This window comes from Emydura macquarii, unplaced genomic scaffold, assembly GCF_026122565.2.
Source record: "Emydura macquarii macquarii isolate MOO-44397 ecotype Brisbane River unplaced genomic scaffold, CSIRO-AGI_Emac_v2 contig_450, whole genome shotgun sequence".
Classification (NCBI taxonomy): domain Eukaryota; kingdom Metazoa; phylum Chordata; order Testudines; family Chelidae; genus Emydura; species Emydura macquarii.
Genome location: NW_027130587.1, coordinates 3,783,977 through 3,848,204, shown reverse-complemented (window position 1 = coordinate 3,848,204; position 64,228 = coordinate 3,783,977). Strand labels below are relative to the sequence as shown.

Genomic DNA, 64,228 nt, shown 5'->3' with positions numbered 1-64,228 from the left:
GGGTGCACAAGGAAACATTGATCAGCATGATAGACACTGGGTTTGAAAATTCTGATCAATTTTCCAGGGCTTCTTCATTAAATGAGACAGGAAAAATCAGTACAAAATCTCAACCTGTTTCCCCAGGGCACTGATCCTTCTCAGTGCAGCTGGGAGCAGGATCAAAGCATCAACAAAAATCCTGTTATGTACTTGTTCATAGCCTCTGACATGGCAAGGATCAGGTGCAAGAGACAGGTTTCTAGAGGGTGTGACTCAATCCCCTATAAGGGCCAGGGGATATAAAGCCAAACATCAGATTCTCCACTGAACATAGGTAGGCTCAGATGACCAGGTCTCTCACACCTCATGCATCAGGGCATAAAATGGGATCTGGACAGAATATCTCCCCTGGCGGGTCGCAGAATTACGGGCCTCATGAGAGTTTTACATCTTCCCCTCAAGCACCCAGAACTGGCTGCTGTCAGAGAGCAGATACAGAGCAGAGATTAAGCTACAAAGTTCAGGTCCAGAGTGGAGATGCCTCAAGGCCGGGGAGGTTTGGATCCAGGTTTTTCGTTTGGACTGCTCACTACAGATGGGGATAATGACACTTCCCTCTTTCCCCGTGTTGGACTGCGTGACCCTCAGATTGCAGGCCCTGCGGAGGATTCATTTCTTGAATGGGTGTCAACTTCTCTATCAACTCACTTCTGCAACCAGCCCATCTGATGCCTGCCTGCGGCTGTCAGTGACGAACAGCAACACTGGGAAATGGGTCTGAAATGACTTACATAGCTTGTGCCTGGAGGCTGGGCTGAAGTATGTCCTGCCCTGGGGCTCTGAGGCCAGCATGGACAGGAACTCCCCTCTCCCCCTGCCAGCTAATCCATGGCAGAATAGGGCAAGGCTGGCATCCAAGCGGGCAGGCGAGAGGCATTACAACTAAACAAGCAGCCCAGATGGAGAGGCTGGCACATGGAGTGGGGTGATGATCTTTCTGGCCTACCAGCTTCCTGAGTGGGAAAAGGATTTAATCTTTTTGCTGCAGATTAATTATTTGTTATCAAATCCTCTGCCTCTGAAATGTGACCTTCTTGGGAACCAGCAAAGCCTGTAATGAATTTGGGTTTTTTTAGCTGAGCTCGGTACAGGGCTTTGAACATGCGGAGCGCTGTATAAAGCCTGAATACTGGCACTTAGATATGACCCTGACGAGCATTGTAGGAGATCCAAAGGGGACGGCAGTGCTACAGCTGCCATAGCGCCGTAACGCAGACACTTCCTGGGGGGGTTCCCATCGATGGTGTTAATCCATCTGAAAGGCAGTAGCTAAGGTGACAGATGTCCGGGACCTAGCTGTGGTGCTCAGGGCATGACATTTTTCACAGCCCTGAGCAACATAGCTAGGTCAATCTGATTCTTAAGTGTAGACCAGGCCTAAAATGAATAGAGAAAGCCCAATGAGAACTCAAGCATCCTATCGTGGAGGAAGAAAGCCACCTGTCTAGACACATCATGCATTCCTGACCCCTCTTTGGGCTTGTGTCCATAGGAAAACTCAGTAAAGTTAAGATCAATGAACTAAAGGCATGACTTTAAAGCGCATTAAACCCCTGTGGGGACACTCTCATTCAGAAGTAATGGGCTTTAACGTCAAACCTGTTGTTTCCTCTGACTTTTCCCACGGAGGCCCACCCTGAGGGAGGTAAAAAAAAGCCTGATTGAGACATTTTCAACCCCCCTACTTTCATCACAGGAGGAATCTTATCAGGACTATGTGATACAGTCACCACTTCAAAGAGCTCTGCTGAAAACAGGCTGAGGCAATCAGTTGCTATTTACTCTGTATCTCTCGGAGCTAACTATGCAGTGCTTATCAGCGTAGCAGGATCACTATAGATAGGACTTAACTTCATAAGTGCCGTAGAGAAGAAAAAACAGCAAGCTCTTGTTGCCCTGGGAATCTCTGGCCTCTGCTTTCTTTCCTGGCAATTACACCATGGATCACAGCTCTTCCTGCAGTAAAACTATCTGAATAGGGAGAAGACGCTTGTGTCACTCTTCAGACTCCATGTGGCTAAGCAAACAGCCCTGGAGGCCTACAGATGCACTGGTGTAGGGCAGGCCTTAGTAAAGCTGGAGCTAATGAGCCCCACCTGGTTTGATTGCCAGAGTGAATCAGCAGAACAGCTCTGCACCTTCACGCAGCATCCTAAAGCCTGGCACCTGCCTGTTTCCTCCCATAATGCATCTATAAAGGGAGAGTGGCCTGCACTGGGGAAGAAGATGAGCACAAGGGAGGTTGTGAGATGACTAGTTCGTGAAAAGGTGACGTTAAAAGAAAGGAAACAGGGCCCCAGAGAACAGTCCCCCATGAGATGTTGGAAGCTCTCCTCAGGAAAGTGCTGTAGCCTGCGGAACATAGCGAGAAGTGCGTGGAGTCTCATTAAAATACCAGGCTGGAGAGAAGCTTGATTTTTTTCCCTGGCTAGATTACAAGGCATTATTCGACTTGTTTTGAACCTCACCAGTCACAGAGCAAGAGCTGAGAAGATTGCGGTGATCCACTCTTCTCAGAACAGCTGTGGGCCTGCCCAGTAAGTTATGGATCATCATCTATTATTGTTACACACGTGTCCAAGGTGCCCATCACCGTGGTATCTGGGTACATGTGAGAGTTTTGTTGGCAGCAGACTGACTGTTCCCACTCAGATTGTAACGTCTGTGAGTGCGCCAGCCCTTATGACTAGCTCCACTAAGGGCAGGATGATGAGAGGCTGGTGGATAAAACACAATGAGGTGCACATGTTGCATTGTGTAGATAGTGCAGGTGTATGTTGTGCCACCGGAGAAGATAAAGCTGTAGGAGTGAATTTAGAACTAGTGGAAAGAGATGCTGTTCTGTTGACATCACTGGTGGTATTCCTGTTTACAGAAGATCTGGCCATACTTCCACATGGCGAGGGCAGGAAGTGGATTGGTGTCGTGGATCTATACCTGGGACAGGTGACCACTTGACCACTGTCAGTCTGGCAGATCCATCCTTTTGGGGAATGATGGTGTACCAGTCACCAAGGTCCCTTCTTGTATTATTCAGTTCTTCTTTCCTAGTATTGATCTTGCTCAATCCTGGGATCTTGGGAGATCTGACTGGTTTATAATGATACAACAAAGAGTGTATTACTGCGAAGAAATGGAAGGACTCGGTGTTGCAACTCTTCCACTATCTGATGTTTTTCGTGAAGGTGCAGCTGTTGGAATCAGGTTATTACCTGAGAATCTCAGCTTTCGTTCTAGCGAAACACCAGCTCTGCTGCTGTTGAGGTCGGGAACTCCTTTCTGGTTTTGAAAAAGTAAGTTTCCAGAAATGTGACTCCCTAAACTCACTCACGACAGAAGGCGAATGAAAAGAATGTCTCTAACCCTTCATATTTTTTTAAAATCTCATGGTGTTTTAGGGCCTGACTCACAATTTTTGAACATTCAAGGTTGGCAGCATTGGCGATCGACATGTCTGGGCCGGTTCTGCGGCTGGTGTAAACGGATGGAGTTGTGCTGCAGTCCGTGGCGCTACACCAATATTTACATCAGTTGAAAATATGGCCTGTGTGTCCTAACACATGTATCCCTGGGGGTAGGGTGATCAGCAGACCTGTGCTGAGCACTAAGAATAACAAGGTTCTTCTATGTTCCATCAGCTTTATCTGTGCATGCCAGAAACGGGGGATTTGGGCACAGCAGAGCGATGATGGACAAAACCTTGGGCCCCATTTCTTTAGTAACACAAACACACCGGTCTCCTGAGTGACTAAGGCCAGGTCTACACTAAAAAGTTAGGTCAACCCAAATACGTCACTCAGGGATGTGAAAAATCCACACCCCGAACGACGTAGGTAAGCCGACCTAACCACCAGCATAGACAATGCTAAGTTGGCAGAAGACTTCTTCAGCCTCTTGGGGAGCTGGCTTAATGACAGTGATGGGAGAACCCCACTCGTCACTGTAATGTGCGTCTACACTGAAGCTGGGCCACGGTAGCTGTTTAAGTGCAGAGAGAACCTACAGAAGGCAGGGAATTTGTCATCTTCTTTTGTCTTTCACGGTACCCAGGGAAATTAGTTCTTGTTTGTTTGAAGCAACATTCCCTCGAGTAGAAAGCAGTAACTCTGGCTGATCTTGGAGCCACTTGGGGACCCTGGTTAAATAAATATTAATGGTAACATCTTTAAGGGTGTGTGTCACAGACGTGGCTGCCCTGTAGCGATCCCTGCTGGCCAAGTGTGGCAGGGCGGCTGCTCCCTGCTTCAATTTCCTCCTCCACGGTGGGCCCCCTCTGACTTCCCGCACAGGTTGGAGTTGGTGCCAGGACTGAGCCCTCTGGCCAACTCACTGACTAAAACTTAAGGGTAGCAAAAGGCCAGAGAAAGAAAAGGTTCTTCCACCTGCTGGGGCTTCCTTTCGGCCCACCCTCCAGGATCCTTTCCAGTCGTGCTCCGGGACAGAGCCCTGACTGAGCCCTTCCAGACCCCCCTTCAGGGTCTGCCACAGCAGCTCACGTGCCCTTTCTGCTTCCTCCCCACACTGAGCTCTCTGCCCTTTAATGTGGCCCAGGTTTTCAGGCTGTCCCCTAGCCCCAGTTAATGTCATCCTCTCAGGCGGGGAGGCAGATAATTATGGCACCGGCAGGGGCTGGTCCAGTTTCCCCTCCAAGGGGCCAGTCAGCCGGCGGCAATGCCTCACTGCCAACGGAGGTGTGACCACAGCTTGGTTGGACACACCCAATCCAGCTAGTGTGACTGAAATTAGCAGGGAAGACCCTGGCATGAGCTTCTGCTCGGGGACAAGCCTTCTGGGCCCCCCGGGTATGTCGTGGTGTTTCCAGCCCACGCCTGTTGGGTCTTCACTGCTATTTTTAGCTGCCCGAGCTGGATTAAAGCTAGTGTGGGTTTGCCTACCCACACCTCCGACGGCAACGTAGCCACACCCAAAGCTCTTCCCCCTGCTTGGGTTTATGGCTAAGGAGGAGAGAGAAGTGACTAAGCAGTAGGACGTCTGTGAGCTGAGAACCCAGGCCGGGTTCCCGTCAGGTTCACAAACTGGGGCTGAGTGTCGACGCGAGTCCGGGGCTAAATCTTCACCGCGAGAAAGGTATGGTTTTGCTCTGAGAGAGCCATTGTGCTGCGAAATCCCAGGGCGTTTTACTCAATGTAGCTAGTTGAGGTCGACACTGAGCTGACTGTGTTTGGGAGGTGGCGGGGCTTGTTGGAGTGACCTCTGCTAACTACATGAAAGAGTTCACAGGCCTTTCCACTCTTGTGCAGCTCCTAAACTCAGTTGACCTTCACTGCAAAGTCAATAAAGTTCTTGCGGAAAGTACAAAGTCTGTTAGATTCTCATCAGGAGTTGGGATAGACAAGGGTGGAATTCTGTGCCAACAGGCTCCGGCTGTCTTGGTTCATCACAGTTCAGCAGCTGTTCTGGTTTAACCTGGGGAGTCCAGAAATCCACTTTAAACCTCCTCAGATCTTGGCACTATGTGGAAAATCCAGGGGAAGGGCTCAGAGGGGTGCCCCTGCAATGGTCAGACGCAGAAGCCGATGCACAGCCATGATCAGCTAGCTAAAGACCTCAGTCGCTGGGTGGGAGCGGACAGGAATCGAGCACCGCAGAGCACAATCCAAGGGAGAAGAAACGTCATACAGCAGTTTAATCTTGCAGAGAGCTGGCTGGAAAGAGCAGTTGGCAGGAATCGGCTGTCTGATGTGCTTACAAATCCAGTTCCCAGTGGAGCTGCATGTCCACGGCACGAAACACAGCTTCGCAATCGGCTCTCACTGGGATTCCTCCTGGTGGGTTAGGTTGAGGCCATAGGGAATGAACTCTTACTACACACCGCCACGTAGCCCCTGCACATCAGCAGGAGACAGCATGTGGAAAGATAGCCTTCCTCCTGCCCAGGCTGTGGGTGAATCGAGGGCTTAGGTTTCCAGGGCTGTGGAAGCAGCATCAAAATTAATTTTTATTTTTTAAGATAAAGCCCTGTCTTGTTCTGAGCACAGGGGAAACCCTCCCTCCCACCCACTGGAGGGAGGCCCAGTTTGGAACTCATTCTGATTCTTCTCTGGCGCAGGTCGCTGGTACGTTTGGGAGGAGTGCACTGAACAAGAGTTATCAGGGTTCACGTGTGCTGGCACTGAGGTAGGTGCAGTAACCTGGTGTATTTCACAATGCCGGCTCATCACACAAGCACCGTCCCGCGGCTGTGTTGTCAGGAGTGTGGAGCAGACTTATCAACCATTGATGCGGCCTCCCCAGGTTTGGAAGCTTCATCAATCTGGTGGCAAATCTTCCGTGAGCCCCTGGACTTCTGGGATCCGTGGGGATCAGAAACGCCGTAGGAGTTGTGATCCCGGTAACAATCCCCAGCTTCTACTTTATGAGAGGCAGAAGCGTCTGACAATGACACAAACCCAAAACTCAAACAAGCTGCTTTGATCAAGTGCTGGGTCAGAGTCTTATTTGATCAGAACTAGTGCAACATCCTTAGTGGAAACAGCCACCTTCCTGAACTCACGGACATTTTTTGTTGTCTCCACAAAAATTCATCATCACTGATGTCTGCAGGCGTGTTCTGGTTATGGGCAAGCGCTCTTTCTCTTGGGATAAGCGCTGACAATGTTCTTGGTGCAAGAGTATTAATAAAGGGTATCTATAAATTAAAATTGAACCCATTAATTCCTCTGTATTAGATGACACCTTAGATTTTGCTACAGGATAAAACTTTCAGAAATGCCTAAATGACACAGGAGAATTTCAATAAGATTTAGACTTCTATGTGCAAAGTAACACCGACACTAGGGGCCAGATTTTTAAAGGTGTTCAGGCACCTAAAGATGCAGACAGGCACCTCAGTAAAATTTAATGGGATATAGGCCCCTAAATCACTTAGGTGCTCTTGAAAATGTCACTCACACTCTAGGAGTAGATGTTTAGGAATTTATTTGCCGGAGGGATCTGAATAGAAGGCTAGCGCCATACAGCACATTATAGGAAAAGGTGATGAAAGGGATAAAAACTAGAAGAGTAAGAGAATCGCCATAGCCTCTGCCGCACACACACCACTTCCGCTCCTCCCTCCTTCTTGGCCTGGTTTATTCAAACCAGCTCGGGGAGATCCTGTGAGTGACTTCCTAATCCAAGAAGGGGCCTCGCTTTCTGTCCGTCAGCAAGGTGATGCAGCGCTGGGGCCTGGCTTTGAGAGATGCCGAGCGGGGGTGGCGTGGTGAGCGCTCGGCGCCCCAGCAGCTTGTTTTGCAGTTAGCACTTCCCGGCGCTGTCTGGGAAACAGCTGGATCGTCTCACCCGAGTTCCGAGACCGGAACATCTGGGACCTTCCAGGTCAATTCCCCGTAGGTTTTGGGAGGCAGCATGCCAGGTGCTGCTAGCAGGGGGGGCGTGTCACTGCCTGGTACCATAAACTGCCTCTCTAGTGATAGTCATGCCTCTGTTCAGAATGGATTATGGCTACCAAGGGCGTCTGTTCCCAAAGGGGCGTGAGTTAGGAGCTGGGCAGAGGCCGTTTCCCTGCAGTTACCATCTCTGCTTCTGTTGTAGCCCGAGTCCCTTCACGGTGCACATCAGGCTGCAGTTCAGCAATGCCCCTGAAAAGTCAGTGGGGCTCAGCGACGCCACAGTGGGGCACGCGTTGGTCCAAGGGTACCAGCGCACGGGACAAAGCGGAAATGTCCATGGATGCCAGCAGCGTGCTGGTCAGAGGTGAGTGTGGATTTCCTTAGCCCTGTCCCTCTGCCGGCAGAAGGCCCGTGTTATTTAGCCTGGTCGGGGATGCAGCATGTGATTTCCACCTGGGATGGAAAACCGAGACCAAGCCCTCCTTACCCTAGCAGGCCCCAGGGAGCATTGTGTTTTCTGGGTTACTGTGAACCTTTCACACACTAGACATCCATGTGAAAAGCAGGGCCTGGCTCATGCCTAGGGATGTGGAATGTGCCTCTGGCTGCGGAATGCACCAGGACCTGATCTTGATCCCGTTAAAATCAATGTGAAAAATGCCCTTTGCTTGCGGTGGTGCAGGTCTGGGTCACTGCAGAAGAGAGAAACCTCTTTTCTATCTGGAGAGAGAGAGAGAGAGAGACAGACAGACAGACAGACAGACAGACACTGTCCGGCTGTGAAGCTCAGGAGAGCAGATGCCACCAGCGAGCCCTAGGAATTTGAGGCGAGAGCTCCCTGGAGGGTAAATAAGAACCAGCGGAGGAGCCAGGAGACGCTTGCTTCCCCTGTGACATACCTATCTTGGGTCCTTGTATGGCCCCCGTCACCATCGCCTCACTGTCTCTAATGGATTTCTCCTGGCAGGGCAGGGCAGGGCAGTTATCCCATTGTGCAGAAAGGGAACAGAGGCCCAGAGACACTGACGGACTTTCTCAAGGTCACATTCAGGGAATTGAACCCAGGTCCCAAACTAGTGCTCTACCCACTGGCTCGCCCTTTTTCCCAGACAGCCCCTCACTCCCCAAAACCACCCACCCAGGCCCAAACTGGCACCCCACCCAGTGGCTAAGACACCCCATTCCCTCCATATTCATCTCCCTGGCCCCCTCCCCACTGCCAACCAAACATGCAATCTGCAGCCTCCTCTGCTGCCAGCCGTCAGCATGGCTGGGCTCCATCCACTTCCTAGCACGTTCCCATGAGTCCATATTCCAGAGTCTAGAAACACTTTTACCATCGATATAAAGAAACCAAAGAACCATATTGCCCTATGGTGACATCAACTGCACAGAGCGCAGGAGAAAGCTTTAGGGGCCTCCTCTGATAAAATTGCCCCTACGTTGGTATGCCCAGTGTAGAGGAATCAGAAGGCTTCTTGCTTATGTTCATTTCCTTTCTCTCCCCCTCTATCTGTAAGATGAGTGGGGCAGGGACAGTCTCAGGCCAGGTCTACACACAAACTTGCACCAATTTAACTGAGGCCGCGTCTCCATGCAGCGTTCTACCAGTTTAACGTCAGGAATGCTTTTTAAACCACTTCCCTTAAACTGGGGCAAAAGGCTGCATAGACACTCGTGTTTCAGTTTAAACCAGGCTTACTCGGATTTAGTTTACCCTTCAGCTGCACTACGAAGTTTTGCCAGCCTAGCTATGTTGGCTACAAGTGTGAAAAAATTCACCCTCCGTTGCTGACAGAGCTGTGCCATCAAAACCCCCGTGTAGACACAACTGTACTGACAGAGGAGTGCTTTTGTCAGCATAACTAATGTCATTCGGGGAGGTGGTGTAACTATTCCTGGAGAACTACTTTTGCTGGCCTATACTGCGTCTCCACTAGGGGCCTTTGCCAACATAGATATACCAGCAAAGGCTCTGGCTTCATCTACACCAGCACTTAATGCCAGCAAAACTTTTGTCGCTCGGGGGGGTGAAAAAACCCACCCCGGAGCGACATAACCTTTGCCAGCATCAGCTCTGAGATGCTCTCCCACTGATATAGCTGCTGCCGCTCATTTAGATGGTTTTATGATGTCGGCGGGAGACATAACGCGGCTACACAAGCGCTCTCGCGGCAGTACAGCTGTACCGATGAGTTAGCACGTAGGGAAGGCCTACGTTACCGCTTGAGTGGCTTATTTTGATTTGACTTAATCTGGCCAAAAAATGGCGTGAAGTTAAACCAAAATAAGTGTGTCCACATGGGACTGAGAACCACTTTCACTAAACCGGTTTAACAACTTGACAAACCAACGCCACTTGGGTGTGTAGACAAGCACCTGGCACAACGGGGACCTGATGTCAACTCAGGCCTCAAGCTGCTACTGTGATTTATAGGAACATTGACATTGGTTTCCACTCGATTCCCATTAGATTATGGCACTTGCTCATCGGAGCTGGTGCTGCACGGGAGTGATGCTGATACACGGTGGCCATGGCAAGCAACGGTGCGAGAGAACGGAGACCCGATGTGTGCAGGAAGCCTGATCTCAGCCGGCTGGGTGTTATGCCTGGCAAGTTGTGTCACAACCAGGTGCGTGTAGATGAGATCCGTCAGCCTGTCTCTTCCATGCTCATTTTAAATCAGGGGAAGGAAGCTCCATGGATGCCTCAAGAGAAAAAGAAGGGCAAAGCTGGGAGTGAGAGAGAACATTGGTACTGCCTGTCTGAAAAACGACACCTGGCCCCAGCTGTGGAGATGAGAGAGGAAGAGCTAATGTGATGAATGTTCACATAAGCCAGTTTAGTTGCCCTGGGCCAGACTGACAGATAAATGGCGCTACAGTACGGTAAGATACTATTATCTCGAAGGATCGCAGAGTATTTACATACTGTGTATATACAGGAAGCACACAGCATGCCGCTGCCAAGCAGCCAGTTCTAGAATTGTTTATCGGCACGTAGGCCAGGAAGCAAAGCAAAGAATGATATTTCCAACTGATACTGCAAAGGGACTACAGGGAGGGAAAGTGGTAATTACCCAGATAGAAATATTGCCGGAACACTGCGGGCACCACCTCCTCCTGTTACATATATATCTTTTAATGAGGACACATTGTCATCCGCTTTCTCATCTGGCAGTCAGACGTCTTTTCCCTGAATTACCTGCTGGATTAAGTCAGGCCCTCGTTATTTGGGTATACCTTTTGTGCACAAAGATCCTCGCTGTTTGTTGATTAACTGGAGCTCGCGGCTTGAGCGGAGATTGAGGGCTTGGTGTGCTGGGCATGGTATATACCGCGATAGGCGGTCTCTGCCTGAGGAGTTCACCGTCGAAATAGACAGGCAAAAGGCTGGAACACAGAAAAGGTCATTATCTTCAATTTTCCAGCAAGGAGCTGCAGCCCAGAGGACATAGGCGTGCGCAGCACATTTTCATTAGGGTTTGCACCCAGGTAATCAGGGGTGTCAAACTCAACTCTGCCGGCGGGCAACATTAGAATTGCCCGCAGGAGGAATTCTCGCAACGTGCTAGTCTCCGCTGAAAAATCAGGCGAGACAGGGTATTTCAGCGGCAGATCGTGGTGTTTTCCCGTCTGCCGCAAGATAGCGCATTGCCGTCCGCAGAGAAGCCGCGCGCCCTCCACGCTTTTGGCAGCAGCATTAAACAGACAGAGATGGCACCGCGGGCAACATAAAAAAGGTTCGCAGCACGGGTAAAATAGGTATCTATGATACACCTGCATTAGGGTGTACCTGGGCACACGCCGTGCGCACGCCTATGCCAGAGGACCACATCCCATTGATTTCAGTGGAAGTTAGGCATCGAAATACCTTTGAGATCTGGGCCGGAGAGACTAAAGGCCAGGTAATCAACGGTGTTGAAGTGTCTAAAGATGCAGATAGGCGCCTGCTGGTATTTCAAAAGTGCCTGAGCAGATGAGGAGCCTGACGCCCATTAATTGATGGGCACTAGGCACCTAAATATCTTTGGCCATCTGGTCCGAAGTGACTTGCCCAGAAGCACACGGAGTGTCTGTGGCAGAGCCAGGAATCCAACCCAGATCTCCTGAGTTTCAGTCCAGTGTCTTCACCGCAAGCCCATCCCTTCTCATCTTGGCTGCCTTCGTCCTATGGAAGTAGTGCTACCTGGCCAAACCTAGACGTCAGCGGTCCTCTAGCAATGATGCATTGGGTTGCTGCCCTGCCTAAGCCTTCATCTCTCTCTATTTATTTTTTGTCAGCAATCCTGCTGTGTACTCCGTGCAGCTGGGCACGCAAGCGGGGAGTGGGAGCAGCTCCCCGGATGGACAACGCTTGGTGGCCAGGATCATCCGTCACCCTGCCTATGCTCACTCCCCCAGCACCCACGATATTGCCTTGATCCAGCTGGCAGAACCGGTGCCGTTCACCTCCTCCATTCAACCCATCTGCCTTCCTGAGCCCCTTCACCTTGTGCCGTCCGGGACCACCTGCTGGACTGCGGGGTCCGAACCCACGGGCTGTAAGGGAGGGGTCTCCTGCCACTAGACCTTTGAGTGATCGTGGGAACAGGATTCACGCTGGGTGGGAAGAAGGGGGAAATTCCTATTTGGGCTTCACTCCTTCAGCTGGGAAAGGGGGAGAGAGTGTGTGTGTGTGTGTGTGGGGTGGGGCACTACTATCGTTACTTCAGAAGCACACAGGCCCAATGGGAGTTCGGCAGCTAAATACTTTTGAGGCTCCAGGCCTTGTGGGGCAATTGCCCAGGGGCCTGGCGATTTAAAAGGGCCTGGGTTGGAGGAGAGGATAGACACCGTATCCTCCTCTTCTCCACACACCCGCCTTCCCCTGAGGCCCCTGCCGCTCCGCCCCTCCCCTGAGCTGAGCTTATTTATTATGCACCATGCAGGTGGCTGAGGAGCTGATATCTGCTGGAAGATACTCCGCTTCCCAGGTTCATCCGTGAGCTCCCTGGGGAGTCCAAAGGCCCTGGGGAAGCTGAGTAGCAGATGCCCAGGAACCTGCACGGCACATAATAAATAAGTAAAAACATCCGGCTGAAGCCCACTCAGACCTGAGCCCTCCCTTTCTAGGGGGGCCAGTGACAGTTCTGCCCTGGGACCCGGAATTGCAGTTGGTGGGCCTGACTAGGGCCATGTAACCTACACAGACAGGTGGCAGGTAGGACTCGGTGCACCGGTGATGCAATTAATCGCCTGCCTCCCACATCCCACAGCTGCAATCCGGACTGGCTGCTTGGGGTGCCTGTAAACATTACCTAACCCGCCGACCCTGTGACAACGCTAGCAGGGTGCCAGGTGCTACTTGGGCTGAGATCCCTGGTCCACTCACTTACTGTAGGGGAGGAAGAGGCACTGACGTCCACTGTCCTGAGCCAGCGAAGGTCACTCGGACAAAGGGGGCTTGGAAAGACGCAGGCACAAAGGAGCTGTTCGAAGCTGCGGTTGCTGTCCAGGCACCTGTGCTGGCAGGCTTCCCCTTTGGAAGAGTGCATCTCGGGGACAAAACTCCCTTAGAGAGGCACAAACTGAGGAGGTGACCCTGGCACAGTCCAGCGCTTAGGCACTGAGCTACCACAGATTTCAGTGGTTTTTTTTTAATTACTTTAAGTCTCTGGCTCCCCTGTGAGGGAAGAATGGTGTAGTGCAGCTTTAAACTAGAAGTGTTGCTGTGAGGGGGGAAAAATATACTGCGGCACAGGATCTTTTTTTTACTTTCTTTTCCTTGTGCCTGCAGCGCAGTAGATTCCTCTTTCACTCCTTCCTTTAGCCGTGTGCTCTTTCCTTCGTGCAACCCTATTCTCTTTCCCTCTCCCCCTTTGCTATGTGGAGCTTGGAAAGAAGCACTGAACCCAGCCCTGATGAATTTAGATCTAGTGAATTTCCCTTTATAGCGACATAGGAAGAAAGGCCATATCTGCAAGGTGTTTAGACTCCTAACTTCCATACCTTTCGAGGGTCTGGGCCAAAGTCCCCTATTGATCCAGTGCATCAAAATGGATAGATTGATTCTAATCTCAGTGAAATTACTGCTTAGAGGAAAGATGCTCTGGAGAAACAATGACTTGCTAGATGTGATTTATACCGTTTATATAGTTGAATGTGATTGGAATAGTGATTAGCTAGTGATAGGAACGGGAGCTGTCCAAATTATGGAGAAATAGGAGACAGTGGTTGATTTTTTTAAAAATAAAAATGTAGATGTTAATGATTTGGCAAATCAAAACTATACGAGGTAGTTTTCAATAATCTCAGAGGGACATTTGGGTACTTTATGGGCATAAACTAACCCACAGCCATCATTAACTAAGCCCAGTGTGATTTTTTCAGCTAGATCCCTGAGAAGAATGCATTCCTGTAATGATTTATTGGGGAGTGAATGACCTTAGCATATGGTTTTCCATCAGGTGCACCAAGGTAGCACTCCTTCCGAAAGAAATGGTTGGATTAGTAAGACTGAAAATGCTTAGCCAGAGAGATCGGAGACCACAAGATTAAACTGGAGAGATTTGAAAAACTACTGAAAGTCTTAAGAGTGCAGGTTCTACTTTGGGGCTCTGAGAACGGTCAGCCATCACTTCAAAGCTTTGTTGGTTTTCTTCCCAGCAGCTGCACCCCAGGCACTTGAATGGACTGTAGCATCCGCTGCCAGCTGTTCTCATCTGATTAAGGACCTAGCAACATGTGCCCAGTATTCTCTATCCATAAAGCCAGCGCACCAGGTAATTGTTGTTCTGCCTCTGCCATTACCACCCACGTCCTTCTCAACCACCATCCTCTGCCCTGCCCTGGGACTATGCAACCATTACAGTCAGTAGTGGGCGGGACCAGCCGTTGCTGTCGACAGGTTAGGATGGTGATAAGCATGCTGAACACCATCACTACAATTCGCAGTGTCATGATCCACATGGCTGCTGTTGATGCTGACAGCAATTGTACTGCAGCAGGGGGAGCACTACAAAACTCCCTCTTACATACCCCGTGTCTATGGGTGACAGCTCATCTCTTTGTCCCTGACTCCGCAGATGGTGGCTGGAGGCGCCTTTGTTTGTCCAGGAAAGAACGGGCTGCTTTACATTGAAGGAATCATTCCATGCATGATAAAAAACCAAACCACGCATCCCTATGCCACGTTCACTATGGTCGCGCCTTTTGTTCCCTGGATGCAATCTTACCTTCTCACCTGACGGGGTGCGGAGGTTCTTAGTCCCTGGGGCTCTGCTCTTCAACCTAACTGAAGGAGCTACCTTGGGTGCGTTTGCAGAGATCACACACCCTGCATGCTACTTTGAAAATGCAGTGTATACCAGAGACCGGGCAGGCTCAGTCACAAGAATTCTTCATTTCCTAACTACTGGAGAAAAGGGTCTATTTATGCAAAGATGCAGGTTACATGTGTGTGCTTATTATTCCTATATGAACTGACTGACCCAGATGCCATATCTTAAGATTGGTCCTTCCTGCGGTGCAACTCCATAACTCAGAACCTCTAGGGCAGATAAATCAGACTTTTTTAGCCCAGGAGGGCCAAATTCATTGCTGATCTATAACTCCTCTGAAGCCAGTGGAGTTGCACCAGGAATAAATTAGGCTCATGATGTACCAAAAGTCCAGTTGTCCAGGAACTTTTCTGAAACTACTCCTGCCGGCAATGCATGCATTGTGTCTCTACTGCTGCAGCCAACCGCCTTGAATGTGGAGAGGTGCAGGCATGCACCAAGCTTACAATTTGCATGTTATGTGGTGAAGGTTCCTTAGAACATTTTACTTCTTGATAATAAAAATGAGGCCAGAAAAATCAATAAGCGCAATGGTAACCATGTGAAATTAAGTTTCCTTGGGTAACACGCTGCCAGCAGAGTTAACACATACAAGGCTGGCTAATGGAGCAACAGAGGATTTCCAGCACAGGCTTTGGCAATAGTACAGTCAAAGGAAAACCAATTAAAAAAACCACTGGGGGGTGACAAAATTAATGCACTTAAGGTGAATAAAGGTTAGCAGGGGAAAGGAGACACTGCTGATTTCATTAAGGAACAGATCAATGGTTTTAGATATTTGGTTGGTCTTTGGGTGAAGGAAGAGTACAAACAAGCGTGAGAAAATCTTTGGCCCCAGGAAGCACTGATTTAAAACATTGTGTACACACATTGAAACACTTTGTCTTGCTTCGGCAGCCTCCTACCCCAGAACTCAAAGCTGCTTTTGTACATTTAGCCACACACCAGGTAGGTAGGTTAGATTTACAGCTCGGGAAACAAATGCAGGGGTCCGAGCTAGAGAGGCTAATATTAGTTTCAGCTAAGGATGAGAAACCCTAGGATCCTTATACTTCTTACATCAAGTGTTATCTGAAGCCCAAGCATTCCCTACCATCCAACTTCCATGAGTTCTCACACTTCCTCCCACTTGGATCCTGCCTGTTTCCTAATGCTCCCTGGTGGTGCGTGCCTATACAGGCCATGTCTACACTTGCACTTATGTCAGCAAAACCTCCCCCCAAGTGACAAATTTTGCCAGCATAAGCGCTCGTGTGCACACTGCAACGTGGGTAGGAGACGCTCTTATGTCGATGGGAGAGCTCTCTGCCATGTACACAAGTGCTCTGATAGTGGCACAGCTGTGTAAACAGGGCCTAAGTATTCTAGTAGAGAGTCACTGTGATTGTCTAGTTCTTGCCGTTCACTGATTTGATAAATTGATGGGTTTGGTAGCTAGCAAGGGGGCACTGGACTGCACATGGCTTCGAGCAACCAACTTGGAAACAGAGTGAGACGTAAGGAGAGGAGAAAGGCACAACGATAAGGCCTTTATTTTTAAAGTGTGTTTGAATCCAAGCACATGCATTAAGAAAACAATGGCTCAGCTCATCCCCCCCTCCACACTCTCCTCTTGTTGAATGGAAATGGTGCAGAGATCAGTACTTGGAAAAAAGCAACTTGTCTGAAACATACTCCAGGTAAAGTAAAAGGACACCTCATAGCAGAAGTGATTTCTTCTCCCTCTACTGAGTTAGCATTACTACGATTGATAAGCTGGAGGTCTTGGCAGGTTCTCAGCTGACAGCAACAGCCAACATATTTATTTCATCTGCACCTGTCAAGGAGGTTGTGAACCTTCCTCTCCAATACAGACCTTGCTTGTATAGGTCATCAGCCTTTCCCCACTAGCTTGAATTAGAACAATGCACTGTAACATGGGCTACACTTGAAATCTACTCAAAATTTCAGCTATAGAAGAAAGCAGCTCCCACTGGTGGTTCTTATACACTGCATACAATTCCTGTCTCCAGAGCTTGCACCAGCAGCTTCCAGTTAGTTTCCAGCTGCAGAGGGAGGTGCTGACTTTGACCTACAAAGCCCTATAATGATTTGTGGACTCAGGTATTTCAGTTTTCATGCTTGATCCAGGGAAATGAGATCAGCTGGGATGCTCTCCAGCTCTGAATAGCTGGGGGTTCCTTGGCTGCAGTACACTTCCTCGGTTCATTCAACAAAGGCTTGGCTTCCTGACCAGCTTGGTACACGGGCTCTTGATTTACCCAGACTTATGCCCAACAGGGAGGGCGGAGTAAGTGAATGAAGTTCCTTTTAGCTGAATTTTTGCAAACTCGTTATAGCTGGGGGATGTTCTTCACTGCTCTCACACACAGCAACTGACATACTCAACTTTTAGAAGACAACGTTTTAGTGGCTATGCCTTTCCATGAGCAAATACCATTAGATGATGTCTCTGTCAGACAGTGCATTCACAATAACTACAAAGGTTAACATTCCCTATTACCTCTGCAGTACCAACTTTCACAGGGGGTGCCTCTCTTCACCAACTAACAGGGCTAACATGATGGATGTAGCTAGCCAGCCTTCACGCGGATAGCAGTAGGGCTACACGCCAGTGATGAATTTGATCCCCAGTCACTACAGAAGAGACACTCCTGTTTTTGTTTTTAGCCAGGAAATCAGATGAGATTACTAAGTAGTTTGCTTTTCAAATTATATTAAAAGGTTACATTTCACATGGAAATTTATATAGCCACCAGTACCAACACTCATCTTCATGCTACACTATCAGCAGTGTTCTGTTATTTGGAAATATTTTTGGTAGAACCTGTTGGTTTACAGGCAGAAGGCCTCACACCTGTCAGTTATTAAAGACAGAGTAGAAATATAGGCATGTGTTTGACTAATAGTTGTCATCCATCCCCTTGATTTTATCCCCTTCTCTGGTGTCTCTTTCAGGTTGGTAAACAAAATCAGAACAAGAACTCTAGAAAAGCATCTCATCTGTCCATGTTCCCTCTCCCCCGCATTAAATAGTCACAGTATAAATGCTTCCAGCTCCTAGGGAAAAGATATTCTATCAAATAAGTCACCTTTTAAAATGTGGTGGCACACAGTGAATTGTAGTGTTTATGAATGAGATGGTAACAGCAGCCGTCTCCACCAGTAACAGACACAGGTTCTGTGATCAGCCACATCTTCTTCAAAGAGTTTTGCCCAGGGTCCTCCATCTTCACATGCGACACCCATTGCTATTCCAGCCCTGGCCCAGAAGGTCCTAATTTTGTACCTGTCTTCTCTCAGTGGCAGTCACCTTAAGAAGACAGAGACAATCACCTATGATAACATTAAGAGGTGGTTGTGGAGCATCAACACAGAGGTGCACTGCCCTTTCAGACACTAACAGGGAATGAAGACTTAGGAGCAGGTGATCTATAAACATTGATGTTAGCTCCTAATCCAGCCCCTCTCACCTGACCCAAGAACCCAGATGCGGATGAGAATAGAAACCATCACATTCTCCTTGACAGGCAGTTTTCTTTTACACTGGAGCCTATAGCAACATCAGGCACTGTGAATTATGATAGCTTGCACTTCATACAGCACCTTTTCTAAGTATTTTCAACACACCTTAAAACAATAAGCAAGTTTCACCTCCCTCTAGGCACCAGAAATTATCCCCATTTTAGAGATGGGGAAACAAACACAAATTAATGGACTTTCCATCCAGGGTATTACAGTGAGAAGTGACGGAGTTGGGAATAGAACACAGATGCACCCTGATCTAACTAGCAGACACCTCCCACAACCTCCCGCTTTTGTTAGTTGTCTCCAATACTAACTTTGGCACCAAAGACCATTCTAAAAGCTCACCAAATGCTGCATTGACGGGTTACAGCTACATTCCATTTGATTCAGCCTGTCTCATTTTAAAAGCCCCTTTCAAGTCTTGGAATGTATTAATGATATACAGTAGCTTACGTCTACCTGGACACTCCCCATGAACAACCTAACTCTCTTCAATAAGATTCACCCATCCCTTTGCAAGTATCTAGGGCAGCCTCATGAATCAAAGCTGGCATTGTGGGCAGCATGCAAAATTACTTTACGTGCCTGCCATGCAGACCATGTGCAGGTCACATGACTGGGGAAGGCAGCCCCTGTGGCTGATACTAACTAGAGACTCTCCAGTAGATGGAACAGCAGCTATTCCGGGTGGCAGAAAATGCCACCAGATGGTTCACTCCACTGTGCCCTCAAACACATCTTAGATTCCAAGGCCAGAAAGGATGACTGTGATCATCTAATCTGTCCTCCTATATAACACAGACCACAGAACTTCCCCATGGATGTACATCAAGACACAAACCTGTTCAAACACATAGCCTGCAACAATGCCAGTGTCAGCCCATTCCAAGACATAACTATCAAAGCAGATCTGCCTCTTCCTCCTCTCCATTTAAACACTGCTCTTAAATTAAACCTGTGTAGTTATAGAGCAAGCAGGTTACCGCAAACCCAGTATTTGGGTCTAGCCATACTGCAACCGTAACTGAATCAGGGACCAACCTTAGTCCCTGTAGTCAGGTTAAAATCCAACTAGTCCAGTGTTTTGACTGTTAGTGCCCATCTACACGACAGCATAACTGAGTCAAGGGACAACTGTGTTGTAACAGGACCCTAGCTGTGGTATAGAGAGGTGAGGTCATAGTTGCAATGTGTAGTGTGGAATCCACATGAGAATCAGGGACGGGGAGGGGAAGGGTTACAGCGCCCAGCCAAGATCAAATAGTATCAAAATTAAAAGGAATAAACCTGAGCATTCGAAAAAACATCTATAAGCAGTCTACAGTAGGACCGAAAACTCAGGGGCTGCCACTGACTGACTGATTTGACCCTGGTCATCCCAACCACCCTCAGTTAAAATCAAGTGAATCCTTTTGAAGCAGTCTCCTTTCTCAGCAGCACTCGACAGTAAGCTGTTGACACAAAGGCCTGTGAGGGGAGGAGGATCCTGCTCCTCCTTGGACCATCAGTATATTTGGACTCCTGAAAGCTCAGCTGGCACTTTCGATGCAGGGGGACCTGCTGCATGCTGAAACTTGGCCTCCAAATTCTCCATCTCCATGGGTATCCGAGCATCAGACAGACATGCATCATGGGGGGAATGGGGATCACTTGGTTGATAGCAGTGCCCAGGTGAGGCACCCAAGTGGTCCTGCACATAGAACTTCTCAAAGGCAGGGTTGGTTTGGTAAGGGGAGGAACCGTTGATATGTCCTGCGCTGGAGCTGTGCAAGGATCCCAGGCTCTGGGCACTGGGGTGCTGCATCTGAACCACAGGAAGGGCTGGAGGTGCAGAGCAATAGGAGCTCTGGACGGGGTATGAGCCTGGCACTGGATTAATCCTGAACAGAAAAGGGGAAAGAATAATTACATTGTGTTCACATCTGGCATTTTCAAATATCTACAAGTGCCCCTCTTCCCTCCGACTCCACTACTCAGCACGTCATTACAGTCAATCCCCATCATGACAGGCTCAGCTGCCACTTAAAACTCAGCAGTTAAATAAAAGCAGGCTAACCAGCCACCCACTATAGACATTTCCATATCCCTCAATGGAGAAAAGCATGCATGGAACCCAGTGCAAGCTGAGAATTCTGTAGGCATCTCCTGTGCCTCCATTTAAGGTGTGTGTCCTTTAAACTATTCATCGGGGAAGGAGCACCTGCTGAGTGCTATTTACCAACACATCATGAAGGCCTCAGGAGGAAGAGAAGAGTGAGCAGTTTTGAGCTACAGGGGCAGTTACTAGCATCATGAATAATTCTTGAGTGAGGGGATCCAGAAACAGCAGCTGCTAACAGGATGTTTGACTCGGCAGGATGAGTCACGCCAGGAGATGCTTTGCCTGACAAAGCCTCCAGCGTGAATACTGATCAACCCACGCCTGCAACTCACTGAGAATGGGGAGTCACAAAGACCCCGACTGCCAAATACCCAGGACCGTTCCTTTAATTCCTTGATGTCTCTTCTTGCATTCATGGGCCTCTTTTTTGAAAAAACATAAAACGCTGTAGAAATTTATTCTGTCTGGTTGTGAACTTTATATTTGAACTTGAATCCTAGCAGGTAAGTGGAACAACAAACAGACAGAACTCTTCGATGGGAATAAGTACTAGTTACAATTGCTTTGGTTCTTTACACTGGGATAAACTTAAACTGCAGACATAAGAATAGGATTTGTGTTTTGTAAATAAAATTACATGGAAAGTTAGCTCAATTAATCCGGAAAGTCCTAGAAACACCTTCCCACACAGACATTTATTGATTGCTCATGTTTATAGAACACCTTTCATCCAAACGGTTCTGTTTATTTCATCTCACAGAGCTTTCATCAAGACACAGAGCTTTCAGATGCACAGGGAAGGCTTTCACCAAACAAAGACATCATTATTAGTAATAGTATGATCATGGCTCCAGTAGAAGTCCTGGCCCCATTGAGCTAGGCATAGTACAAACACACAGCACGAAACAGTCCATGCCCCAAAGAGCTTATTGCCTACAGGCAGTGGGTCTGTACTGACTCAGAAGGGACAGTATAACCCCCTGAGGTACAAACTTCCTCGTGCTCCAGTGCTTTCTTTGGGCTTGTCTATATGGATAGGTAGTGCATGACAAGCAGGGGTGTAAATCTACAGTGCTCTAACCTGCCGTGCGCTAGCTGTCTATGTGGACTAGAAGTTCCCTGCTGCTGTAGATCAAAGCAAACTATGGAACTTTTAGCATGTAGCAACAGGATTCACACCCTGCGTTACTGCACAGCAGGCTACACCCCAGTTTGCCACATAACTTTTCACATACAAAAAACCCTTTGTCTTCCTTGTAAGAATTGTCAGGGCACATTCCAGTTTAGCTTATGGGATCTAGTGACACTCTCTGAGGCATTATTACAGGTATGTTTTTCTACCTCAAATTTCCCCCTTTTGCCATAAGAGAACTGCTGTAAACAAGGGGAAATACTTCTATGTTAGAGAACTCACTACAGTTATTCAGCTACACAGAAGTTACACCCTATTAAAAAATCATTCCTTGTCCATTGAGATTGGAATGTTAGTGGCAATGGTGCTTTAGAATGGGATAAACTTCCACCTACATTTCTAAACATATCAGAAGACAAGTGAGTGCACTTACTTCCTGCTCTGGGAGGCTCTTCTCTCTGCTAAAGACCCGGGAATATACTTCAGCCCTGGGATTCTCTTCAGAAGGCTGAAAGGGAACTTCTGATCCAGCCTAGATACCACTGATTCCGGGAGATCCAAACAGAAACAGTAGCCAAGACCATCTGAGTTTAGCAGCATGTTAAGGAAGACTCTGGAAGGTTCTGATGGGAGGCAGAACAGAATTAACTTTCTACATGCAACCACTCTAAATGCACCTTCTTTTCACCACCAAATCAAGGTTTCTCTTTCTAGAATGCACAAGGCAGAATGGCCAGGAAAAACTTGTTCTGTCCCCCTCAGTTTTCAGACCCAATGAGCACCATGACTCTCAATCCTGCATTCCTTGTTTACACAAAAGCCTCACTGACTACAATGGAAGTGAGGGGTGTAAAATGAATAAAGGATCAGACTCCTCCGAGCAACAATAAACCTCGTAAGTGTCATTAAGCAGCATACAGAAAGCCAGACACCTGCACAACAAAAAGCCAGTAAGCCTAAGTAATCAAAATTTAGTATGTTCTCCCACTCCTTTCCCATCACAAGCCAGGCTCCTCACATGCTGTTTTCACTAGTTAAATAGGTCATCACACTTGGAAAGGATACAGGCTTTCCCAACTACGAGGCCACATATGTTACTCAGGAGACTGGAGTGGGGAATAAACCATGCCACGCAGAGCATTAGCCACGGTACCAGCACTATGGGAATGTTAATCCCAAAGAGCAGTCCCCTTCTCAGCCGTGAGCGGGTGGTGGATACCCCCAACATCGCAAAAGCAACTGGTGTGAATCCTTTGGCATCCTCCACCTCTGACACCCCAGAGACAACAGCCTCAAATAAGAGATACAACAGGGCTGAAGAAATGGCAAAGGCAAAGGTGAAGAAGCAATGTTTCACTGTGCCTACGTTCTTCTCAAAGCTGCCAGCAAAGTACCAGATGATAACACCACTGCATACCAGGGATATCAGATCTTCATAGATAAAGATATAGGTCACCAGTCTGTGAACTGAGCAGACAGTCCTTTCAGAGATGTACAGACAGCAGAGAGTTTGCTTTAGGCCATTTACTATTTTAAGTTTGATCAGGAGAAAATAAAAAAGGAAACCACAGGACTAGTTCATTTGTTTTTCATTCTATCAGGCTGGGGAAGAGTCTTCCACAGAATGAAGTAGAAGACAGATAGCTTGGGGCATTTAAAACTAGCATGGACAAAGTGCCAACTACAGTCAGGATTAGCACTACACTAGCCCCGGGGACATCTTCTTTCTGATCCTTGGCTCAACACCACCATTTGGAAAGTGTAACAGTCCAGAAATATTTGAATTAGTCTCACCAGACAGTTTTTAGCCTTATCAGGAGAGGAGGCACCAGATCTTAAAATCACATTGATCTAATCATGGTCTTATTTCTTTCACTTCAACTGTAACACATTAGTAGCTGATATTTCTTCTTTGGATCATCAGAAGGATGCCCTGCATGCTAACAGCAGAGGTTTGTGAGATGATATACCTTAGAAGTGCCACAGGACCCTCAGTCTATGAGTTCTTTCTTTAGCACTGGTCTGTGATGGAACACAGTAAATCACAGATCTCAAACCAATATAATTTTCAATCCATGGAAAGGATTTCTGCCCTAAGTCCTCCTCCCCCTCTAACTTCTAAGATTCTTATACTATGTAAAATGAAAGAGACTATTGTATGATATAACTTTAGGAACAAAGAGAGGGTAAGAAGAGTACAGTCACTTTACCAGAGCAGAAACACAAAAGCAATAATTCAGTACTGGGGAGATGGAGAACATGGGTATTAGGGGCATTCGAAAAGAGGCATGGGGGGCAAATGTGAAGAACAGAAAGGCAGATGCTTGAAGCTCCTGAGATCTTAACATCATCCTCCTACCAGAACATTCTGGAGCTCAGGAACTCTCCCTTCACCCCACGCCACACAATTTCCAGCTTCTGCTGTGTTAAACATTGCAAACCAGATGGATGGGTCCCTAAATGAGTCAAGCTCTGCCTGGGGGCTATGGTGTTCCAGCATGAGAAGAGATCTTGAGGAGTGTGTGACAGAGGTGTACAGAAAGGGTGCAGGTCAGAAAATAGCAATAGTAGCAATATGTATCTGTAGAGCAGCCTTGGATGGAGAGACATCCTGGGGGAGATATATCCCGTGGCGATGAGGAGGCCCTTTAGATGGGGTGGGGGTTCACAGGGGCATGCCTGGAAAAGCAGCCCATGGCTGGTGGACTTCTACAGCCAGGAGCCGCAGCGGGGAGAGGAAGGCGGACGCCAGGAAGGGGCAGGAGGTTTCCAGCAGACGTGACCAGGAGGCAGGAGTGTCCATGGTGGCTGCTATTCTGGAGGAGGCAGGAGCCCATCCATACGGGGGGGGGGGGGGGGGCGTAGGGGGTGTCTCAAGACAAGAGACAGGCCCCAGTGGGCGAGGAGCCCCTGGCACCGGATCCCAGGACATGGGGGGGGCCCTAAGAGGGGAGGACCCATGAGCCGCGGGGGTCGTTGGGGCGCAGGGGGCCCTGCGGGGGGCGGCGCAGGGAGCAGGCCCCGCGAGGCACGTAGCGGGGGGTGTCCCGGGTGGACCCCACGGAGGTGGGAGGTCTCCTCGCCTCACCTTCCCCGTCCCGCACCGGCCCGGGCCGCAGCGAGCCGGCGGAAGGGGGAGGCGGCTCGGCGGCCCCCGCCCTCCGCAGCAGGCCGGGCCCGGACACCAGCACGGACAGCAGCGCGGTGAGGAAGGCAGCGGGAGGGACGCACGGCCGGGTCCCCGCCCAGCGGCTCGTCCCCGGCGCCGCCGCCATGATCCTCCCCTGCGGCCGGTCCGGCGGGTAACTTCCGCCTCCGGCCTTCCTCTTCCGCCGCTCCCACTTCCGCTGCTGCCTGAGGCCGCGGGCAGGGTGGTGCGGTTACCATAGCAACGGCGCCTGCCGTAGGCCACGCCCTCTCCTGCAGTGACCTGGCCTTGCCTGGGTCAGCTGAGCGCCTTAGCCCCTCCCCCTCGTGTGTGTGTGTGTGTGTGTGTGTGTGTGTGTGTGTGTGGGCGGGCATGGCACAGGTGCAAGGGGCTGGCAGGAGCTGATTGGCTGAGCCCCGCTCCCAGGTGCCCTTTGCCCACCCACCCGTGCCAGCCCCACCTGGTGAAAGCCCATGAGCCGGCCCACAGGGGCTCACGAGGTTTTCGCTCCGTGTAAGAGGTTGGCTGCTGTTCCCCAGACCTGCTGTGAGCCCCCGGGGGTCATGCTGCCCTGCCTTGCTCCACAGCCCCCCGCGGGGTGGGTGCTGAGGAGAGGCTGCAGGAACGGGGCTTGTTTAATTTGCAGAAGAGAAGAGTGAGCAGGGATTTGATAGCGGCCTTTAACTGCCTGAAAGGGGGTTCCAGGGAGGATGGAGCTAGGCTGTTCTCAGTGGTGGCAGATGACAGAACTAGGAGCAATGGTCTCAAGTTGCAGCGGGGAAGGTCTAGGTTGGATATTAGGAAAAAATTTTTCCCTAGGAGGGTGGTGAAGCACTGGAATATGTTACCTAGGGAGGTGGTGGAATCTCCATCCTGAGAGAATTTGAGGCCCGGCCTGACAAAGCCCTGGCTGGGAAGATTTTGTTGGGGTTGGTCCTGCTTTGAGCAGTGGGTTGGACTAGATGATCTCCTGAGCTCCCTTCCAACCCTAATCTGTGATTCTGAGATTCTCGTGCAGTTTGTCACTCCCTTCTTTGCCCGGAACAGAAGAAACATCTCTGGGAGTCAGTGCAGAGAGGAGCTTGCAGATTGCTTTTATTTGACAAGAGCAAAAGCACATTTCCATGTCTTAAGGAACCAACAAGTTTGTATTAACAACAGTATTTGTAGAAATAGCACTTCCCTCCCTCAGCACCCCCCTCTTGTGTCTGTTCCCCTTCATGTCTAGCTCTTTCCTCACCAATCCCCCACCCCTAACTCTATACCATCCTATCTACCTTCTATGGCCCCTCCTAACTGTAGTGTCTGAACACCGCCCCATCTTTCAGATATTCATCCTCGCCACACCCCTGTGCGGCAGGCTGGTGCAATTATCCCCATTGTACAGATAGGGAAGTGGGGCACAGAGAGACTAAGGACTAGAATTTTAAAGGTCTTTAGACACTTAATGAAATAAAAGGGAGTGTTTAAGAGAGTGGAGTGGGGGAGGAGAGTTGTTGAGGATGGAAACTGAGAGGATTGTAGGGATCTGATCCCAAACTCAGACAAGTCAATGGCTTTTTTAGAGGGAAGCAAAGGGATCTTGAAAATCATCACTCCCATTGGGCCTTATGGGCGTAGGTGCTTTTGAGAATCCTACCAGGGGCCTATCTAAATCTGTAGGCATCTCCATACCTTTACAAATCTGGTCCTAAATCAATGGTTCCAAACCTAGGGGGCTGGACCCCCTTGTGAGGGCACCAAAGATTACAGGGGGCCCATGAGGGTTCAGTAATATTGAGGTCATTTAACCCCCCAAGCTCCAATGCTGAAGCGGAGGACCAGCCCCGCCGAGCTCCAGGCCGGCCAGAGCAGAGCAGCAGCCCCAAATTTCGCTCTGGCTAGAGCGGAGGAGCTGCTGCCCCCAGCCCTGCACCAGCTGAGCGCCTGTCTGGAGAGGAGCAGCCCCATGCTGGTGCGGGCCGGGACAGCCCTAGCCAACCCACCAGAGCTCGCCTCCATTACCATCAGTCCATGAGGGATAGGAAGAGGCAGGGCGTGTGGTGGTGGCTGCAACAGGGTAAGCTTAGCTTCTTACTCAGGTAAGAGTCATTATTATTATTATGTAATTTAGTGTTGTTATCATTATATGTGTTTATAGGGGTTATATATGTTTATGGATTGGGGGGGCACGTGTTTTACCTAGTGTTAACTAGTGGGGCTTTCACTCAAAAAGGTTGGGAACCACTGACCCAAATGACTTGCTCAGGGTCACCCAGGAAGTCTATGGCAGAGCAGGAATTGTAACCGGGTCTCCCAGTCTAATAACCTAACCAATGGACCATCCTCCATGTCTCCCTTACTAATTCCCATTCAAGATCTCTCCGCGTCCCTCTCTCACTATAGGGCTGATCCAAAGTACATTGACTTTATAGAGTTTGGGATCAGACTCTATAGCCATCTTGCTTCCCATCCTCAACAATCCTCTTCCTCCACTATAATCCCCCAATTTCCCTGTTTTAGCCACTCCCCTTCATTTCTATAATGTTGGCACAATGCTTTGGAAATGTAAAGGGCTATAAAATTGCTAAGCATCATTATTATTCTTTCTTCCACCTCTTTGCTGGTCTCCCACCAGACCCATAAGAGAGCAGTGTCCCCTTGTTGCCAGGGGCTCCAGCACCTCAAGTCACAAAATAATATGTTTAGGCTACAGTATAAATGGACTGATTCACAGCAGAAGAGGAAGCAGCACCCCTGAGTATTAGGAATAAGCCCCTTCTCCCACTTCCTGACTCTTACCAGTTCATAGTCCCTGCAAAATGCACTGGGCAATCGTTCTGGTCACAAGAGATGACTATATATTTCCAGGCACTCTTTTCTGCCATGTACTCACAATCATTAGGGTATTCCCCAGACAGTCTGCAATTAGTGACTCTGAGTTTGCTGATACTTTTTTTATACTCTCGCCCCTTTATGACATGCACTTTCCCCATAGTGCATGTGTCATTAATAACCTCCTTGGGAGCATGAATGAACGTGTTGATTTTTTTACAGCCATTTCTAGTCATTGTGATCCGTTTAGTTCTCATTTCACTATTGCATCTTTTGTGGTCTATGGTATCCAGTAGGGTCAAATGTTTCCATCTGAAGGCCGGGGGGTTCTGAGCACGAGAGATGGTGATGATAGACTTAGCAATGAATAATTGACAGATCAAAGACAGTCCCTTCAAAGCCACATTGCTTAGCTGGACCTGTGTTAAAAACAAAGACACAAAGGGATGGAGACCCCAGGAAGAACTTAATAGATTTTTAGGTTTTAAGGCCAGGAGGGACTCTCTTTCATCTACTCTGACCTCCTGCATAGAAGAGGCCATAAAATTTCACCCAATGATTCTTGCATCAAGCATTTAACTTGTGGGTAAACTAACAGCGCATCTTTTAGAAGGACATCCGATCTTGATTTAAAAATCTTAAGTGATGGAGAATCTACCACATCCCTTGATACGTTGCCCCAAAGGTTAATTACCCTCCCTGTTAAAAATTTCCACCTTTGACTTCCTACTAGCCCTAAAAGGTCTTACTGCTGCTACAGCAGTGCAGCTTCACTGGCCCCAGCAAGGGCAGTAGACAAGACCTTGGCAGACACAGGCAATTTTGCCATGGTGTTATCCAGTATTGCTCTCAGCAAGGTGAGATGATAGTGTGGCAAAATCACCAACACTTTGTTCACACTCATGCTTTCATCCATCTTTGCTACCACCATTATCTGAAATACTAGGAAATTCTATGGTTAAAAGGCGAGTGTTGACACAGCTGCAGAATATTATTTGCTGTGCACCTGTGCTTGTTGTACAAACATAGGAGACAGTCCCTGCTCCAAGTTGCTTACAGTCTAGGACTGACACTAATACAGTATCACTGCCCATGTCAGTGCCTCATTAGACAGACACAATACAGAGCAAAAACAGAGAAGGAGACTGGGGATTCCTAACTCAGGGGGAATAGTATCTGTTTGATATTTCTAATGGCTATGTCTTTCTAAGCAGCTCAGGGTTCCAAATGCCAGAATCATACATAACTAGAAAGTCTCAGGAGGTGGGAGTTATCTGTAAGTCTTCTGTTTTTATGTCCACATGGGTTGTTTTCTGCTGTATGACAACTTTGTTTTACGACTGCAAATGTTTATATAATAAATATGCATACTTAAAGGCTCTCTGCCTGATGTCTAAAGATATACTCTTCAGATTGCTTCCTGCAAGTGTATTACATCATTGCAAATCGCAATTGCAAATTGAGCACCACCCAGACTGATCTCTGGCAAGGTGCTTAAGGTGGTCTGATTGCCAGTGATGGACATAAACTGAATATATAGTCGTCTTGCACCACCAGTGCTTTGCTAAGTGTTAATTGCAGAACTGCCTGTGTCCTAAGCAGGGGAGCATTTATTACTAGGGATTCTGATTTTCTGAAACCCTAATGCTATATATATATATATATATATATATATATATATATATATATATATATATATGAAATCGGTGTTTATCCAATAAACACAATAAATGGTTATTCAATTTGTGTTGACTTCACTCCTTTCCCCCATGCAGTTTGTTTATATAGGTGATGTCTCTGGTCCCTGGGTGTAGCTAATGGCTTGTCTACACAGAGCAGTAATGTAGACGACGGGGGTGTGATTTCTAAAATACACTAATATGTTGTGTATTAATTGGTCCATTTAGACCGCACTGGTGCACACTAAAGGTTCTCTATGGTGCTATAACAGTGTGCTATTTGAAACAGAACTACATATATATACAAAGAGAACGCTCCTCAACCCCCTGATATTTTGACATCTTCATAGAACTCACAAACTGCTAAAAATAAACCCTGAAAAATGAAATTAATAATCACAAAAGATCCAGAAGCCCCATCTATAACATGCCCCAACTTCAGGAAGCCAACGTAAAGCAAGTAACATTCAGGATATGTGGCCAGAGAGTCTTATAGAATCCAGACCTTTCTGCATTTGATCAGCACTGACTAGACATACTATAGAGGTCTGCAAGACTTGATCAGCATCGGCTTGTTATTTCCTTGCACTACTGCATGTTCTGGAATTGAAGTTTACAAGGCTTGCTATTTTCACAGCCATTTGATTTGGTAGATGGTGGTACACTTAATGATAGGATGGCTGTTGCAAATCTGTATTTTGTAGGAATACCCAAATGGATATAAATGGTCATTCATAATCATTAAGCATTAATTGGGTAGCTGCTCAGCATCGAGTAACAATATTCCTGTGGAGCATGGAAACATCCATAGGAGGCCTATTTTGTACCTTCTAAGAAATGCCTTCCAAGAAATGTTTGAAGCAAAACCCCGGAACATAGAAACTAAGCATTTAATGATTTCTCAGACAACCAGTTTAGGAGAGACTCCTTCAGATTTCCTTCAAGGTGTCAAATGAAAAATCCCCCAAAAATGCAAAGATACATTTATCTTATTGATGATCAGGAGCTTTCATGAACAATAACATATGTGTATGTATCATCTTTCACCCACAAGGATCCCAAAGAATTTTATAGTATATTCAGGGGAATTGCAGAATTCAAAACTGAAATCCAGCCACCTTCAGCCCAAAGCATGGTAGCTACTTAACATGGCATGGCAACTCTATACAGTGTATACAAGTCAAACTGCAGGGAGCAATTTAGGCTTCCATCCTTCAAAGGCTTAGGCCTGTACTTAGCTTTTACACACTGTGATGTGTCCCATTAATGTCAATGAGATTATTCACAGTGCATAAAGTTAAACACATGCATTTATTTTTGGAGCCTTAGCTTAGCACATTTCCAGGACTTCCATGTTGTATGGGGATAATAGCTCTCATGTTTAAGTGGGATTTAGCTGAAAGAAACACAGAACATAACTTCCCAGGATGCAATGTTTAGCATGAAAAGGTAGAAATGGTTTGAACTATTTGAGACTTTTAGAGTTTGGCAGGAGGTGAGGGGAGCAGGGGGAACAGATTTTCAGAAGTTTCAAATTCCTTTTTTTCTTCTTCTTCCAAACTAGCTTTAAAAAAGCAATTTTAGCTTTGGCACCAAGGGGCCAGAGGTCATCAATGAATCAGGCCTCCTGACTCTGTTCTATTGACTAGACGCACCTGGGGTTGTTTAAAGGGCAAAGACATGTATCTGATTGTGCCCCTGTATGTGAATTAGAACTCTTTTGCCCCTGTAAGAGTGCAGGATTCTCTGAGTGGTGCAGGGATGTTGAATGCTGCTGGAGAGAGCTGTCCGAGAACTCCATAAACTGCTGATTTTGATCTGCTGCTGGGTGCTGAGCGCCATTTAAAATCTGGCCCTAAATGGGAGTTGAGCTGTTTGGAAAATCTGTCCTAATCCCAAGATCATGTCACATGTAGAACTCCCAAGGGATATAGACAATTCTTTGTACAGAGTGCTTAGGTCCCAGGTTTACACAGTACATAGTAGGACTGGAAGCACAGAAGAAAATGCAGTTCACTGAGGGGAGAGGAAGTTGTTCAGGCAGAGACACAACACAAACCCCACTTTAATTAAACATTCTAGTCACTGCTTCTTTTGCAGAAACGCTTTCACTTCCTTCTTATGGGCTGTGGCTATGCGATCTGCCTCCTGCTATTATGCCTCGGAGGAAAGAAACAACCCAACTTGTTTACCAGTCTCCTCAATCAGATCTGCTGCAATCAGAAGACTTTCTTTTTTCTCCATATAAAAAACCAGGCAGAAACTCAAGTTACTTACAAGTTATGTTGTTCTTCTCCAACTGCTGATGTACGTCCTGCTACTGCAGCCCCTTCCACTGGATATTCAGCATATGATCAGTTCTCAGGGTTACTGCTCCAAAGATTCATGCTGTCAGTTGACAGAGAACTGGTGATGTGAAATAACAAACACCTTAGGGTTTAAAAGAGAATTGTACAAATGGCTTATTTTTCCTCCAACTCATTATTTTTGAACTTGCTTTTATTTTGCCCTAGATTTACACAGACTTTGTGGCTAAACTTAATTTTTGAAGTATTTTGAAGAGATCTAATCCTTAGGTTAATATATTCATAATGGTTTAAAAGAAAATCAGAAACCCTTATTCCCCAGCAGCATGGGGTTTGTACTGTGAATCAATATTTTCCTAACCTTTAATTTATTAAAACACATTGGGAACAAATTAAACTTCTTTTGCTCAGTTTTTCTTTTCAAGTTCTCTTATCAGCTTTGAAATGAGACTTGAAATGGATTAACAGACTTTGTCTGGAACATCACTGAAATGCTGTTTTGTAACTTCTGTGTGTAATGTGAGTCACTTAATTGGTACAGCTATCCCTGAGTCTTTTGCTACAGCAGTATACTAAAGGGACTATATTTTCTCTTTTTCCAGCCGTGGAAGAACACTACTGTCCCGAAGCTGTCCTGAATCAGATCCTTGGTCTTTTTTTTTTAGTTCACTCAGACCAACAGGTTCTGTATTTAAAGAGCAGGCTTTAGGATGGAGAGGGAGAGAATATAAAGTTAAATCTACAAATCTAGGACTGAGAATCCAGATTCATTTTATAATATATAAATAGAGTAATGGCCACTTTTTTGACCCAGCCTTAGCTGGGCTTTTCTTTCTTGGGCTCACAAGTTTACAGGCACAAACTACTCAATGAGACATTATCAGTGATTTGCTGTCAAACTGGGGGGATGTATCTAGTAAGGTCCCTCAGGGATCTGACCTGGGTCTGGTATTCAATATTTTCATTAATGACTTGAATAATGGAATGGAGAGTATGCTTATAAAATTTTCAGGTGACACCATGCTGGGAAGAGTTGCAAGCACTATGGAGGATAAGGTTAGAATTCAAAACAACTTTGACAAATTGGAAAATTGGTCTGAAATCAAGAAGATGAAATTCAATAAAGAAGTGCAAAATACTACATTCAGGGGAAAAATCAAATGCATAACTACAAAATGGGGAATAACTGGCTAGGTGTTGTACAGCTGAAAAGGACCTAGGGATGATAGTGGATCACAAATTGTACATGAATCAACAATGTGATGCAGTTGTGAAAAGGCTAATATCATTCTGGGGTGCATTAAAAGGAGTGTCATTTAAGACCCAGGAGGTAACTAGCCCACTCTACTCAAGGTTGGTGTGGCCGCAACTGGAGTACTGTATCCACTTCTGGGTGTCACTTTCTGGGCATCACTTTAAGAAAAGACATGAACACATTGGAGAGTTCAGAGGAGAGCAACAAAAAGGAAAAATAGGCTTTAGAAAACCTGATTTATAAGGAAAGGTTTAAAGGGTTGGGTTTATTTAATCTTGAGAAAAGAAGAATGGAGGGGGAGACGGAGCGGCTAAAAACAGTCTTCAAATAAGTTACGGGCATCTTAAGAGGACATAATGGGCTTGATCTGATTTAGGTTAGAAAAAGCTTTTTAACTGTAAGGGTGGTTAGGCTCTGGAAGAGCTTTGGGGGGGGGTGTTGTGGAATACCCATCATTGGTGGTGTCTAAGAACAGGCTGGACGAACACCTGTCAGGGACACTCTAGGTTTACTGGGTCCTGCCCCAGTGCAAGGGGCTGGACTAGGTGTGTTTGTCCCAAGTTCCAGCCCTGCATGGCTGATTCTGCACCTCCCTAGCTGAGGCTCCTCCTGACCAGTCTCAGGGGGCCCTGGCTTGGCACAGGCCGGTGGCCACGCCGCGCACGCCCATCCCTGCAGCTTAGTGCAAAGTCACGACAGCTGGCGCTGCCCTTTCCCCAGGACAGTCACAGAGTGGTAGAATCCCTTCCCCGCGCTCCCCTCCCCCCCGCCTGCACATTGGTACAGTCCCACCAGAACGCCAGCACATAGCGGTAGAGCGCGGCTATCCCCCCCAGGAAATAATTGGTACAGTTCGCTCTGCCTCTCTGTCTGGGCGCAGTCGTACAGTCCCCCCCCGCCGCCGGGCCGGGGTGGTAGGCGCCGCGGTCGCGGATTGGCGGCTCGGTCTCGCAGTCGGCGCGAGGGTTGCTCGGGGGCCGCCCGCGGCCTCGTTTCCTCTCCTGCCCCCCCCCCACCGGCAGCGGCGCTCAGCATGGCTTCGGGTAGGTCCCCCCCGGGTAGGTGCCTCGCTCCGCGCGGGAGGGGGCGGGTGGCGCAGGTGGGAACGGGCTTGGCCGCCGCCATGTTGGACTCCCTACCCCTCCCCCCCCCGTGCTGAGCCGCCTCAGCTTCCCCGCGCGCCGGGGGGGGGCTCCCCTCCCCTCTGGGGAGCGTTGACATGGCTCTGCCCCGCCCCCTCCGCCGGGGGGGCGCTCCTCTTCCTCCGCCGGGGGCTGCCCCCTGGGGCTCCCTCCCCGAGCGTTGATGCGGGCTGCCGTTGGTCTGAGGCCCTGGGGGCCGTGACCCTCCTTTAAGCGCTGCGCGCTGCAACGGGGGGGGAATAAACCCGCCCCCGCTCCGGGTGCGGCTGGCGGCCCGGCTTCTCGCTCTGCGTAGGCCTGCGGCCCTGCGGGCACATCCACGTAGCGCCCGAGGGTCCGGTCCGGGTCCCTCCCCGCCGGCAGGAAGCTGGGAGCGCAGCCCCGCTGCGGCGGGGTGAACACAGCGCCTGCCTCGGTCTCTGCTGCGGCTCTTCCTGGGGGTGGGGTGGGAGTGGAGGCTGTGCTGTGCTGTGCTGTCCTGTCACAGGGGCCCCGAGCTGCCCCATGGTCTCCGTGCGGCTTCCTGGGGACACGCTAGTCCTCTGGCATCCCCCGGCTTGCAGATGTCTGACTCTTGGCGCTGGAGTGACCGGACAGCGAGTGTCAGCTGGGGGCGGGGGTCATAGGCGCTTATGTAAGACAAACCCTGACTATCATGACTGTCCCTGTGCAATCTGGGTACCCTCTCAGTACTGCTAGCGGGGGAAAGTGTCCTGTGGTCACAGGATCCTAGAATGGATTGCGAATGGAGCTCTGTAGGGGTGGGAGACCATGTGACAATAAAAACATTGCTGCCTCTGCTGGATTGTAAACATCTTTCGAACTTATTTGAAGCTCTGCAGCAATGGCAGTTGAGAGAGAAGAGGGAAGTCCTGTGGTTGCAGGTGCTTCCGAGGGTCAGCCTTACTTTGTCAGGGTTGAACTTTTATTGTGTTGTCTCAGGCGAGTACATCTTGCATGCCGGAGAATGGATAAGAAAGGCATGAGCTGTTAAGTCTCTCATGGAAATGCAGAGCACAGTCACCATAAAAAGAAAAGATTTCAAAAGGGCCTTAAAATTAATTCAGAACAAGAGGTCTCCTTCCAACAGAGTGAGACTTGGCAGCAGAATTGTAGAAATTTTCTCCTCACAGCCCAAATGATTTAGCAATTTGGTATCTGAGAATAGGTTTTTCCTTTTTTTCTCACTCTTGCTCAAACTCACAAGTCTTTTTTAAAAAATAAATAATTTACAGGCACAGGTGTCTCAAATGCTAATAATTCAAGTAACTTGAATTGAAGAAAGAACTGAAATGTGCATTACAAATTCTTTATCCTATTAAGAAAAAGATGCTTTAAAAACTGTCTTAAGATGTGGTATAACAAGTCTGCTGAGGAGGCTGCTTTATCGACAGCCACTGCCTGGGTCCCAGCTAAAGCCCCAGGGGCTTTTTACACATTTTAAAAAAATAAGAAAAGAAAAAGCATGTACAGTAACTTCCAAAATAACCATCCAAACTCTCCAAAAATACTCAAAAATCTTAGTATTTATTAAGCCTATCAAAGTAAACCACATATGAAGTTTGTATGGAGGTTAGGTCTGTCAGTGGCTATTAGCCAAGATGCCATGCTCCAGCTGTCTCTAAAACCTCATACTGCCAGAAGCTGGGGATGGATGACTCAAACTTGCTCTGTTCTGTTCGTTCCCTTTGAAATCTCTGGCACTAGGCATTGTCAGAGAGAGGGTACTGGACTAGATTGAACATTGGTCTGAGCCAGTATGTCTATTTTTATGTTATGTTCAGTGTGAAAAAGGACACTCAAAAGATTAGAAAAAGTATACAAAAATATCTCTTCTTTAATGTATTCTCTTATCTTACATACTCCTCGTTCAGTTACAAGTCCCACTTTGGCAGAAGGTCACAAGTGAGAAGTTAGGAGGATAAAAGTCAAATTAATCATTTAAAGCTAGTTACATTTTTAACTGATACTTTGTTCTTTGGTTCAGTGCTTCAGTTCATTTTGAAGCTGATATCTTATGAAAGCTGTTAGACCTTCAGGTTAAAAATGTATTAAATATACCCTTATCTGTTTAATAGTAACCTCTGCGATCATTAATTCAATTTAAATTTTTTTTTAGTTTTAATCTTCATCTTTATAGTGATTGTTTCCCTTTTGCATTTGTGCCTTTGGACAGTGAAAATAAGCATGTACATTACACTCTTATTTAGGTCAGTTTCAGTCTTGTTTTCTAGTCCTTATGTGCTGAAATACTTGGGTTGCAAACACAGAAAGGGAATGTTTAAATCCTAACAGAAACTCTTTTGGTTTCAATTTAAGAACCTGTAACATCTCTCTGATCTTAGGTTTTCGTAAATGATTGTTTTTACAAAGCCTGAAATGTGATAGTACCATTTGAAAATATTTATTGCCTTTGTGTGGTGCTTTATAGAAGTTAGACATGGTTTCCGCCCTGAATAGCTTACAGTGTAAAACCCTGATCTTGCAAACACTTACATGTAGCCTTAAGTTAAGCACTTACGTAAATGTTGGCAGGATTGGATCCTTAATTAGACAAGGTGAAGAGAAGGACTAGGTTTATAACAAATGTAGATACTGATTTATATTATTTTTCATGGAAAACTTACAGTGCTAATTCAAATTGAGAATAAGGGAGGGAGGGCGAAAGAGAAGGCATAGACAGCACTGAAATGGAGGGCAGCTAGTAAATATAAATGGATTTGCAAAAATAGTGAGGTTTTTTAGGGGCATGGGGAAAAGGAGGTTGCCTAGGTGTAGGAGGCAACATGAATAATGACATGAAGGTGGGAGTGAAGTAGGAAAGGAGTCACAAAGTGAGATGAGTATGCATGGTGTATGTCACTTGATGAAGAGCAGGGAGAAGTGAGATGAGATGTAGGCAGGATGGAATTATGTAGCACCTTGAAAGTGTGGACAGTGGAACCTGTGAGGAAGGCTTTTTGTTTGGGTGGAAGGGGGGAGAAGTGGTTAGAGTGGCAGGAAGGGAAATAATTTTGTCTGCAGTATGTTGGCCAGATTGAAGCAATGAGAGAGAGAGAGGCTGGAAAAGAGGAGGTCACAGTATTCCAGGTGAGAGAACCATAGAATGAAGCATAGTTTAACTAATGGGGACAGGGATAAGGGACATATTTTAGCAACTTTTTAGAGTGAGAAGCAACAGTATTTGTCAAGATCCTGGTCCAAGTTTAAAAACAAGCTTACGAGCTTGATTGACAAGGATAGTGAAGATGGGTATGGTGGACAGATGAATTCAGTTTTTTACATGCTAAGTTTGCAAAGATGGGGACATCCAAGAGAAGATACCAGAAAAAGGTGTGAGCCTGGGTAGATGGAGAGGTGGACTGATTCATCACCCAAAGTTAATAGTGGACTGTGAAAGTAGGCTTGGCTTTTGTAGGGTGATATAAATAGATTTTCTATATATACACAGAAACTAGTTATGTTCTAATTTTTCACCTCTGGAGATGCTCTGAAATTTGGTTTGGATTGTAGGTGAATTGAGGAAGTACTTAACTTTTTTTTTTTTTTTTTTATCATCACACAAATTGGTAGAATGTTTGTTGTAACTGGTAGTCTGGGTTCTAAAGGGACCAAAGTCAATATAGCAATGAGTAAGTGGCTACTGGAATGTATGTAGATAACTTGTAAAGTTCAATCTGTAACAGATATTATTTCACCACATCTAACAAGAGTTTGACATTTACACAGTCAGTATGATCAGCCATTAAAACGTAAAAAGGCAAGGAAATCCAGCTTTATCCAACTAACTCTTGTAGATAAATATGGTAGGCCAAATCTATAAAGAAAAGGCAATTAACGCTTTAAAAAAATTAAATCCCCAATATCAAGGCCATATGGCATGCTTACCTTATTGTTGCTCTGTGATAGCTTTTAAAGTCTAGATTTGTAGACCTGATGTGATAATACAGTAGTACATTCTTGGGGAGCTTCAGGTGCAGTATTAAGATTTCTTACAAAGCATAGGTTTAACTTGAGCTTAATTACCCTGGTTCTGAGCTTTTTCTCTCAAAATCCACTTTCTTTAATGTACTTGTATTGTCTGAATCCATTTGCCTGCTTTCTGAAATTTTCCATCATTTGAAAGTAGAGTAGTGAAGTTTTCATCTTTGTGCAGACAACTTGTATCCTTTGTAAATGAACCACCAAAACTAGGGTTTCTGTCTGGCTTAAGACGTAAATGGGTGTCATCAAAGTAAAATGTATTTCAAAAAGCAAGGTGAAACTAGTTACGGGTACTACACTTGCCTGAATCCTGCTATTAGTTTTATTGTTTTACAATAATATTTTCCTGTTTTAAAAAATGGTTTTCTCTTGCAGAAAAAAGGGGAGAAACTGGCTGACTATACAAGGAAAATAGCTAAACTGATAAGTGCTGTCAAATGCAGAAAGTAACCTGAGAAAATAATATTTTCTCTGTTTCAGTTACAATAATTTTAGGAGCTACTTCTGAAAGTAATAGATAAAAGATTTTCGAAGTTGCTGTCCTTTAAAGACTTCAGTTTGACTCATTGCTGTTTTGGTGCCTGAACTTTTTGATTACTCTGAAACCTATGTTCAGTAATAAAAAAAATAACCCATGCATGTATAGGCAACTTTTTATGTAGAATTCATTTGTTTGAATTAATTGAAAATCTGTAAATGACTCAGAAGAAATTCTGGATTAAACGTTAACTTCTCTCTGTGGTTCTTACCATGTTGACTCTATTTATGAGACTTTCTTGTCAGCCCTTACCTAGGTGCTCTAAAGTTCAGGTTTTATTCGGATAAATGAGAAGTGCTTAGTGCTACTTACTAAAAATATCTTTTTTGTTGTTTTTTAAAATAGATTCTGGAAATTACAGTCAATCTGGAGGCCATCAGCAGAGGTATGTACGCCTCTTTTAATGCTGCCAGTTGTCATGTGGGTCTGCAAAAAATAGTGGGTGAATTCAGGATTCCCCACATGAGATTTGCTACCTGTGGGACTGATGTGGTACATTCTTAGAGAGTTTCAAGTGCAGAGTTTGTCACGCAAGTGCCCTTATAAAGATATCTTACAAGAATTTGCATTGTTACAAATATTCATGAAAGGAAAAAAGTAAACAGGCTTTAGTCAAAATGACAGTGGCTAACATATAAGTACTTTTGAAAGTGTGTGTGGATGATGCCATAAGTAAACAGAAGTATTTTTATCTTTTTGTTACTTCCTTAAGCAGTTGTGGGGTAGTCAGAAATAAGGGTAAGTAGTAAGACTTTGGACAAAATAGGTAGACAGAAGTGTAAAGTAAGGTACATTTTCTTCCCAAAACTAGTTGAAAGAACTTAAAAACTACCATTGTGCTCCCTGAATTGATAAATTCATAGCAAAGGATATTTTAAAACTGATTCACAAAATAGCCACAAATGTTTTCCATGTGAAAATCCATCCCATGCATTCTAAATTTACATGGCTGCTTCACAGTCACTTGTATGTGTTTGTTATTGGACAAGCGGCTCTCTTAAGTTCTTGCATTCCTGCTATGCCTCTTCTAACCATTTTCAGGGATTTGGCTTTCTGCTCCAAATAGAATGCAAATACAGTTGTTGGTTCTCTGTGTGTTATAACACTAAAACCTCAGTTCTACAATTGGATTCACACAGGCAGACCTTTATGCCCATACAGAGTTCCAGTGACTTTGCTGGGCCATGTAGATCCAATTGCAGGATCTGGGCCAAAATCTGGTTTTCACCATGTGAAGTTGACATTTGAAAGTGTTGTATTGGAATTGGAAAAATGGCCTACAATTAGGTTTACATACATTTGCAGAAATTAAATTAATAATGGAATTTACACAGTATTATAATAATCTGAATTGTGAAAAAGATATTATTGATAATAGTATCCTTTTATAAAAGTATTAAAATCATGTATACACCCTGACTGTTTTAGTGAAAGTGTCTATAGTACATGTGTGTAAAAGAACATTAACATATAAATGTTAGGTAGGTCATAAAGATATATGATATACATAGTTGAACAGTAACTTACTTTAGTTCATAACTTTTCTGTGAAGTTTGTGATGGACTCATTAAAATGGTACAATATCAAGTAAATGTAGTCTGAAGCCGGTGCAGTTTTTCATGATGATAAGCTACAGTATTGTTAGACTTTTCATCAAATTATCAGTTGAACAGCAGTTGACTTAGTCTGTTAGTATGCTTTGTGTGTTTTGGATTTGGCTTTTTTAAGTGTTCTTTAATTTTAAATAATTTGGATTCATTTAATATAAGATTCATTTTCATTATGGGGTATTCTGGAAAATTACAGTAAGACCAAGCAGTATACCCTAAAATTTATACTTGAAACAGAGTATGAGTTTAAATTCTCCAGTTTTTGTCTACCAAAACTTTCAGCTCAGTCAACCATTATTTTATCTTTGCATTTCTAAGGTGCCTATCACTGTAGGCTCACAGGTTAAACATAAATGACAAATACTTAAATTAGAAATAGTCCCAAATTCACAGTAAGTACAAGAAACTTGCAGTTAATATAGTAGCATAGTTTTAATAATTTTTCTTGTAATATATTTTATCTAGTACTTGATACAAGTTTATTTGAAAAGTCCTATATTTTACAGCTATTCATCATATGGCAGTCAAGGCAATCAAAATTATGGACAAGCACCACAGGTAGGTTGAAATACAACTTGTGCTTCTCAAAGAAGATATATTTTTTTCTGAGTAAGAGATGATTCTTGAGTTGCCTTGTCTGCATTAGGAAATAACCCAATTTCAGCCATCAGTGGAATAGCTGCACTGATGCAAATCTGCAGTCTAGATAAGGAAAGACATTATTTCCTCTAGTGGAGCTTACCTTTGCTTGAAATCTTTCTCTAAATTACAGGGTTATTCTGGCTATGGGCAGAGTGGAGAGGGTTCCTATGGAAGTTATCAGGGAAGCTATGGACAAAGTCAAACAGGTTGGCTAGCTTGCTAAATTTACTGTCAAATAAATATTCATGGTTTGATTATATAAAAACTCCCCCATTCAATTTTCAGGTTATGGACAAACTTCACAACAAGGATACGGTGGCGGATCTAGTTATGAAAATCAGAACCAGAGCTCATATGGCCAACCATCTTACGGCAACCAGGAACAACAAAAAGAATCATCTGGAGGGTAAGGAAGCAAAGTTAACCATATCAGTTTCAAGCACTGTCTGGCAGATAGATCTTGTTAGGTATCTATATTAGGAAACTACTTAGAGCAACCCTTAAGAACATTCTCCATCACCCAGGTCTGGAAACTTTAAATGGAAATGTAATTTTCTGATAAATGTGGGTTAAACAGTTATCCTAGCAATTGCCTGTTCTAACAATTCTCTGTCCTGATTTCTATGGCTACTTTATTGCTTATGTTGTTGACGCCATGGATAATGTTGGTTTAAATGAAAGGTTATTTAAAAAAATACAATATGATCTAAATATTCTGCATAATCATGTAGTTAGAACATCAATAGACATTTGAGGTCTTTGACTTTCTTAAAGGCCGCTTGCTTTCACTCTAAGGTACTTTGCATGATTTCTCTAAAGGGGAGCTGGAAGGAGTCGCCAATCTTGTAGTCACAGATACAAGTGCTTGACTACAGAATTGTATGCAAGCCAATCCAGTGCCATGACACTGTAGGACAATCTAGATATTTGACAACTGAAGACTTTAAACTCCAAATGCCTGCTGTTATTTCCTGTTCAAGCAGGCTTGATTTAGGAATAAGATTGGGCAGGCAAACTACAGTGGGAGTCTGATGTTTGTTTCAACAACAGGAAGCTTTAGCAATCATGAAGTGGATAAACACCATCTTTTTTGTTGTTGTTTACCTACTATTTATTTATTTAGGAAGTTTTAAGAGCTTTACAAATCTTTCACATGTGAATATCAGAAACAAAACACTTAAAACTGAACTTCTGTTTAAGGAGACATTATATAAATAAAAATAATATACTCCTCAGATCTCCCTGCTTAACAGGGTGTTACCATATTACAGTGAGCATCATTACAACATCATTCAAGCCCTCTGGAACATGTCATTTCTAGCGATTTTTTTTAACTAAATTGAGTAAAATCTCTGATTATTTAAAGAGACTTATTTAAAAGACCAAGCATGTCTATCAAATATTAATATTCCAAAAAAATGGAACAAGTGTGCTGTTTTCTGCAGGTGAATGTAACCAAAACAAGTTTCAGTCTTTCCTCTCTCTATTTTGCTGGGTGTATAATTGGAATGTTTATTTTTCATAACAACCTCCTTTTTTAACCATTCCTCTCAGTTTAGACTAGTTTTCTTTTTTCCAGTGAGAGACTGTCAAAGTAGCCTAGCAGATACTAGCAGTTGAGATATTAATTGTTCGTTTCCTTTTGTGTGACCGTTTCTGCTAGGAGGCCCCAGGAGGGATCACTAAAGGATCAGTTAGTAATAAACTCCGGCAATTTGTGGTATTTGGTTATGAGTTGCATTTCGTTACACTCTGACTAAACGTGTGCACTATATATGCATAAAATCTCCTCTATCACCACAATTTCACCAACATTGAATGAGGATAAATTTCTATGTATTTTTTTTTAACCTGACTGGTGTGAGGTACTATTGAATCAGTATCTTAAAGACATGTTTTTTTTATGATGCTACAGACTGAAGTTGCAGATCCACTTTTCCACATCAAGCCCCATTCCTCTGGGGTAATTTTTTTATCCAGTTCCTTTTCCGAGCATGTCATATATAGACAGTTTTTGTTAGGAAGTTGTCTGCAGAGATTGATATAATTAGATACAATTCTTTTAGTTGACCAGACTCCATCATTTCTATTAAAGTTAGCTTCCTGTATAAAACAATTTTTCTAAAACTTGAAACATAGCGCCTGACTTGAAGGTATTGGTAGCATGGGAGAGTGGGTGTGTGAAAGTTACTTTTGATCCCTAAATAAGTTACAAAAGTTTTTGTACTGAATAGATGGTTAACCGTACATATTTCCATGATTCTCTGTCTTTAAAGTTCTCTGGTTCATTGGGTTCAGAGCTGGATTATTTGCAATGGCTGGAATTGGCAAGAGAAAAGAACTTCTCTCTAGTTCTATCCCAAACCCATAGAGTAGCCTTTGCTAAAGGATGTGTATACATTTCTGGAGGAGGTGAATTTTTATTAATCCATGGTAGCATAGCAGTATTTACATTGCCACAAATTTCTCGTTCAGTAAAGATCCACTGTTGGCTGCGTTAGAGTACTCTCAATCCGCTACTGCTTTGAGTTGGCTGGCATGATAGTACCATAAAATATTTGGAACAGTTAGACCATCCTGTTTAATGGGTCTGTACAAAGTATCTGCACTCACTCTTGGTCTTTTCTTATTCTTTATAAATTCTAACATCACCCATGGTATTTCTGCTACAGTTTTATCTGGGATGATTACAAGAAGATTGAAACAAGAAAGATATCATTGGCAAAATACTAATTTTGGCTGTGGCGCTTCTTCCCAACTAAGAAATTGCATACTGCCACCAGATCTTTCATTTGCTGAAGTAGTGGTTTGACATTTAAATCATAGAACTCTTTTAGGGTGTTTGAGATTTGAAATCCCAGGTATCTTATACAATTTGTTGCCCATTTGTACCCAGATGTTTTTTGAAAGAATGACTTTTCAGAGTCTGGCAAATTGATGACTAGAACTTCAGATTTGACATAATTTAATTTGAATCCAGATGCTTTCCCAAAGAAAGACCATCTTCTTATCCCCAATAGCATGGAGGACCAAATTCATCTTTGGTGTAACTCTTTTGATTTTGTTGGAGTAGCTCTAGGGCTGAATCTGGGTCCAGGATCTTGATGGAAGTAGATATAAGACAGAACCAGGAGGAACAGTCTTGCATTAGCTGTCTGGATTTTCATTATGATTGCTAAAATCATCAATAGAAAACTAAGAAGATGATAAACCGTGTTTCTGATGGTGCTAATAGTATTTTTCTGTTGGTTGGTTTCTGCGGTTAAACCGAGGAGGTCTTTGACAGTGATGGTAATACATACTTTTCTTCTCCTCTATATTTGAAGCCACACCTGTATCCTGGTCAAACAGGGTAGTATTTCTGTATAAATAAAGGTGATTTTTTGAGTCCTGAAGGAAATCAACGCTAGGAAGTCCTACCAGAATCATTATGCATTTGTAGCCATTACTCTGCTCTCTCTCTATTAGGCATATAAACTCTGTTTGCTATCAAATAATTAAATTATTATTCCTCTTTGTTTTAAGAGGAAGAGCCTCGTCATATGAACAAAAGTCAAGCTATGACCAGCAGCAGGGCTCATATGACCAGCAACAAGGTTCATATGGTCAGCCTCAGAAATCCTACCAATTGCAGCAGAAGGAAAGTTACAATTACAACACGCAAGGTAAAGCATGCAGAATGAATATAGCAATCTTTAGCCAAGTGACATTGAAGAACTTTGTTCTGTTTTGTGATATGAAAAATTCTGGGTTTCTGCATATAGATTGTTTTTTGGTGGGAGGTGGATGGCAGTTTAAAGCCCTTTTCACCAGTTTGGTGAGTGTTTCTTGTAGAGTGCTATGCAGAGGTGGAGAACTCTTACTACTACACATGACTTGGTAGGGGTCAAAAAATGTGTCCACATGTGTTCATGAGTTTTCTACCCTTTTTGATGATGATTTTCTCATCTCTGTAACTACTTTTTTGCATCTTTTTCTTGTGGGGGAAGAGAGGTTTTCATTTTAGGTTTGAGGATGGCATGCCCTCATTGACACTAATGTTATAAGAATCTTCATCCCAAGCCTGCAGCTGCCTTAGTTAAATCAAACAGTATCAGGTGATTGGCATGCCCTTTTTCAGCCCCAGTTGATTCTTTCATTTGGGGTGTTTAAATTTTTAAGGGGACAGAGGGAAAGAAGGAGGTGAATGTCTATAAAGGGCGAGTCCCACTAGAAAGCTTTTCCAGAAGATCTTTAATATGTAGGAGCCCAGTTGCCTTTTGAGGAAGAAATGAAGATATTTAGAGATTATATTGTAAAGTTACGCCCCTGTGTCACTTCTTTGTTAAGACTGACTGGGTGTGAAGGTCTGACTGTGGTCATAGGAGATCAAACCTCTGTATAGGACTGGTTGTTGACAGGCAGAGGAAATTACTTTCCCTTTGTGTAAGGAATATTTCTTGCCCCTCCTCTCTTTAAAGTACTGTGTGTTTGAAAGGGAAAGAGGGGATCTGAAAGGAAGCTGAGTCTTATGGGTAGAATCTGAATTTGGAGTATTGTCTAGTTTTGGGCCCCCCACTACAAAAAGGATATGGACAAGTTGGAGAGAGTCCAGCGGAGGGCAAGAAAAATGATTAAGGGGCTGGAGCACAAGACTTTTGAGGAGAGGCTGAGAGAACTAGGCTTGTTTAGTCTGCAAAAAAAAAAAAGAGTGAGGGGGAATTGATAGCAGCCTTTAACTACCTGCAAGGGGTTCCGGGGAGGATGGAGCAAGGCTGTTCTCAATGGTGGTAGATGACAGAACAAGGAGCAATGGTCTCAAGTTGCAGTGGCAGAGGTCTAGGTTGGATATTAGGAAAATCTTTTTCCCTAGACGGGTGGTGAAGCACTGGAATGGGTTACCTAGGGAGGTGGTGGAATCTCTATCTTTAGAGGTTTTTAAGGTGTGGCTTGACAGAGCCCTGGCTGGGATCATTTAGCTGAAGTTAGTCCTGCTTTGAGCAGGGGGTTGGACTAGATACCTCCTGAGGTCCCTTCCAACTCTAATATTCTATGATTCTAATCTATGAGGGGAAAGCTGCTCCTGTGCAAGTTCTGCCACTTTGTCAAAGCTGCTAAGGGAAGGGAGCCTGTAGTTTCCTGAGGCTTCTGCTCCATCTGTTTGCTCTCTCCCATCAGCTGTTTACTCTATTCTTTTCCAGAGTAGAAGTGGGGAATGAAGCAAGATGGTGAGTCTGAAGCAGCAGCTGTGGGAATGGGAGAATGAGAGACTTTCCAACTGCAAGTGGAGGAAAGGCAAAAGGATTGGGAGACTTGAGGGGAAAAAAGGCTTTCTCTCTCCCTCAGTGCTATTGTGAAAACTGCAGGGCCAGACAGCTGGTTCCATCTCCTAGGGCTGTGTGCTCTTATTTGCCTGCCCATATTGGAAGGTTACTGGGATGTAGAGAGAAGAAATATCTCCATACACATGGGCATAAGTGCCTTGGTATCTGTCTTTACCTTCCTGGACAGTGGTCTGATCTGCTTTCATTAACATCACAGCACCATCTCATCTTTTAGCTTGACAAACAAGTGATGTGAAGATTAAAACATAGCCTTTAACCAAACTACTTACATATCTGTCTTTTTCAGGGTCGGAGAAACTCAGCTGGGATTTTAGGCATGATTGATTTATTTTCTGCAAAATGTGATGTACTCAGAATATGGTGGTATCAACATTCTAAGGAATATCACCTCCCATAGTAATTTGGGGAGAGAGCCTGGGTTAGGCCTCGTGATTATGTGGAACAGATGCAAGAAAGGAGCTTAAAACATGGAAGTCTATTTTTAAGTGGCAAATTTAAGCAAAGGGTTTAGTAGAAATTTGCAATGCAATTTACACACACTTTGTTTCTTCAGATGGTTGCCGTGAAAAGAGTAGGTATGGAGAAGATAATAGAGGATATGGCAGTTCACAGGGAGGAGGTAGAGGGGGATATGACATGGATGGAAGAGGTCACACGTCTGGATTAACGTAAGTGATCTAATCCCAATATCTGCAAATGTATTTGAAATATTTTGCTATTTAGGTTTTCGTGTTTAAGCTAACACAATTCAGCTTTTTTAGCAGAAAAACCAGAAGGTAGTTGCTTTCTTCAGTTACACTGGTCACAGCCTGCACTGAAATACCAGAGATTTAGCCCAGGGAACATATACTGGAATAGGACAAGACTTAGAGTGATGACCATAAAGACACATTTTATATCTAAAGGCTGTGATACAAGGCCTCTCAAAGAGACCACCCTTTGAAGAGGAGTATTTTACATGCTATAAAAGAAGATTCTTTCTAGTTGTGTTTTTAAAAAAAGAAAAATAAGACTCAAAATAGAATTTAGAGCCAAGGTTCTGTAGCCTCATGGCAGATAACCTTCTGGCAGGAAAGCATGTTTGCTGTATGGTAATGTACATATAGTATGGTAAGAGTAATATCACCTACCTCTTATATAGTGTTTTATATCAGTAGATTTCAGAGGTCAGAGAAGGTCAGTATTCTTACTGTTTTATTAAAGAAGGTTACATTCTTTATGTAACTAAACAAGATTACTTGATCTGAACTACTTCCCCCCCACCCCCCAATATTTCCTTTGAAGTAGTGACTGAATAAACAAACAAACATGAACCTGAAGGAATTCAACTGCTTAGCTACTTTTTTCTGTCACTGTTTTAGCTGTAAAACTAAAATGATGATGGCCTTCTAATTCAGTTTAGTTGCCTTTACTTGACATCAGGTTTTTGTATTTACTTAATGTAAATGTTTCTACAGCTAACTTAAACCCTGATCCTACAAAAACATTTATAAATATGCTTAATTTTATGTATGTGAATAGTTCCATAGAGTTCATGCACATGCATAAGTTTGCAGGATTGGGGGCCTTTGTTTTAAAATACATTTAAACTGCCCAAACTACATATAAAGTTAGCAAAGATACAAAGAAACAGTTTGTTTATGCAAATCTGTGGATGTAAACCAAGAGGGTGTCAAGCAGAAATTGAGGCTACCAGTGACCCATGAACTGTTGCTAATTAACGCCACCGTTCCACTGCCACATTGGGCTGCTTTGGGTTAGTGCTAGATCCTCTAAGGTGGCATGGAAAGTAGATATAACACTGCATGGGGAGAGCAGTTGAGGTTTAAGTAAAATAACCAAGTCTTATAATGTTGTTGAACTGCTTTTCACATGTGAATATGGTATTTCTCTGTTGAACGGATATTTTGTTAGAACGTTTTCCATAGATTCTCTTGTAATATTAGACTGTTAAGGCTCACTTTATACTATGAAAATGATTGTCACAGTGTTTCTCACAGTTGAAATAGAAGTGAGATCATGTTCTTTAACCTGGTTATTACATTATTTAATCTGGTCTCATCCATATAGGAATGTCCAATTCGTGTTATAACTAGGTTGGTCCCAAATTATTCATCATCATAGCCAATTTAATAGTGTATATGGATCCTGTATACTCTGACTAGGTATATGATAGCAAAGTTACTAGAAGCCCATTAATATATTTTAGATGGATCTTAGAAGTGAGTAACTCTGTGTTCCTTTATAATTGGTGACTTTTGTATAGTGTAAGCTTCACTGGCAGCAAAATCTCTTCAGGTGTTCAATTTCAGTTAGAATTGAGGTTTTAAAGAAGATTGTAGCTGCTTCATTGTGGGTAAGAGTCTCTTAACTCCCATGATAAAAACTGGTTTTTTTCAGCTTTGTAGCTGACCCTATTTTAAAGTCAGCTTCATAAGACATAGAACTGGTGGACAATGACCATATAAAACAAACTTGTCTGTTTTGCAAGGCAGTGGTACAGAAACCAAGAAAATAAATAAATAAATCCCTCTCCCGATACTGTTATTTTAAGAGATGTCTAACTAACAGTGTTGGCATGTAAATATAGTGGATCCCATTGTTTGACATGAACCTTAAAAGGAAAAAGGTGTGGATGGTAATTGAAAAATGTGAAGGAATGTATTCAAGTGGGAGGGGAATGGAGCTATTTTTAATGACTGTCTTTCTCTGTTCAGTACTGCAAACAGTGGTGGTGTTTAAACTTAACGACTCAAACTAAACTATGATGTAGAATTTTTCAGCCTAGATGTAGTTGTCTTTTTTTATATTGATTAAGATTTCTACTCCTAAAAAGTTAATTTTCACTCCCGATTCAAACACTTCTTGGCCAAGTTCTAGCAAAAGTTGAATTGTTTGCAATCATAAAAAAAAATACATGGTGGAGGGAAAACAACTTTAATATGGTAATAAATCCCAACTTTTAGACCTGAGAACAATATTTGCCCCAAAAAACCCAACCAAAACCTACTTTGAAAAGCAGCTTGTGCAGATATGCTGAGGCTACCTCTGCTAACTGTTTTGTTACACACAGTGTTTTGAATGCAATAGTGTTTTGCATGGTAACACTTAAATGTGATATTTTCATTGACATCAGGAAGTATTTAACTATAAGGGCTTGTTGTCTAAACACAGTTTTTGTACTGCTATAACTATATGGGTTTAAACTTTTACAATTAGATTGGTTAAAAAAAAAAAGTTAGACCAGCCCTAAGGGTACATAAATAAACATTTCCAACTTTAAAAATAATTTAAATACATGTTTTTAATGATGGTGCAACACTTGTCTGAAGTGCCTCATTTGCACTTTTCTTGGACATTACAGGAAACCATTAGCTAATCAGAGATTACAATGGATGAATGTTCTTTGCATCAGCTGTTCATAAAGGCATTCTCTTCACTGACATTTAAAAACAAACAAACTTTCCACTGTTATGGCCCCCCTGAGGGTAACCGTGACAGGAGTGTGGTCCAGCCACAGGTGTTCTTACCACTTTGTTTAACCCTATTTTGAGCCAAGGTGCGCAACACAGTTGTTAAAATGCCAGCAACAGTTAGTGCCCTGGCTATGCGGGTACTGCCCTGACTTTCTTTGCTAGCATTTTTCTAACAAAGGAGGATTGCTAGGTGTGGGGTCATGTCTGTATTTGTGAAATTCCAGGCTTTTGTGTGGAACAAAGCCAAGGTACTGTTCTTAAACAGTTTTTGAGAGATTGTTTCCATGAGCATTTTGGATAAAAGTGGCTGAAAATATAGATGCTTCTTAAAATGTGTAGTATTATCCTGATGCTGAATGATTGAATTGATTGTTTTCAAGATAATGTGCAGGGATTCCTAAATATGTACCTTACTTAATGCCTGCAGCATTCATTTCACTTTGTGTGTGTGTGTGCAGAGTCATGCAGCTTTGGGGGGGATAAAATAAAAATTTGGAAACTTACTGCTCAGATCCAGTAACCCATATCCAAATTCAGTAATTCTAGCTCTTAACTTTCTTCTGCCCCAAATGCTCACATCTTGGTAAGTAACCAGTGGTCTCAGAATTGCTTTTTTATTTTTAAAAATAGTTTTGAGCTAGATCGCTTGGAATTTTAGATGCCAAATTGCATTTCATCCAAACTTCCATTTTTATTTTTGGTTTTTAAATAGACTGCTGAGGCTCTGTATGCCAAACATTAGCTAAGAACAAATATTAAATCGATACTATAAACTCATTTAAAAAAAAGTTTACAACTGAAACCAAACAAAACCACCAACTATGGCTTTAGATGCACTGATTTTAGGGAGAGGGCATGCTGTCACTTAGGTAATAACTATTCTGTATGCCCATTCCCCTCCCCTCCACCCATTCAGATATTGGGGTGGGGGGATGTAACACCCCAATTCTGTTGTCTTATATTATACACGTGGAAATTATGCGCTGTTGCCTATTTGTTGTATTTGGCTCCTTTGTGTGGGGACTTAGCCTGATTTAATATCAAGAAATTGTAGTATAGCCAAAGTGACTTCTACTATCATGCCACTAGTATTTAGAATTAACATTACATTATTAGCTTTCTGTACGTTTATGTTCAGGCTTTACAGTTCGGAAGAAAATAAACAGGAGCATGGGTTTATGGAGTTGAGTGAATAAATAATAAACTAGCTTTTTTGACTACTTGTGTGAACATTCAAATTAGATAACAATATAGATTTCTCATCTCTTCATAGCTACATTACACTTTGAAGTGGGTCAACTTTTACAGCTGTTTTCTTTATATTAGCACAAATTTTAAAGACCTTGATGGACGTAAAATCCATAGTTCGCAAAATCTGTGGTTTTATTTCTGTGCTAAATAGTCAGTTCTTCTTCTCAATTCTATTTAGTAAGATATGTCCTTGCATGTAACTCCCATTGTGCCCAATCAGAGGTCTGTATGCATGTCACAGGGCAGAATTTGGCCCTTGGCTTTTAATGCCACTTGTTCCAATATCTGCATCTTTTTTCTCTTTGAGAAGTATATTTATGGCTTGGAGCCCTCTAAAATCAACACAAGTGAACATCATTGATAAAAAGGGGGTAGTAAAGCTATTTGAAGGGCTTAAACTGAAAGATGCTTCTTTCTTCAACCGTGATTAATACTCTGTTGATGCATCCCTTCTGCTGTAGCCTTTGTGATCTTGGGAACTCTGGTGATACCTGTACTACTAAAATTCCTAGCGGTTATTCCAGGCTATGCCAGTAGGTTTGAAAATAAATGAAGATGAATGGTTATCAGGTAACAAGAAACATCTTCTAAAGATAGCATTTTTGTGGCATTAGGTTTATTATTGTGAATGGTGATTTGGATTCACTTTGGCTGCCTGGAATTCAATTTTTGTTTTGGTGGCATTGCTGAATTTTTCGCTGATTGCTCTTGACTAATTGAAGGATGTTTAAAAACTAGAACTCTAGCTGGTTACCTGTCATATTCAGTCTATCCATAAAGGTTATAAAAGGCAGCATACAGTGTGACACTGTAGTTATATGTTACATACATCCCAGAACAGAGGTGTGTATATTATATTGCATCCATGTATTGCCATCCAATCCAGGTGCTGAGACTGTCTCTTTAATTAGGTCTTCATGGTAAACCTGAGGATGCACAGCATCAGCTACTCAGAGCAAACATGTATATGTGAATTTTCTCTCACTCAGTGCAGCATTTTGGGTCCATGTCCATGCATCTCTTCTATTTCTTAGGAAACCAAAACCTAAACTCACAGTGAGAAAATGAGAAATAAGACATTTAAATCTCGGGGTCCCCAGCAGCTATTCCCAACGATCTCAGGAGTGGAAAAATAGAACACTAAAGTACACGTGAAAGAGGAAAATTGTCACTTAGGTTCATCCAAGAGGTCTGCCATCTAACTGATACAGATACATTACTTCAGTTGGTCACATGAGACATAGTGAAGAATAACCAACACTGAAGCACATTAGGACAAAAATACACTTTTACAGAATATAGTAAAAAACCAGACAATATATAATCAAAGGTGGAGAGTTATTTCACACCAAGTTGCAAAAAGTGATCTCTGTTGGGCAGTAACGCTTTTGGCCTGTGGCTTCAGGCATTATGTATCCAGCTCTGTCACCTTCCTGAACTCTGGAGCATACGTTTTCTACTCACAGTATTAATATTCCGTAACATCTTGATTGTTTACTGTAAATAACCGTGTCTTTTACTTCTCTATCTACATCTTTCATGCTGTATATTTACAAACCAGAAAAAATGCACGTTCTGGATAGTGCTGTTCTGGTGAACTGGGAAAGGAATCCAGAGTTTGAAATCTTGAAGACCAAATTTGCGTGACTGATTCATTCACTATAAATCAGTGTATCTAGTTCTGAGCTAATATGCCAGTGGAGCAAAGTTATTGACATTTAATAAGACATTAATTGACATTTAATTTAGCTGAGGTTAGTCTTGCTTTGAGCAGGGGGTTGGACTAGATGACCTCCTGAGGTCCCTTCCAACTCTATGATTCTAAGAAGGGTACAAGGAAAGCTGTTCGTCAGTTCTTATGGGATTGAAACGAATTGGAGGTGGCAGCAGTGTGTTTGCAATAGAATTTTTGTGATCACCATTCTTGTTTTATCATTAGTCTTTAAAATTATCCATCTTTTTGTAAAGGCCACTATAAACATTATTTGGAACCCATATGTTTTCATCTTTCATGCAGCTGGATATAATTGCATTTGAATGAATAAGTCTGCCATTTATTGTTTCAAATAACATTGTGTATACATAACATTTGAAAATCTACAGCAACAGTTTATTAAAATAAATCCTAGCTTAAGGTAATATTCCATGAATGTAAATATAACAGCAGTTGCAGGGTTTTGTCATGATATAACAGCTGTTGTTTTCCTTGTATGGTAATAAGTCTTTAAAGCTTGCTTACATAATGATTAATGAAATCCTGCCTCTTGTTCTAGACAGATGTACCCTCATCTCACAGAAAACTTGTTTGACTCTTTATAATTGTAAATTACATCTTGCATTCATGGCTTCACATTGTTGTAACATAAAATGTATATACAGTAGCCTAAAGAAATGAATCCCATATTGACACTTCATACCCTATTTTACTAATGTCCCTTATTTTGAGCTCTTGTCCCACTTGGACCTTGACAATTTGAGAGATTGGAGTTGATTAAAATCTGGAGGGACTCCTAATTATAAACAAACTTCTACAGTGGCTGGTGCATTAGCTGTAGGGTAGAACCTCCAACGGTTGGGGATGGAGTACTAGTTGAGGATTTTTACGTGTAATCTCTTTATTTTAGTTACTCTGCATAAAAATTCTTATGATCAGAAATAAGTCAACTTGTCAGGTTTATTGCAGGTAACTGCTGTGGAAAACCTGCACTCCCACACACACTTTTGGTGTGTGCAAGCAGGCAGTCTTATCATCTTTGAAAGGCTTAGCTGGTAACTTAAAAAATGCCATTGAATTTTTCCTTAAAGGCCTTGACTATTGAGTATGTTTTAATCTTTGCACATGGATGCCGTTCAAAATGCTAAATGTGGGAAGTGTCAGTACCATGAACATCACATTTAATAGATTAAGTGTGGGAGATATCGCGCTTCTACTTTCACTAAAATTGGAATGGGAAGTCACAACTAAACTCCCCTCCTTCCTTGGAAATTGATATGTGTTATCTGTTAAATTGGTCTACATTTTGTGCCAAAGGTTTCAGAATGAATTAATTAAAAGTTCACAGCCTCTGCTATTGAAGCTCATTCTCATACACACAATTTCTCTTTAATGTCAAGTGCTAGTAGTACATTGTAGCATAGATTCCCAGATCCCCACAGATCCTACTTCAGAGTATGCTTAGTCATGCTAATTTATCCAAACTTACTTGAATGCTTAAGAATAGAGGTTAACTAATTTCAGTTCATAAATGGTAATTACCCCCAATCTAGCAGCTGCATCCACAGTTAAAGCCCACTAACCTTTATCAAAAGCATGCCTCTGTTTTAAATCCCAGTTTTAAATAGCATTCATTTGGCTTGTGGGCTGGGGGGAAAGGGTTTTTTTTATTAGTGTACACACACACATCTTTGTTTCAACAACTCTTTTGGAGGTTAGTTTCTGGGCTTAGTGCCCTGGGCGATTAGTAGCTGAAAGAATAGTCTTTGGAACACAAATAAGTAGTGTGCAAAACATAGAGGTGATGCTTTAGCCACTAGATAATAACTTTTGAATTTGATCAGTTAAGTGTAGATTGAGCCTTCGGCTCAGCACATAGAGATTTAAGGAAGAAATCATTTCTTCAATTTTTCCTCTGCAGTGGTGGTGACCGTGGTGGCTTCAAAAATTTTGGTGGTAAGTGCCGAGTATCCAAAATGTTTCAGTGGAAATTCTGTATAAATCTAAAAGCCACCAATATCTTATTACTATCCAGTAGATGCATTATAACATTTCTATTTTGCTGGGGCTGGTGTTTTTGTGTGCTTTAAAAGTCATTCTTTTAACAATAAACTGAATTTCTGCTTTGTCAAATTGCATGAAAGAATTTGTGGAGACCTATGACCTTCACCGGATTTTGGGTTTTTTGTTACAAATGCTGCTTTGAAAGGTACTAGTGACAAAATAATAGTGGTAAGCTGTTTGGTGATCTGACAACCAGCATTTGCAAGATAAACACCAGCATAATGCTAATGTGGCAGATGCCACATACTGCAAGTTAAAGAACATGTTAACGTTCTACAGACACCTGCTATTGAACATTTTAATCTAAATATTTTCCAGATCTCTGATTAATGTCTTAGATTTTTAGATACATTGCATATGTAGCTTGAATATTTTCTTGTCTTATTTAACAAGCTTTTAAAAAAGGCATTCCTTGCTAAAATAGACTTTCTTTCTTTTTCTTTTTTTTTTGCCCGTTCCACAGATCAAAGAGATTATAGACAGAAATCAGATGCTGGTAAGAAAACAAGCATTGTTTGTATTGCAACTCATCATAGTTCAGAGCATTTGTAACATATGCAAACATTTTGGATGACCTTGACCAATTAGAGAATGGGTCTGACATCATCAAGATCATATTCAGTAAAGACAAGTGCAAAGCACTAAATTAGGAAAAATCAAATGCACAACTACAAAATGAGGAATAACTAAGTAAGGTGATAGTGCTGTTGAAAAGGCTCTGGGGGTGGTAGTGGATCACAAACTGAACATGAGTCAATGTGATGCAGTTGTGAAAAAGACTAATATCATTTTCGGCTGTATTAACAGGAGTGTTGAATGTAATACACGAGCGGTAATTATCCTGCTTTATTTGGCACTCATGAGGCTTCAGCTGGAGAACTGTGACCCATTCTGGGTGATACATTTTAGGAAAGATATTGACAAATTGGAGATAGTACAGAGGAGACCAAAAAAAGCGATAAGTTTAGGAAACCTGACCTCTGAGGAAAGGTTTAAAAAAAAAACTGGGGGGACCTCCTAAGTCTTCAAATATGTTAAGGGCTGTTATAAAGAGGATAGTAATCGATTGTTATTTATGTTCACTGAATATAGGACAAGAAGTAATGGGTTTAATCTGCAGCAAGGGAGATATTGGTTAGATATTACTTTCTGACTCTAAGGATAGTGAGGTTCTGGAATAGGCTTCCAAGGGAGGTTGTGGAATCCTCATCATTGGAGGTTTTTAAGAATAGATTGGACATGTAACACCTGCTTCTGGCTAATCCATACAAAGACATTTGGTAAAAATAACTTAATTTTTTAATAGATACAGAATCTGACAACTCTGATAACAACACCATCTTTGTGCAAGGACTTGGAGAGGGTGTTTCGACAGATCAAGTGGCTGACTATTTCAAGCAAATAGGTATTATAAAGGTGTGTGTGTAGTGGCAAATCATTAGGTTAAGTTGGCTTAGGAAACTTGTGGATCTAATATGTTGGAAAGGTCTTGAATAGCAGCACATTTCCACCCTTTTATTTCCCAGCAATTGTAGATCTTTCTTTTATCCTATTGGTTCAGAGATGACAGTTTACAGAAAAGAAATTGCTGGTACTACCAACTTACTAGCACAAATGTCAGCTGCCGTTTCTTTTTTCTACTTCTAATTTTCTAGTCATTTCCCTTAGCACAAAAATGTCCCTTAACACATGTCCCTATCAGTAGTAAATCTCTAAAGCTTCAATAAGTAATTATGCTTCCATGATCCATTCACGGCTTTTCTTCCTATTCCCAGAAATCCATGTCAGGACTCTCATTCACTGTACTTGACCTCAAATTAATGTCCCAACAGGATCTGGGGTCACTTAAAGGTTCATGCTGTGAGCTGGTCCATCAAACGCCACTTTTGTTTCTGTAAGCTAGCCCCCAGGAATCTCTTCTAACAGTAATTCATTATAACCACATTTACTGTTAACTAGCTTGAGCGGTTGTTTCTCCGTTAACTGAATGTTGAGAAAATACTTTTTTTTTCAGACTAACAAAAAGACTGGCAAGCTTATGATAAATCTATATACGGATAAGGATACAGGCAAACCAAAAGGAGAAGCAACAGTATCTTTTGATGACCCTCCTTCCGCTAAAGCAGCCATTGACTGGTTTGATGGTAAGATTGCCTGTTCCTCCTTTTGTGCCTGAAACTTAGCAATCAGTAGAGACTGTGTATTAATACTCATATTTTGGACTGTGTGCCACTTCTTTTTAAATCTATTTCAAACAGACCCCCGTTTTTTTTCTCTGTGGTATGCTGGTTGGGATGAAAAGCATTATTAATGCTGCTGCTGCATGTCCGTTATCCTGTATCCAGTTAAGTCAGTGTGAGGATGGGTGTTTTCTGATGCGATTCAAGACCATGCAACTTTGTATATTGTCATTCAGCCCACTAAAACTAAAATATGGCAGTAAACAGGAGAATGCAAACTGATGTATGTGTGGGGGAGGTACTACGGTATTGGTGGCAGTGCCTAGAGACTCCGCCCAAGGTTAAGAGCTCATTGTAGTAGGCACTCTACAAATACAGTGAAAGAAGTCTCTCCCCTCAAGAACTGACAGTCTAAATGGACAGGATGTACAAAGAGCAGGAGGGGAAACAGAGGCACAGAAAAGTGATCTGCCCAAGGCAACACAGCCTGTCAGTGGCACAACTGGAAATGGAACCTAGGTCTCCCGGCTTCCAGTTTTGTTGCCTTATCCACTGGACCACACTGCCTCCAGTAGTACTTCAAACCAAATTAAATTAAGCCTTGTCATGATTCCTCTTGCAATATCTTCCCTTCATTTATCACCTCATCTTTCCCTCAGGTGGATGCTTGCTTTATCACTTTATATGTGTGAACATAAACTAAATGTTCATTGCATCTTTCAGTTAAAACCATATATTAGCAAAACAAGTCCTTCAAAATAAGACTTTTAAAACCGATACTTTGCCCCTTAGCTAGAAATTATTGTATGGCCAGTTAAAGGCAGATCAGAAGCTTGATCAGAAGCTTTGTGCAGTGACCCTGAAGCTCTGCAAACTCCCTCTTTGAAGGAGAGGGAGAGCAGGGTCCAGAAATATGCTGCTGCCAGTCTTGAAGAGTTCCACTGGAGGAAAAAAGGACAGTTGTGCTGCTTTGTAATACGTTAAACAACATTGCTGCCTAGTCCAATGGCTGTGTGTTTCACTGTCACTGGGCATGCATAGACTAAGCAGCAAAGCGGGAGGGATGTGCTCAGTTTTGCAATGGATGCACTGGTAAGCAAGAAGAAATTGACTAGCAAATTGATTTTATGCCTTTATTTTTTGCTAATATGTTTTGGGGCACCACTATGGTTGCTGTATGATGCACCCTAACAGTAATAGGCTCCAAGTGTGCTGTGATAAAACTTGCAACCTTATAATAAACAAGTGCATATCTTTTTCCTACCTGGGGATACATTGGGTTCCATACTGTTTGTTGGTATGGAAACTTGCTGTCTGATTGACAGGATCGAGATTCTTACATATTTAAACTACCCGTCATACACTGTACTGATTACAAGCATAGCAGGGAAATGTAGTAAGTGCTTGATCATGTGGCCTTAATTTAAATTGCAACTTGTAGCTCATACTTTTGATTTAAATAAGCATCTCTTTTGGATAGCATATGATATCAAGAGTAGCTATAAATACATATTTGTATCTCCCTGCTGTTTGCCATCTGTGCATTTATATGATATGGCTCTAGGACTGATACTTTCAAAAGCATTTTGATTTACCCTGATGTTTTTTCTAGTGCTGCTGATTTTGAATTTAACAATGCATGTTACAGTCAGTTTAGATCTTACTATTTATTATTGAGCTCCTGTGAATTGTTCCCCTCTCTCTGTCCCCCTTTAGGAAAGGAATTCCATGGCAATGTTATCAAAGTTTCTTTTGCAACCAGGAGGCCTGAATTTCTGAGAGGAGGTGGAAGTGGCGGCGGCCGTCGAGGTGGTAGTAAAACTTAGAGGGGGTCTTTCCTTTTCCATGTTAAATGCTTTAGCTTGTGGTTTTTTGTTTTTGTTTGTTTTTTGTTTTTTTTAAAGAGGGTTAACCTCAAGGCAGTAATTTGTCAAATAATGAAGCTTTGGGAAGGCACAGTGGAAGAAATGTCCGGCACGTAAGGGGTTAGTAGGGATGGCACTAGTATGTGTGAGTTAATTAAAACTGAATTCTGTAGTCCACCCTTCTGGACTGGACTATATCTAGTTTTATATATTCCCAATGTGGAGACACGCTAGTTCAACACTCATCCTGGCTTATAAAGAAACGGTGAAGTAATGACTTGAAGGCTAGGCACGTGTAATTCACACAACACTGCGTTCTCAGTGATTGTCTCCTTTTTAGCCCCAAGTCTTGGAACACATTGTCTGGAATTTGCAAAGGGGGTGCAGGGAGTTAGGCACTCAACTCCTGCTCAAAGTCAGTGGAAGCTGGATGCCCAACTCCCATAGCCACTGTCTTTGAAAATCCCAGACTCTGTATGGTACAGCCTTATTAAATGAGTCTGCTGGATAGTGGTCTTACGACACTTCCTTTAAGGAATTTACATGTTGTGACTGTTGTGAACAGACACTAGTTCTTAGAAGGCTGATAAACAGATGGTTTTTTAAAACTCCATTTTGTGTGAAAGGTCAGGACTTCTTGATGCTAAAAGCAAGGCCAGAATCCTGATGTCTGTATTGGAAGAATCCTGGCATATGTGGCCAGGGAGAGCATATATTTAGTTTATTCTGTGATTTGATCTGTCTGTGTGTAGTTAAAGTTGGATGTGTATTAGAATCTCATTGAAACTTAAGTAATGCTGTTGTAACAGATTTATAGTTGATCTGCTTGAACTCTATCAGCTGGTAAAGTATTTGTAGTACTGCAAAAGGGAATTAACAGAAAATACATGGGACAGACTTCTCTGGCCACCAGGTGCTGCTCTTGCACGATATTTCCCCTTCTGCATGAGCTGAAATAAGCACATTCATACTTGAAGCTCTACAACTGCCCAAATACATCCCCTGGGGGAGACTGGAGTCCTGCAGTTCAGAGTTTTGACAGATGGTTAAACTGCTATAGAGAGCATTTGCTTCAAGTTTTATCACTATGCCTGTAAATATTGCCTGTTTTCTCTTTTGGCTACTGTTACATTTTAGCATTTCATAAGAAATTCTAAAATGCTCAGTTTGTGAATTACACTTTGTTGTTGTTGAAAAGTTATCATCCATTTCCAGAGTTCCTAATTCACTTCCTGAAACTAGAATCTTAGAAGGTGGCTGATTAGATCAACTAGCTGCTCATTCCTCCACCAAAAACTGAGTCTGTCACTTGGGGTCTGAAGACTGCAAATAAATGCCTCGTATAGGTTACAGGAGCACTTCCCCTGCTTTATTCTGATTATAATTCTATCCGCAGGTTCACGAGGTGGATTTGGAAGAGGTGGGGGCTTCCAGGGTAGAAGTGCGGATCCCAAAAATGGTGACTGGATTTGTCCTAACCAGTAAGTGTTGTTTTAATTGTGTAGGGCTGTTTCCATGTATGTTCATTCAGTTGTTGAGGAAACTCAGTGTGAGGAATCTTTGTCTCTTCCAGGAGTTGTGGTAATATGAACTTTGCTCGCAGGAATTCCTGCAATCAGTGTAATGAGCCAAGACCAGAAGATTCGCGTCCATCAGGAGGAGGTGTGTAAGAGATTAGCACAAGTGTTATGAGTGTTTTAGTCTGAATGTTTTAGTGACATCTGTGGCCTTTTAACTAAACATTCTTGAGTTTTTGACCTTGCATTTCTCCCTTGTAGACTTTCGTGGAAGAGGTGGTTTTGGAGGTGAAAGAGGATACAGAGGGCGCGGTAGCAGAGGGGGTGACCGGGGTGGTGGCTATGGTGGTAAAATGGGAGGAAGGTAAGCATTCTATTTGCTGCTTTGTTGGTATTTGTGGGATGTAGATTTTAGGAGTGTGGGCTCTTCCTTGACAAATAGAACATGTGGCTGGAACAGTCAGTGGGGGTCATGAATTCTGGAGTAACAGTATTAAGCACATTTCTTTTTCCTAGTATAATTGTGTGTGCAGGTCATAAGTGTAGATTTATTTTGCTAATGGACACACAGACACTAACAGGTCACTAACAGGAGTTTCAGCAAGGCAGATGCTTAGCTACCAGCATCTGGCGACGTTCTGTAGGCGTCACAGTAGAAGGGGAGCGTAAGGAAGGGATTTGCACAAGTTGGTGTTTGGATGTGGTCTCCAGCTGGGTGGATGGTGTTGCATTGTGACTCGCTGGACTCAATAATTTTTTTCTTTCAGAAATGACTTCAGAAATGACCAACGCAACAGACCATACTAGAGAGCATTGTGATTGTTCCACTTGCCTCTGACGCATTCAGTTGTGAAATTGCCGGAGATTTGCCTGCTGCTTTACCCATGGCCTCTTTTGGATGGCGAATTACGTGAAATTGCATTTTTATTTTGGTGGGAGGGATTGGGGCAGATTTTCTTGGGTTTTTTTTAAGCAACTCCATTGAAATTTCATCTTTAATTTCCAACATTCTCCTGTTTCCCCCACCCCAGCTCTTCAACAGGCTATAAGAAGGAACAGAATGAATTGTAAAATATTTCCAGAATTGAAAGTGTTTTGTAATACAACAATAAAAGCTGATTGTATTATTTGTGAAATCTTGCATTGTTTTTCCAATTACTTCATAACTATAAGCCCCATCCTCTCCCTCCACATTCCCTGTCTTTCTGTGGTACAACTTGTGTAACAAATAATGGTCTTGCTTACAAATGGCATCACTATTTAAGTCCCTAGCTCCAGGAAGTGTGCATAGAACCTCTTTGGTTTAGTACCCAGAGACACTACTTTGAATTCATGTCTTCGGTCCCAGAACTAGCAGTACAACGCAGTCCCCGCAATCCCTCCTGCTTTGCACTTTTTCCTTTCCTTTTCCCTGAGCAGAAGCTCAAGTCAGCCCTCAACTGGGGTGTCTACTACACATGGTTTGGAAATCACTGTTGTCATTATGGGAAACCCAAAGGTGGCAGTGTGTTCCCATGCCGTCTGGGACTTGATCAAACTAAGGGAGTGTTAAGTCAGCAGATGGGACAGGATGGCTCAGAAGAGAAGTAACTAGCTACATACCACTTCACCTCTGAGTCTCTGCTGTTGAAACTAAGGTGTGGGTGAACAAAAGCAATGAGGCAGATATTCCATAGCATCCTTCAGCCCAGATCCTAGTAGGTGGGTACCCACATAACGCAAACCACAGTTAGCACTCAGCAGGGAAGCCAAGATTTGAAGGAGCAAGGGAGACCTAAAGGCGGTCCCTCCACATCAAGGCTGAGGTCAATTGATGGGATCTGTGAGAGTCTGCACTGCTGCATCATGCTTTTGTGGATAACATCCCCGGTCTCTGGTGCTGATCTTACTCCAGCATTACATTTGCTTTCTTAAAATAAAGATAGAGCAGCTGATGGCCTCTGGCCTCTGGCAGGGCAAAATATTGTCACTCTGGCCTTCATGGGCCACAGGTTTGATCCCGATAACTCAATGGGTGGATGATCAGTGTCTGTAGTTGGTTTGCCTTGTTCAATTCCGTGTGGACTTAGAATCCAACAAAAGGCTTTTAGTCAAGTGTAGCAAATGCTGACATACAGCTTGGTGTACGTTCTGTGTTTGTAATGGCTGAGAGAACCTGCCAGGAACAGAGCAGAATATTAATAGGATCAGTCGCCTCGTCTTGTAGCTCAGTTTAGCATGATGCAGTTCGTTGTGTGGATCTTTGAGGCAGCAACTCAAAAATAGACCTCTTGATAATTCTGCATGGACACTAACTATACCACGACACTTCTTTGGCCAAAATTTTGTCACCCTTCCCTGTTTAGTGCAGGGTGCTGGCATCCAATGTCCGAAAGGTGGCTGCATTTCAGTGCTGCGGGGTAGGTGGAGTATAAATAGCTGTGGGATGAAAGGGGTTATGTAAAGGTAAGGATGGAATTAAAACATGTCAAATATATAGTATCTGGGACTTGATCTTAAACTCAAGATCTAGGGCCTGGTTCTCCCATGCCTTGCACCATATGTTTTCACTTCCACCTGTACAGAGTGGATGTAAAAAAAATAAAAGCGATCATTCTGATGCGGTGCATTGTTAACTCCTGCTTTGTCGGGTGTACGTGACCACACATGGCGGAAGCCAGTGGAGTTTTGCCTGTGAAGCTGTGTGAGAGATCACACCCCTGACTGATAACTCTGCTGGTAAAAGTTTGTAATGTAGACCTGGCCTTAGTGTGTCTTGCTATCAAATGAAAATTCCGCATAATACGGGGGCAGAGTTGATGGACGTTAGTCTCCACAGCTTTTCTAGGGAAAATAGCGTAACGTGAGCAAAACAAACATCTCGTAGACATCGAACCAACGTTAAGTAATGTTATTTTTCTGACCTGTTCTCAAATGGGGAAAGGGAGGAATACTTTCTATATACTGGAGACTTTCCAACCACTTAAAAACTTGGATAAAATAAGATTTGACCAACTACTATGAAGGCTAAAGGAAGGGAAATCAAGGGATCGTCTAACTGATGCCTTTCAGTGTCAGGTTTTTAGAGCAGGATGGTTGCTGGACGTTTTCTGTGTTCGCTACCTTAACTGCCTTTCATAAAACCTGCATATTCCAAGAAAGGACTGCCAAAAAATGTGTGACGTGGAAGGGTAGGGAAAGTAAAACTAACTAAATGAGCACTTCCCTTTTCATAACTTTAGGTGTTGTGTATTTCCCTTGAGATCTTGAGCCAGTTAGCACCAATCTGCTTTGGTGTTTCTGTACAGCCTGAACAGTGTGAAATTCAGTGTTGCCTTGTTAAACAAACAGAAGTTTAGGGGATGGATCACTTGATGATTGCCTGTTCTGTTCGTTCCCTCTGAAGCACCTGGCATTGGCCACTGTCAGAGACAGGATACTGGGCTAGATGGACTATTGGTCTGACCCAGTATGACCCAGTTCTTACGTTCTGATTTTTACGTTGTACATAGGTTTACTTTTTGGTTTAGGCCTTCAGTATGTAATACCATTGAGCTAGGCCGTCTGTGTTGTAAATTCCTATGGTAGTGTGATCACAACCTTGTTCCAGCATAAGTGCTAACCCAGTCCTTTTTTTGTAAATAATACCCTGAACCAACTAAGGTTTCCTAGTCTAATAAATGGCTGTGGGTTTGACTGGTTAGAGCCAGTCCAAAATAAACAGGCAGAATTGTTTATAACCTACAGAGCTCTGTAGCTTTGCCTTCCTGATGGATGGAATCCTGGCCCCAGAGAGCTTACCATTGTAAGCCTCTCGGCTCTCTGTAGACACATGGACCCACATGCACGAGTCTCAGTGCAGGGCTGGGGCCTAAAATGAACAGGAGCCGATGATGATGAGCCGCTGGGCTAGTGAGAGGACAACACAATTATAAACTCATTCGGAAGGTTAATTCACTAGCTAGAGATCAGCAATGAAATTCGGGCAGGAGGTTGTCATGTCCAATGGAAACCTCTTCAGTGTAGAATGACTTGAATCAAGTCAAATACGCCACCAGCCAGTATAAACTTAAATCCTCCTCCTCCCCACCGTCCATGCTCCCAGGGCTATGGTGCCCACTATCTGGCTAGGTAGTGCCCTCTGTCCCTTGGGCTAGTTCAGGGGCAAGCAGCACACCTGGGAAAGAGGCGCCATGGGGAGGAAGATAGAGAAGTGGGGCTGGAAGAGAAGATGGAGGAGGATAAGATGCCTTTATAATACCC

General features: G+C 43.8%; 3 protein-coding genes across 5 annotated transcripts; 2 read left to right on the top strand and 1 right to left on the bottom strand.

Moving 5' to 3' along the window:
- The first annotated feature begins 7,716 nt into the window (after positions 1-7,716).
- On the top strand, positions 7,717-15,910 carry LOC137146508 (prostasin-like). Its single transcript, XM_067537796.1, has 5 exons — positions 7,717-7,758; positions 9,868-10,027; positions 11,679-11,938; positions 14,043-14,158; positions 14,462-15,910. The coding sequence occupies exons 1-5, from the start codon at positions 7,725-7,727 to the stop codon at positions 14,621-14,623; spliced, it is 732 nt and encodes a 243-aa protein (XP_067393897.1). The 5' UTR covers positions 7,717-7,724; the 3' UTR covers positions 14,624-15,910.
- A 315-nt stretch (positions 15,911-16,225) lies between these two features.
- Positions 16,226-24,754, bottom strand: RHBDD2 (rhomboid domain containing 2). The gene is made up of 4 exons (XM_067537795.1): positions 24,566-24,754; positions 22,543-22,944; positions 21,911-22,061; positions 16,226-20,124 (listed from the first exon to the last, which is right to left on the bottom strand). The coding sequence occupies exons 1-4, from the start codon at positions 24,750-24,752 to the stop codon at positions 19,749-19,751; spliced, it is 1,116 nt and encodes a 371-aa protein (XP_067393896.1). The 5' UTR covers positions 24,753-24,754; the 3' UTR covers positions 16,226-19,748.
- Positions 24,755-33,546: 8,792 nt separating this feature from the next.
- On the top strand, positions 33,547-61,113 carry TAF15 (TATA-box binding protein associated factor 15). Of its 3 annotated transcripts, none has more exons than XM_067537793.1 (16): positions 33,547-33,722; positions 38,689-38,728; positions 40,460-40,511; positions 40,726-40,801; positions 40,881-41,001; positions 44,121-44,260; positions 46,473-46,587; positions 54,282-54,316; positions 54,888-54,920; positions 55,731-55,840; positions 56,439-56,568; positions 58,321-58,413; positions 59,866-59,950; positions 60,043-60,131; positions 60,248-60,274; positions 60,754-61,113. In XM_067537793.1, the coding sequence occupies exons 1-16, from the start codon at positions 33,713-33,715 to the stop codon at positions 60,822-60,824; spliced, it is 1,227 nt and encodes a 408-aa protein (XP_067393894.1). In that variant the 5' UTR covers positions 33,547-33,712; the 3' UTR covers positions 60,825-61,113. The 3 variants fall into 3 exon arrangements, with proteins under 3 accessions (XP_067393894.1, XP_067393895.1, XP_067393893.1); XM_067537792.1 differs by having other exon boundaries at positions 33,549-33,722; positions 60,248-60,350; XM_067537794.1 differs by lacking the exon at positions 60,248-60,274.
- Positions 61,114-64,228: the final 3,115 nt, after the last annotated feature.

Excerpts from the sequence above, each read along its gene's own strand:
- RHBDD2 (XM_067537795.1), bottom strand. The coding sequence starts at position 24,752 with ATGGCGGCGGCGCCGGGGACGAGCCGCTGGGCGGGGACCCGGCCGTGC. Across the intron at positions 22,945-24,565 it reads GCCGGTGCGGGACGGGGAAG|TTCACAGACTGGTGACCTAT; the intron begins GTGAGGCGAGGA and ends CTGTCTGCTCAG. Across the intron at positions 20,125-21,910 it reads AGAGCCTCCCAGAGCAGGAA|GATTAATCCAGTGCCAGGCT; the intron begins GTAAGTGCACTC and ends TTTTCTGTTCAG.
- TAF15 (XM_067537792.1), top strand. Across the intron at positions 41,002-44,120 it reads CAAAAAGAATCATCTGGAGG|AGGAAGAGCCTCGTCATATG; the intron begins GTAAGGAAGCAA and ends CTTTGTTTTAAG. Across the intron at positions 58,414-59,865 it reads AAGTGGCGGCGGCCGTCGAG|GTTCACGAGGTGGATTTGGA; the intron begins GTGGTAGTAAAA and ends TTCTATCCGCAG.
- LOC137146508 (XM_067537796.1), top strand. The coding sequence starts at position 7,725 with ATGTCCATGGATGCCAGCAGCGTGCTGGTCAGAG. Across the intron at positions 7,759-9,867 it reads CAGCAGCGTGCTGGTCAGAG|ATTATGGCACTTGCTCATCG; the intron begins GTGAGTGTGGAT and ends GATTCCCATTAG. Across the intron at positions 11,939-14,042 it reads GGGGTCCGAACCCACGGGCT|CAGCTGCACCCCAGGCACTT; the intron begins GTAAGGGAGGGG and ends TTTTCTTCCCAG.